The sequence below is a fragment of the Miscanthus floridulus genome, chromosome 8, assembly GCF_019320115.1.
Source record: "Miscanthus floridulus cultivar M001 chromosome 8, ASM1932011v1, whole genome shotgun sequence".
In the NCBI taxonomy this organism is placed as follows: Eukaryota; Viridiplantae; Streptophyta; class Magnoliopsida; order Poales; family Poaceae; genus Miscanthus; species Miscanthus floridulus.
Window position 1 is genome coordinate 213,615,612 of NC_089587.1, and position 60,948 is coordinate 213,676,559.

Here is a 60,948-nt window from a genome sequence, read left to right on the forward strand (position 1 = left end):
ATAACCTTTGTTGTTACCATTTCTCTCTCGTACCTGCCCATTTGTCCCCTAGGGTGTGACCTTAGGAGTCCGGGGCGTGGCCCGCGGGGCTCGACTGCTCGCGTCCGTAGGGAAAGGCGGGGTTCATTCGGTTCGTAGTAAGAACAGAGTTACGTAGGGTAATCTAGGACATGGAATGTGTTTTCGTTCGGGGACAAAGTTGTTTGTTATGTGATGACAAAAGAAAAAGGAGGTAATATACAATATTGTACCCTTATGGAGCCCCTCGAGCGACCCAGGCTAAAAGTGTTTCGGGTAGGGGTGCTCTTACGGGAGCATGTTCTAACTAAAAAATGGTTTACACCATATTTTAGGGGAAAAACAACGTAGATGTTCAATGTTCTAAGTGTTGGTGAGAGCGTTGCCGTTGTTGTCCTCCAGTCGATAGGTGCCTGGTCGGATTGCTTCGATCACCATATAGGGCCCTTCCCATGGTGGAGAGAGCTTGTGCTTTTCCTTCGTTGATTGGGTCCTCTAGAGCACGAGATCGTCGACTTCGAGTATCCTTCCCCTAATCTTCCTTTTGTGGTACCTACAGAGGGTTTGTTGGTAGCGAGCGGAGCAGATGACAGTCATTTCACGGGCCTCTTCGAGTAGGTCGACCACATCTTGTTGAGCCTCCACGGCTTGGTCGCGGTCGAAAGCCTTCACTCTTGGTGCACCGTGGTCGAGGTCGGAGGGCAATACTGCCTCAGCCTCGTAGGCCAGGAAGAAGGGTGTGAATCCCGTAGATCAGTTTGGGTCTTTCTTAGGCTCCAGAGGATCACTGAAACCTCTGCTACCCAACGCCTAGTGTACTTATTAAGTCGGTTGAAGATGCGTGACTTAAGTCCTTAGAGGACCATGCCATTGGCACATTCGACCTGACCGTTAGTTCATGGATGTCCGACCGAAGCCCAGTCGATCCTGATACCATATTCGTTGCTGAAGTCTAGGAACTTTTTTCTGATGAAGTTGATCCCGTGGTCAGTGATGATACAGTTAGGAACACTGAACTAGTAGATGATGTCGAGGAAGAATTTGACTGCCTCCTCCGACTGGACGTTGGTGATGGGTTTGGCCTCTATCCACTTGGTGAATTTGTCGATTGCTATGAGTAGGTGAGTGAAACCGCCTGGGCCTTTTTGAGGGATCCTACCATGTCGAGACCCCAGACCGTGAATGGCCAGGTGATGGGGATGGTTTGGAGCTCCTATGCTAGCAAATGGGTTTGTTGAGCGTAGAACTGGCATCCTTCGCACCTACGGACGACCTCCTTCGTATCTCACAGTGCGGTTGGCCAGTAAAAACCTTGGTGAAAGGCTTTTCTGACCAGCGACCTTGGGGCCGCGTGATGCCCATAAATGCTGGCATGGACCTCGAGGAGGAGCTACCTCCCTTGGTCGGTGGGGATACACTTCATGAGTACTCCTAATGGGCTCCATTTGTAGAGCTCATCACCGAGCGCGACGAAGGTCTTTACGCATCGAGCGATCCGTCAGGCTTTGGCCCTTTTGGGTGGGAGGACCTCCTCAAGGAGGTAGGCGAGTAGCGGTACTCACCAGTTAGTTTGATCAAGTGCGAGTACGGCGACGTTCATGGGTGATGTAGGGGTACTAGGGTCAAAGTCCCCGGGCGCTGGCTAGGCATCGAGAGCGGAGCCCCTGAGTGTCGGCGGGGCATCAGGGTGTGTTTGGGTTGGACCTCCTAGGATGCGGACAGACGGCTCATGGACATTGTTGATGAAGACCCCACTTGGGGATGGATCCCGTCTGGCAGCCAATTTTACAAGGAAATCGGCGGCATCGTTGTCCCTTCGAGGGACATGATGTAGTTTGATCCCCTGGAATTTGTCCTCGAGCTTGCGCATCTCTTGGCAGTATGCTGTCATGAGGGGGCTTTTGAAGGAGGACTCCTTCATGACCTGATCAACGACTAGTTCTGAGTCGCCACGGACATAGAGTCATGTAGCTCCAAGCTCGACGGTCATGCGGAGCCCATTGATAAGGGCCTCGTACTCTGCGACATTGTTTGAAGCCGAGAAGTGGAGGCGGATGGCGTAGTAGAGCCTACTCCTGTCCGGGGAGATCAAAACCACCCCAACCCCTGAGCCGAGCGTCATCATGGACCCATCGAAGTACATTGTCTAGTACTCATGGGTGACGTCCGGGGTCGGCAGCTAGACCTCCGTCCATTTGGCGACAAAATCCATAAGAGCCTGAGACTTAATAACGATGTGAGGGCTATATCTAATGTCATGGCCCATGAGTTCAAGTGCCCACTTGGAGATTCATCCCGCGACATCGTGGTTGTGGATGATGTCTCCGAGCGGGTATGAGGTGACGACTATGACTTCATGGTCGGTGAAGTAGTGTAGGAGTTTCCTGGTTGCCATCAGTACGGCGTATAGGAGTTTCTACACCTGAGGGTACCAGACCTTGGGGTCGGTAAGTACTTCTCCGACAAAGTATATGGGTCACTATACCTTGAGCTGGTGTCCCAGTTCCTCCCTCTCGACGACCAAGGCGGCGCTCACCACGTGGTTACTTGCCACGATGTAAAGGAGGAGGGGTTCTCCCCACTCGGGAGCGACAAGGATGGGGGCCAATGTCAGGGATGTTTTGAGGCTTTTGAGAGCCTGCTGGGCTTCCTCAGTCTAGATGAAGGTATCTGCCTTTTTTGAGAAGCTTGTAGAGTGGCATCCCCCTTTCACCGAGCCAGGAGATGAAGCGGCTTAGGGCAGCCAGGCAGCTAGTGAGCTTATGTACGCCCTTGACATTGTGTATGGGACCCATGTTGGAGATAGTTGCAATCTTTTTAGGGTTGGCTTCGATGCCGTGCTTGGATATGATGTATCCGAGCAGCTTCCCCTTCGGAACACCGAAAACACATTTTTTGGGATTTAGCTTGATGTTGAACCTTCGGAGGTTCGCGAACGTTTCGGCTAAGTTTGTGATTAGATCGCACGCTTGAGCCGTTTTGACCACTATGTCATCAACATAGACGATGATTGTTGGTTTCAGCCGTTCGGCCTGATCAGGCTAAGTGGGTGGGTCGATTTGGTCGGTGAAGCATTGCTGCATGCACCTTTGGTAGGTGGCGCCAGCGTTCTTTAAGCCGAAAGGTATGGTTACATAATAGTACGAACCATATGGGGTGATGAACGAGGTTGCGAGTTGATCGGACTCTTTCATCGCAATCTGATGATAGCTTGAGTAGGCGTCCAGAAAGGAGAGGATCTTGCAACCCAAAGTGGAGTCGATTATCTGGTCTATGCGCGGCAAAGGAAAGTGATCCTTTGGACATGCCTTGTTGAGTCTAGTATAATCAACGCATATTCTCCATTTTTTGGTCTTTTTCCTAACAAGGACGGGATTGGCGAGCCAGTCGGAGTGAAAAAAACCTTTCTGATGAATCTGGCTGCCAGGAGCTTGACGATCTCTTCCCCTATGGCCCTGCGCCTCTCGTCATCGAAATGATGCAGGCGTTACTTGGTGGGCTTTGAGCCCAGGATAAGGCGTAGTGCATGCTTAGCGACCTCCCGTGGTATCCTCGGCATGTCAGAAGGCTGCCATGCGAAGACATCACGATTATCACGCAGGAAGCCGACGAGCTTGCATTCCTATTGGGCCAGGAGCTGGGTCCCGATTCGCACCGTTTTGGCTAGGTCAGTGGGGTTGACACCCACTACCTTGGTTTCCTTGAGCGGGTGGAAGGCCATCGAGGAGGTTGGTTTGTTATAGTCTAGGACTACTGGAGTTGACGACTCCCTGAGCTACGGGAGCTCAAACGAGTTGACGACTACGGTGGCAAGCTTGTAGTGCTCGTAGTCGCACTCGAAGGCATGCGAGAAGGCGCTACTCATGGTGATGACGCCGTTTGGTCCTAGCATCTTCAACTTGAGATAAGTGTAGTTGAGGATTGCCATGAATCTTGCGTATCATGGCCGCCCCAAGATGGCATGGTAGGACCCTAGAAAGTCCACCACTTCGAAGGTGAGGACCTCTGAGCGGAAGTTGGCCTGGCTGCCGAACATGACGAGCAGATCGATCTGTCCGAGCGGGTATGCCTATGCTCCTGGTATTACCCCGTGGAAGTGGGAGCCTGTTAGGTAGAGCTCCGATCGGGGGATGCGCATGGCATCGAGGGTGTCAATGTACAGGATGTTGAGGCCGCTACCTCCGTCCATCAGCACCTTGGTGAGGCGCTTCTTGTAGACGATGGGGTCAACAACGAGCGGGTAGCATCTCAGTCTTGCGACGTAGGAGGGATGGTCCCTTTGATCAAAGGTGATCAAGGATTTTGACCAGCTGAGGAAGGAGGGGACGACCGTTTTGGCAGCGCATGCCTCCCTGTAGCGTACCTTATGTTGGCGTTTAGTCCAGATGGCGTCTGACCCACCAAAGATCATGATGTACTCTTTAGGTTTAGGGAAGCCATCTCCGTCCTTGCCTGTCGTGCCTCCCCTCTTGGCTGTCGGCTCCTTGTCGTCTCCCTCCTTTGGCCCGTAGGTCTATCGGAGGAAACGTTTGAGAAGCTCACACTCCTTATAGAGGTGTTTGATGGGGTAGGCATGGTTGGGGCATGGGCCATCCATGAGCTTGTTGAAGTGGTCAGGCAGTCCTTGCTAGGGCTGCCTGGCCATGTGATCAGCCACGGTGACCAGTGCGGGGCTGTCCGACTGATGTCGATCTTTTTTGTTTTTCTTGCCCCTCTGCGTAGAGGGGCCTTTGTCCAGGTCCATGTGCTTGGCTTTGAGCTTGTCTTGGCCTCCACCAAAGACTGCTCCGACCACCTCCTTGCCAGAGGCATGGTTGGTGGTGACATCGAGCAGGTCGCGGGTGTTATGGGGTTTCAAGCAGCCAAGCTTGTGGATTAGGGACTCGTAGTTCGTCCTAGAGAGGAACACACTGATAACGTCTGTGTCGACGACATCAGGGAGGGAGTTGCATCATTGGGAGAACCTATGGATGTGATCCCGCAGAGACTCGTTGGGCTCCTGGTGATAGCTCTTGAGGTCCTAGGAGTTTCCCGGGCGGACGTACATCCCCTAGAAATTTCCAATGAAGACCCTCTTGAGATCCGTCCAGTTACGGATGCTGTCGTGCAGAAGGAATTCGAGCCATGCCCGAACATGTTCCCCCACGCAAATGGGAAGGTATTGGATGATGAAATAGTCATCATCCACTCCGCCGGCCTGACAGGCGAGCCGGAAGTCTTCGAGCCAAATGTCTGGGTTGGTCTCCCTAGTGTATTTGGTGATGTTGGTGGGCGTCCAGAAATGCTGAAGGAACGGTGCTCTCCGGATACGCCAACTAAAGGCCCGTGGCCCCGGGCCCTTAGGGCTGGGGCTCCAATCGCCTGACCGGCGACCGCGCCTAGGGTGCGTTTCACCACTTCCCTTGATGGCTTGGCCGAGGTCCGTGTTGCCTACCACCGCACGGTGGACGTCACCATCGCATCGAGCCTGACGCCGGTTGTTGATGACACTGTGGACGTCCTGATGCAGATCAGGCCGCTCGTGTACCGACGGTTGGCGCGAAGCAGGTGCCAGGTTGGACCGTGGCGCGACCACCGCACCCCGAGCCGGGCCTGACGGCTATGGCAGCGAGTGAATAGAGCGATCCATCTAGTGCGTCCTCGTCCTCCCAGTGGGGAGAGAGGGCGTGGGTCGGAGTCACGACGCGGAGCTTTCTGCCTGTTGGACGGTGACAGCTTCTACTAGAACCCAGAGGTTTCGGTAGACTGCCCGCTCCTAAGGGTCGACGGGCTTGGGAACACCACGCAGAAGCATTGCCGCAGCGGCGATGTTCTAGCCAGCCCAAGCGAATTGAGGGAGATCGTTCTCCTTGTTCATGATGTCGTGTTGGACCTGACGGGCGCAACCCCGGGCGCTGGCCGCTGGGCCATGCGCATGGGGTGCAACGGGCTGTACTGACGGCGCTAGTGCAGGCAGCGGCTAGTTCTGCCACCATTGTCGTAATTCCTTAGCGTGTGCTTGCACAAACGCAAGGGCCCCCACACGCGGGTCCATGTAACACCCCAGAGTTATGCCAGCATTTAGGTACTGCAAATCATGCATATCATGCATCATCAAGGATCCTAATCTTACATGTCTAATCGTGTAAATAATAACTGAAACACTGCTTCGAAACATACGAAACATGCTCATGAAACATGAATGTTGCATACACTTGTTTAGAGTTGTTTTGCCCTGATTATGCTTGCTAGGATAGTAGAACTTGTTTGGTTATGATTGTAAATCATCTAGAATTGTTTAGCACAATTTTTGGAGCAAGGTTTGTATTTAAATTATTGCCAAATTTTGCTTTAAAAATAATTCTCCAAAATTAGGGTTTTGGAGTAATATTGAGTTTAATTTGGTAATTAAAATCTATTTGGAATTTGACTTTGGTCATAAAATCAAAGTTGTAGATATTGAAAAATGGAACAAATTTCATTTTTACACTAATTTGTGAAAATGCTTTTAAATGGCTCAAAAATGGGAATTTAATTCTATTTATTTGAGAAATAAAAAGATTTTTTTTTTATTTTTGCTTAACAGGCCGCCGCTCCGCTTCCCGGCAACGGTCGAAGCCACCCTGGCCCGCGTCCCCGCCTGCCGCGCGTTTCTCCCTAGCCAGCAGCGCTTCGCCGGCCTAGGCCCACGCCGTGGCCGCTCCCGCCGCAGACGCGCCCACCTTCCTCGCCTACCCGGCCGCCACACGGCGCCCGTACACCGGCGGCGAGGGGCGGTGCCTACTCCGACCAGCCACGCCCCGTCTTCAAAGTGGTCTGAGCGCGCGCACGCCACCCCACTCCGCCACTTCACTTCGCCACCCTCCCTGCCTCTCGCTCCGCAGCAGTAGCAGCAGTAGTGCCCGAGCTGCCAAGCTCGCCGACGCGCTCCGCTGGCGTCGAGCTCCCGCACCACCGCACCATCCCTCGATTCAAGTCGCTAGCAGTTCCGCCTCGTCAACCTCTATCGTTTGCGCTCGCTCGCGGCTGCCGTCGTCGAGGTGAGGGCCGAACTTGGTGCCTCCTTCCTCTCCGACGAGCATGCCGCCGTGGCCGCGCGGACCCCACGCCGTTAGGCCAGCTCCTCTCTGCTAGTCGGTGCGGATCCGCATGTTGAGCACGCTGGCCCCACCCGCGCCACGGAAGGGCTCACCGCCGGTGAGCACCGGCCGGCAGAGCACCTCCCCTGCCCCCAGGTCGCTGACTCGCACGGCCTAGCCGCAGTGGCTGGCGAAGGCCCCGGGTGGCTAGCCAGTGGGCCGGTTGACCCGCTGGGTCTCGTCTGTCTGTCTCTCTGGCGCGGGTTTTGGGTGAAGAACCGGGTGGATCTAGCAGATTTGAGCATGAAGTTTAAAAGGATTTCAAAAATGATTTTTCAGATTTCTATTTAAATGCTTTGGAAAATGTTTGTGTACTCCTTTTGGCTCCAAATTTATTGAAACAAATTTTGTTGTGTTCCTTATCACCAGATCTACTTAGAAAAATTTTTGCATGTCATTTTTGATATACTTTTCTGTAGAGCTTTATTTAATCCTTGATATTGCTGATAACTTGAAAAATGTGTAGAAAAACCTATAGGCTTCAGAAAAATATGATTCCAAGTTTGTTAATCTTCTTATATAATGTACTTCCTAGGAAAAATATGTGTCATGCATGTACTGTAGAAAAATTATGAGGTGTAGTTCAAGTGCCTTTAATGGTTGATTTTTGTTATTTTAGCTAGAGAGCAAACTTTGTATAAAACATGCATGTGATAATTTTTGTACAGTGATTGTATGCTATGAAGATCATAGAAAAAATGCTAACTCTGTTGTTTGACACTTTTCACAGTACAAAGTATTTTCATGTTCATAATCATGCCATAGCTTGTTATTTTTGTGTAGGCTAATCCACTCATTCAAATACCATGAAAATCTGATAGTAGACTACTTAGGGTAGTAATGTGCTATGGTAATTTTCTAAGATTTTTCTAAGCAATAAAAATAGAGGTTGCTATTCAAACCTATTATTAATTAGGGTTTAATCAAGTGTTGCTTTATGTGTAATTAAGAAATTAGTGAAGCTTTGGTGTATCTTTGAAGCATTTAATAAGATGTGTTGATTTAGCATATTAGTAGTAGAAGAGAATGCAATAGATGACATGTGCTTGTAGTATATATTCTTGGATGATGTTGACTACCTTGCATTCAAACATATCCATTGTATTCATCTCATTCGATACACCGATTGCATAAGTGCTTACGCACATTGCATCATACAGGATCGCAAACCGAGAACCCAGTCGTCATACCCAAGGAGCCTGAGGAGCAGCTTGAGGTGCAGCCGCAGGAAGTGCCCGAAGCCGACGAGGAGGACGTTGAGGAACTTCCGGAGTGCACCGATCACCGCCCGAGCTCCTTCGAGAGAGGCAAGCCCCAGAGCATTTTCTCCTAGTTTGCAATTATTAATTCAATGCTTTACTTTAATTGATGCATTACGTTCAGGAGTTGTGTGCAACCGTTGCTGCATTATACCTTGTCTACCTTTATTATACTATATCCTTGTTACCCTGGTATCCACAGTCGAGTCAATGCTTAGCTGGCTTAGACCGGTAGAAGTCGGGTGATTTCCTATCACCTGCGAGCTATAGGTGGTTACCTGGATCTGCTTGGATGACTAGGAAGTCATGGTATAACTAAGTGTTAAATGAAGTTGAGACCGGATGGAGACTTGTAGAGTTTTGGACTATAGTGCTTTCCATCTGTGTTGATTAAGGACCGACCGTTGTTGGGCCTCGAGTCATATTGAACGCATACCTTACATTTAGCTGGCTGGATAAAGTACCTTCCGACCGCGAAGCTAGGAGATTATTCGGGCCGAGTAGATTGCTCGCAGCGCACTATGCCGGAGCAGGTGTGGTAGGACACGGGGGCGAGATGATAAGACCAAAGTGCAGTCGGTCGGCCCCTGGGTACATATGGTTCCTAGCAAACTCGAGATTCCTGGATAGTTGACTCGGTGGTCAATATCTCACTTTAGCGGGTGAGTGAGGTTTATGTAAGGAATAAATCACCAGCTGGTTAGGAATCGATTTGAATCGCCATCACTCCTGGTGTTGACACCGTTTTTTGCACGTGTCAAAATAATCGGAGTGGACCAATCGGCAAGGGGAAAGTTATTGAATACTTTGATAGCCAATAAAAGCCAGTTTGTAAAAATGGTTGCCGATAGCTGGTGATGATCGATGGAAAGGATGATTTGGACTCAGGCGTTGCCGATGAGGTTGGAGGAGTTGTTGTCGATGCCGATGAAAGGAGACTTAAAGACTACTACCGATGAAACAGGGAGTATGCCGATGAAGGAAGACTTGAAGACTATTGCCGATGAAGCAGGGAGTCTGCCGATGAAGGAAGACTTGAAGCCTACTGCCGATGAAATAGGGAGTATGCCGATGGAAAGGACGGTGAGATTTCCATCGTAATAGAGGCGGACAGGGAAATAGATAGGAGTTAATTTCCTTTTCTGTATTGGTTAGGTTATGATTCGTGTAAGAGTCACGTGTTTCCTTAGATATGGGATTGGTGTCCTAGTTGTGTTTGGTTGTGTCTCTTTAGATCAGGGTATAAATATGGAGTAAGGAGCAATGTAATAAAGATATATCAATCAATATCAAAACCAACTTTTACTCCTATTTGCATCTACTTTTCGGCGACTTCGTCAATTTGCATATTTTTCTTTTTACGAGTTCTCATTGATTCGGCGAGCTGCATCGCTTCAGTGCGATCTTCGGCGATTCTCGAGTTCCGCGTGAGCACCTCTTGGCCGTGGCCTCCGGGCGTATCGCTGTTGTCAGGACCAAAGTGTTCGTTTCTTTATCCTTGTCGATTAACAGGTCAAATCGACTGGCACGCTTTGGATATCGATTCGGGTATTAGCCCTTTGTGTTTGCAGATCTTTTTTGCATCAACACATCTTTTGGCACGCCCAGTGGGACACTTCAACCAATATGTTCAACTCCGAGATCGATCCAGGGAACATTATCGCAGTATCAGAAGAAGATCTTAAGGAAGAACAGAGGCAGGCTATGGAAAAGGCTGTAGAAGAATACAAGCAGCTTTGTCTGAGATCGTTTAGCTTGAACAAGAGTGGACAAGTCATCCAGAAGCAAGATTTGCCGTTGCCTCGGCAGGTTACCTTTGACTCCAATCCTGGTAAACTTCAAGAGATGGTTAATTCTGCAGTAAATCATGCTTTGATTAATCATTCCAATGTGCTGTCCAATACTGTTCATAATGCTGTGGTTCGAACTCTCAAAGAAGGACAAGCGGCACCACATTACGTTGGGCCTGCCTATCATCAACCAGAGCCGGCATCTGTCAAAACTCCATCGGCTCCTTCGGCCGTTGTGGGTACAGAAGTTACTTCCCCTCCAGTATTGGCAGGTTCACCTAATATACAATCTACACCGATACAATCAGATCAGGTGTTACCAGGAGGGCGAGTTCAGCTTAATACAGATCTATCGGCATCAGCTATGTCAGGCCCTGTGTCTCAGAATAACCAGATTCCTACTAATTGGTGGGGATATGGCATGCCTCCAGAGTCATCTGCTTTCAATCCTAGATTACCTCAAGTATTTGATGCAGCAGGAAGAGCGCCTATATCATCGGCTGTTTCGCCGATGGCTCAAATGCCTCAATATGCCGCAACTACTTCTGTACAACCAAATCCAGGAGGTTTCCAGATGCCTATGATTCAAACATTCAATTCAAGTCCATCGGCGAACGTACTGCCGATGCAGCAGAAAGCCCCTGCTATGAGTCAAACTGGGGTTCAGTTCATGCCTCAAACCAGTTATAATTATCCAACAATATCAGCAAATTACCAGCCATCGGTAAGTTTTGTGCCGATGAGTTCTAATAATGATTGGTCAGGACAGTTACCTGTTCAACATACAGTTCAGCGGAATCAGCAGGTTGCAGGGATTCAACAAGGTCATGTGCAAGCTGGTTTCCAGAATCAAGCATCGGCAGCCCAGCCGATGAATCCTTTCCAACAGGTTAATGGACCACAAGTAGCGGCAAATATGCCGATTGCTGGAGATCGTGGGCCACAAAGATATGTGGAAGGATGTCAGCAGGCACCTCCTGTAGAAATTCAACCAGTTCGTCAGCAGGAGGCTGATGCTTTTTGGGCCGATAAGATAGCAGAGATTATGAAGGATCAGTTTGGGATAAAGCCCAAGGTCAATACTTATTCTTATCGGACCCCATACCCTCCTGCATACGATTTAATTCCTCTCCCAAATCGGTACAAGGTACCAGATTTCACTAAATTCTCTGGGCAAGATGATACATCGACAATGGAACATGTCAATCGCTTCATTATTCAATGTGGAGAGGCAGCTAACAGAGATGAATTAAGAGTTCGATTATTTTCATCATCTTTGTCTGGATCAGCATTTACATGGTTCATTTCATTGCCACCAAATTCTATTATTACCTGGGTTGATCTAGAAAAACAATTCCACAAATATTTCTTTGCTGGAATCCATGAAAAGAAGCTTACCGATTTAGTAAAATTAAGGCAGCGTAATGATGAATCGGTAGAGAGCTTTGTACAAAGGCTACGAGATGTAAAAAATAAGTGCTACAGCCTGGTGCTGGATGATCGGCAGCTTGCCGATTTGGCTTTCCAAGGGTTACTGCCACATCTTAAGGACAGATATGCTTCTCAGGAGTTTGAAAGCCTCAGTCATCTTGTGCAAAGGATCTCTGATCAAGATACTAGGGTTTTTGAACCTAAAAAGAACTGGAGTAAAAAGGTATCATTTGTTGAAGAAGTAGGAGATTCTGACTCTGATGAAGAACCAGTTATCGGCTTAGCTGAGTGGGTTAAGAATAAAAAGCCGATATCATGTCCCTTTGGTCAAAAAGAGCCAGAAAAGTTTACTTTTGATATCACCAAGGCCGATAAAATATTTGATCTTCTGCTTCAAGAGGGCCAAATTAAGCTGTCACCTAATCACGTGATCCCATCGGCAGAAGAGTTGAAGAAGATTTTGTACTGCAAATGGCACAATGCAACTTCACACAGTACAAATGAGTGCAAGGTATTCAGGCAACAGTTACAATCGGCTATTGAATCTGGGAGAATTAAGTTTGGTACTTCCAAGACCCAGAAGCCGATGAAGATTGATCAACACCCTTTTCCGGCAAATATGTTGGATGCCAAAGGAAAGACCAAGGTATTGACGTCAGAGGCTGCTGAGAAAAACGCGTCAGTAGACCCCCAACATCGGATAACTACCGATGATGCAAAGAGTAAGGGTTTGCTAGGGGAAAGCAGTAGTTCCAAAAAACCTCTTCGACCTGGCATTGTGATTACTCATCGAAGGCAGCAGGAGGGTTGGCGTCAACGTAATGACCGATATCGGCAACAGCAAGAAATGAGACATCAGGAAGAGTGGAATCGACATAAAGATCATTGGAGATGTCCGTTTTTCATCCATTGCTGGGAAGAAGGTATTAAATTGCCAACTGTTGAAAATTGCCCTGAGTGTAATGGTTATTACAGAGTCAATCGTTCAGAAAGGAGGTTTCAACGTAGTAATCAGGGTTTGTCTATCGACGAGCCGATCAGAGGCAGGGTATCAGTGCATGATCGGCTGGGGGGCAGACTTAGTGTACATGAGAGGCTTGGTAAACGCGCTGGATATTTTCCAAGGAATCAAGAGGAGCTTGAGGAAATGGCAAACGCAAGAGTTCCCGATGAGGAAATATTCTACAGGGACCCTAATATACGTCGCGTAGAACTAACTAGGACTTGTTATCAGCCGGTTTGGAAAACCAAGTTTCCTCGATGGTGCCCAGAGGGTCTGACAAAGACACAGAGAAGGAGGATGCAACGTGAGCGTCAGGAGGATTTATACCAGGAGGAAAATTCCTCCAGTGAAAGGCCTGGTCATCAGCAGTGGCAGGTAAAACACAAAAATAAGGGTCCATCGGCAGATGTTAATATGGTATTCATGTTGCCGATGGAGTTTCTGGCACTATCTGATAATGAGGAAGAAGTTGTTTTCTCTGATCAAGTAGCTCAGCTAACGCTAGATCCAATGATGGCTGTTTTTGAGAAACCTACCGATGACGAGAGACAGCATCTTAAGGCTTTATTTGTGAAGGGCAGAGTTGATGGGCAGCCTGTGTCTAAGGTACTTATTGATGGAGGGGCTGCGATTAATATTATGCCTTACGTGATGTATCGGAAACTTGGTAAGGGAGATCAAGACTTGACCAAAACCGATATGATGTTGAAAGATTTCGAAGGCAATGTGTCACCGGCTAAAGGGGCAGTATGCGTTGAATTGACCATCGGCAGCAAAACCTTGCCGACGACGTTCTTTGTTATCAACGGCAAGGGTGCATATAATCTGCTTCTAGGGAGGGATTGGATTCATGCTAATTGCTGTGTTCCTTCTACAATGCATCAATGCCTCGTACAATGGATTGGAGATAAGATTGAAGTCGTCCCTGGTGATTCTTCTTATATCATCGCATCGGCAGAATCAGATACTTATGAGCGAACTAAATGCATATCAGGAGAAGCTTGGGAAAAAGAGTTCCTTAGAGTTGCTGATTATGAAATTCCACCGATCCAAGCAGTCGGTTCTGAAGAGGAGTTTTAATGGATAGGTTTGCTGATGATGGAAAATTAGGTCAAGGGTTCACATCGGCAGATGATTTAATAGAAGTAGATATCGGTGATGGTGATAGGTCGAGGCCTACTTTTATTAGTGCTAAGTTAGATTCTAAGTGTAAGCAGCGAATAACAGATTTGTTAAAAGAATATAAAGATTGTTTTGCTTGGGATTATACTGAGATGCCTGGGTTAGACCGATCGATAGTTGAACATCGGTTACCTATCAAATCTGGATTTCGGCCACATCAGCAGCCAGCGCGCCGATGCAACCCTAATGTACTTCCTGACATTAAGGCCGAAATAACTAAATTAATTGAAGCAAAGTTTATTCGGCAATGTCGATACGCAGAGTGGATCTCTAATGTGGTTCCTGTTTATAAAAAAAATGGAAAACTTCGTGTTTGTATTGATTTCAGGAATCTCAACAAAGCCACACCGATGGATGGCTATCCAATGCCGATTGCTGATTTGTTGATTGATGCTGCGGCTGGACATCAAATTATTAGCTTCATGGATGGTAATGCAGGTTACAATCAAATATTCATGGCTGAGGAGGATATTCCCAAGACTGCTTTCAGATGTCCAGGACATGTGGGGTTGTTCGAGTGGATAGTCATGACGTTTGGTTTGAAAAATGCCGGTGCTACTTATCAAAGGGCTATGAACTTTATTTTTCATGAGTACATCGGCACATTAGTGGAGATCTACATTGATGATGTAGTGATTAAGTCTGGAGATATCACAGCACATTTAGCCGATCTGCGAAAAATACTGGAGTGCACAAGGAGGCATGGATTGAAGATGAATCCTAATAAATGTGCATTTGGTGTATCGGCAGGACAATTCTTGGGTTTTATGGTGCATCAACGGGGCATTGAAATCAGTAGGAAGTCTATTGATGCAATTAACAAGGTGATTGCTCCTGCCAATAAGACTGAATTGCAATCTTTGATCGGTAAGATCAATTTCATTAGAAGATTCATATCTAACCTGTCGGGTAAGATCAAGGCTTTCAGCCCACTACTTAAATTAAAAGCTGATCAGGACTTTGTATGGGGAGTTGAACAGCAATTAGCCCTTGATGAAATTAAGAAATATTTATCAAATCCTCCAGTGCTAGTTCCACCTCAACATGGGAAGCCTTTCAGGTTATATTTGTCAGCTGATGATACAGTTATCGGTTCAGCTCTTATTCAAGAATTTGAAGGGAAAGAACGTGTTATTTATTATTTGAGCAGAAGATTAGTGGATGCTGAGACGAGGTATTCGGCTATCGAGAAATTGTGTCTGTGCTTATACTTTTCTTGTATCAAATTAAGGCATTATTTGTTATCTGCCGAATGTACGGTCATATGCAAAGACGATGTGGTCAAGTATATGTTGTCGATGCCGATATTAAGTGGTAGAATCGGCAAGTGGATTTTAGCATTATTAGAATTTGAGCTACGCTACAAATCAGCTAAGGCAGTTAAAGGGCAAGTGATGGCTGATTTTGTCACTCAGCATTGTAACACGGTGGATTCTCTGGGGATTGCTCCCTGGACACTTTTCTTCGATGGGTCCACATGTGGTGAAGGAGCAGGTATCGGCATTGTGTTAATTTCACCTCAAGGAAAGAAATATGAGTTTTCATTGCCGATTGTTGCTACAGCGACAAATAATCAAGCTGAATACCAAGCCTTGATAAAGGGGTTAGAATTGCTGAAGGAGATACGTGCCGATGTTGTTGAAATCTTTGGTGACTCTATGCTAGTTATAAATCAATTGACTGGAATTTATGAATGCCGAAGTGAAGCCTTGGTTTCGTATTATGAAAGGTGTTTGCAATTATTGAAAGGATTTAGAGATTTTCGTCTTGAGCATATCTCTCGATTGCATAATGAGGAAGCTAATCGACTAGCTCAGCATGCTTCAGGGTATCAGATCATTCAGGAAGTGCTAACATCGGCAGTTGATACCGATGACTGGAGGAAAGAGATTGTTGATTATTTAAAGGATCCAGGTAGAAAGGTTGAGAGACGTATAAGGTTCCAAGCTACCAAATATGTGCTCCTCGATGATGAATTATATTATCGAACTATAGATGGAGTTTTACTCAGGTGTGTTAGCAATGATGAATCGAAAAACTTGATGGGTGAAATTCATGAAGGAGTATGTGGGGCACATCAATCGGCTTTCAAGATGAAATGGATGATCAGAAGGAATGGGTACTATTGGCCGACTATTCTCGAAGATTGTTTTAAATATTTTAAGGGATGCCAGGGGTGTCAAAAGTTTGGTAATATTCAAAGAGCGCCTGCATCGGCTATGAATCCTATAATCAAACCATGGCCGTTCCGGGGATGGGCTATTGATCTCATTGGTCAGATTTATCCGCCATCGAGTAAAGGGCATAAATTTATTCTGGTTGCTACCGATTATTTCACAAAGTGGGTTGAGGCAATTCCTTTAAAGAAGGTGACATCGGTCAATATGATTGATTTTGTGAAAGAGCATATTGTTTACCGATTTGGTATTCCTCAGACTATCACTACCGATCAGGGTACTATGTTTACATCGGGAGAATTTGATGAGTTTGCTGTAGGTATGGGGATTAAAATTTTAAATTCTTCTCCATATTATGCTCAAGCTAATGGTCAAGCTGAGGCTTCTAACAAAGGGATCATCAAACTCATTAAGCGCAAAATTGAAGAGAATCCTAGGAGGTGGCATACAGTATTAAATGAAGCCTTGTGGTCGTATCGGATGTCATGCCATGGTGCAACCAGAGTAACGCCTTATCAGTTAGTATATGGACACGATGCAGTGTTGCCTTGGGAAATTAAGGTTGGCTCTAGACGAATACGTTCTCAAAATCAGCTGACAGCCGATGAGTATAATACTCTTATGAAAGATGAGTTGGAAGATGTGGCAGGTCATCGGTTAAGGGCTTTAGTTAGTATTGAAGAAAATAAGAAAAGAGTAGCTAGATGGTATGACAAGAAGGTGAAAGTAAAAGAGTTTGCCGATGGAGATCTGGTCTGGAAATTGATTTTACCGATTGGGACTAAAAGTTCAAAGTTTGGAAAGTGGTCTCCTAATTGGGAAGGTCCGTATCGGATAAATCAGTCTATTCCTGGTAATGCATATATTTTAGAAACCCTCGAAGGGGTTGTGTTTCCCAGAGCGTTAAATGGAAAATATCTAAAGAAATATTACCCTAGTATCTGGACAGATGCATAAAAGTATAAGTGCCGATAACAATGCTATCGGCTAGAATTATGCAAAGGTATCAATGTCTCATAAAGTGCCGATACAATAAATAAGATTACACGTTCAGCAAGGATTGGATAGCTAATATCGCGCGCAGGCGAATCTGGTCGGTTTCTTCCATTTCTTTGATATCATCATCGGCAGCACCCTCCACAGGTTTGAGTTTCTTCTTCATGGCTAAAGCTTTGCGAGCTTGGATATCTCTTTCTTGCTGAAGGGCTTTGACGGCATTGGGTAGCTGGCTTTCTTCTTGTTGAGCATGAGTTAAGGCTGCATCGATGTCTTTCAATTCGGCCAATAAAGCTGCCTTCCTTGCCGATAGATCCAAGATTTTCTGTTTAAGTGCAGCACCCGAAGTCTGCAAGTTGACGATGCCCTTGTGCTTCTCATCAGCGATTTGTTTCAGTTGTAGCATCTCTTCTTTAAGTTGAGCTTGAGCTGCTCTATCGGCAATGCGCTGGGCAGCCCGTTGATATTGCAGTTGACGGCTTTCTAAGTGAGCTGCTGGGAAGAGTATTTCTTCAACATCGGCAGGGACCTGGCCACGAATTGTTTTGAAAATTGCCTTTGCGGGGTCCGAGTCATCTACCAGTTGGGCAGTGCTTTGCTGTAGCAAGTTCAGGAGGGTTTCCAACTTGGATTTAGTCTCTGCCGATATTGTTCCCAGTGCAAGGGAAGAACTTGTTTCCTCTCCATCGTCGTCAGAAATGTCAATGGCAAAGGAAAATAGGCTGTTCGGGGAGTCTTGTTCCTGAAAGAAAGACAAGGAGATCGATCAGGGGTAAGTATGAGTATTGTAAAATCAGATAGGTTGATCGGTTTACCTGTTTCAAGGCAATTTCCTGTGCTTGACTGGAGGAAGCAGCCTGGAGTATGTCGTGTGGATCGACTGAGCTTGCCGATGGGATATCCCCTGTGACTTCATCGGTGGTGGGCTCTCGAGGTATGATGACCGATGACGTTGGGGCAGATGTAGGGATCGGCATAGACCTTTGTCGTTTTGGCTGTGCTTCAGTATCTGTTGAAGCTTTGCGCTTTGCTTGGACATCGGCAATGATTGGCTGGGGGGTATCAACACTTGTTGGTTGTGAAGCTTGGGCATCTGGTACGTTTGCCGATGTGCCCAATTGTTGCTGCAAAACAAGTGTAAGATATGATATTTAACAGATAAAATGTAAAGTCAAGAAGCTACCTCTGAAGGAGTGGTGCTTGATATCGGCGGAATTGCCGATGATGATCCAGTAGCAGCTCTTACCCCCTGATGATTAAGGTTAATATAGTTTGTGATCGGCATAAGTGAAAATAAGCAAGGTTGTTACCTTAAAGGCTTTGACCAAGGTTGTAGCAGCAGCCGATGGAGTAGCCCTGGATGTAGCCAATTTGGACTTAAAAGTGATGGTCTTGGTACGAATCTTCTGGTGGGTCAAAGCGGCTAAGGTGGGAGCGTTGTAACCGATCGGCGATGTTGGGGAAATAGGCCGGAGGTCGAAGGGTTTCCCACTTTTGCTCACCGATGGTGCTGGGTGGTTAACCTGTTACAAGGGAATCAGTTACTGATAAATGAAAAGAAAAGCAGAAGGGAGTTCAAGGGAACTTACCGCGTCGTCAGGGATGGCATATTCAGAATCGATCATGTGCCGATATGTGTGAACAGAAGTCGCGAACAGTTGCTCTTTCCACTCTCGCCACCATTGCTTGTATGACTCGGTGATGAAAGATATTGGTGTCCAGGTGGATAAATCAACATCTGTGGTATCGGCATCAGGAGAAAGTTGTACTACCTTGTTCCAGTCTGTTCCGCAGGTGATTGTTTCCCTGGGTTTGATCACATCGGCAAAGCAGAGTTTGATTGGCAGTTGCCCAAAAGCCAATTGGCGGGATACTACCGATGGGTTGTAAAATTCATATGTGATGTTGGTGTTTTTCCCGCTGCCGAATGTGTTTACTGGAATTGCCCTGGGAGTGATGATAGCCATCATGAGCTCATTATCTTGATTCAGAGTGTCATCGGCAAAGTTGAAAAGAAGGGGGAATCTGTTTTCTTCGTCGATATAAGGCACCCAGGCCCTATGATCACGAGAAAGGCCATTATAGAAGCTTTGAAAGAATCTGCCGATTTGGTCTTCGTTGGCTTCTGTTCCAGGAAGGACAATTATGGCTTCACCAAAATTGAGGGGTGAGCGTGTTGCCGATTCATCATCCCCGAGCACATAATCTTCAGCAATTTCTCGTGGGAATTGTTGAGCAAAAAAGTCCCATTGCAAACGTTTGTGCATATGGGCATTCAGCCACATGTTGATAAACCACCATGGGCTTCCCAGGTTGCCGATGGATTCGCCAAGCAGGAGTTTCTGAGACACTTGGTGAAGAAGATGATAAGTAGAGCTCAGAAGGTATCGGCCAAGAGGAAACCTTACGCCATTAGCCAGAAGTTCAGCTGCAGGGAGGAAGGCGTTGGTTGGTCCTACAGATCGACCACAGAAGATAAATTTTTCTAACCACATATTCAGGAATGTGGCATGTTCCCTCTGGCTAGGTGTCCCGGTTTTCTGGTATTCTTGAATATATCCTGTCCAACCGCCGATGTTACGGGTATTCACTCTATATTCAGGCTTTCTACCATAGATGGAGCCTTCATCGGCAGTTGAGATGTCCAAGCCAGTAAGCATGTGGACATCGGCAAGGGTAGGGGTAGCTGGGCCATGTCCAAACATAAAAGTGTTGGTCGTATCTGACCAGAAATAAGCAGCTGCAATTATCATTGATTCATTTCTCTGCATATCGGCAATAGAGAGCCTGATACATTGGTCTAACTTTCGCTCTGCCCAGTATACTTGCATCGATCTATTGACCCTCAAATACCAATCTTTCCACCCTTTGGTGGTTTTGGGCCAAGATCGGAATGTGTCTTTCCACAGGTTCAGAGAGAAATTTTGGGCTCTAAAGGGGATTCTGTTAACCTCTGCGTTGATCAGATCGGTTGGATCTGGGTTGCCCATTGGTCCAAGGCATTGGACGTGTGGCTGATCGGTTGGGATAACTAATTTGTTGCGCAGTTCCTAAGGTTATGGAATCCAGAAGACAGAAGAAAGGAAAAATCACCAACTGAATAAATTTGCAAAAAGATCAAAGTAAAAGGTAATGGAAGTGGAGCAAACCGCGGGGACGTCGAAGTTGATGGCCATTGTCTTGAGGAAGGTGGAGATACGAGCCGGGGACTTGAAGTTAGCGCCGGAGAAGGGTTCTTGTTGGTTGAGGTCGCACGGTTGTTCGTCGGAGTCGCCGCCGGAGAGAGAGAATGCCAAGGATTGGAGGCTGAAGATAGAAAATGAGGGTTCTGGAGAAATCTATTTATAAGCCGGCCAGGATAAGGGTATTTTGGACTTATCTCTATGACGCGCGCATATAGGTCAAGGCGGTGCAGGGGGATATGGTAACTGTTCGCGCGATAATCAGGGGATTGTACAGATAAGTTAATAACAAGTAATCATGGCTTGGAAGGGATATTGATGCATGATATTTTAATTCTTAAAATGGCAGCATTATCATGTTAGGATCTTGCCGATGGGTTGTTATTTTGGTATCTCAATCAAGGCAAGAGTGGTTGGCGATTGTGCGATATTTACTGAAGTGCGTGAATCAAGATTAGATTTGATTGGATTTGATAACAAATCAAGTTTTGGCTTGGAGAATGAGTTACGGTAATTGGGCAAAGGCAAGCGTTATCTGGAGTAAATTTCGGAGCATTAATGGTTTTATACTCCGAAATTGGGGGGCATGTGTTGACACCGTTTTTTGCACGTGTCAAAATAATCGGAGTGGACCAATCGGCAAGGGGAAAGTTATTGAATACTTTGATAGCCAATAAAAGCCAGTTTGTAAAAATGGTTGCCGATAGCTGGTGATGATCGATGGAAAGGATGATTTGGACTCAGGCGTTGCCGATGAGGTTGGAGGAGTTGTTGTCGATGCCGATGAAAGGAGACTTAAAGACTACTACCGATGAAACAGGGAGTATGCCGATGAAGGAAGACTTGAAGACTATTGCCGATGAAGCAGGGAGTCTGCCGATGAAGGAAGACTTGAAGCCTACTGCCGATGAAATAGGGAGTATGCCGATGGAAAGGACGGTGAGATTTCCATCGTAATAGAGGCGGACAGGGAAATAGATAGGAGTTAATTTCCTTTTCTGTATTGGTTAGGTTATGATTCGTGTAAGAGTCACGTGTTTCCTTAGATATGGGATTGGTGTCCTAGTTGTGTTTGGTTGTGTCTCTTTAGATCAGGGTATAAATATGGAGTAAGGAGCAATGTAATAAAGATATATCAATCAATATCAAAACCAACTTTTACTCCTATTTGCATCTACTTTTCGGCGACTTCGTCAATTTGCATATTTTTCTTTTTACGAGTTCTCATTGATTCGGCGAGCTGCATCGCTTCAGTGCGATCTTCGGCGATTCTCGAGTTCCGCGTGAGCACCTCTTGGCCGTGGCCTCCGGGCGTATCGCTGTTGTCAGGACCAAAGTGTTCGTTTCTTTATCCTTGTCGATTAACAGGTCAAATCGACTGGCACGCTTTGGATATCGATTCGGGTATTAGCCCTTTGTGTTTGCAGATCTTTTTTGCATCAACACCTGGACAGTGAGCACTTGACTTGAGTGACTTCATCGTAGTAATGTTGATGGAACACTTGGACAGTTATAATGAATATAACATTATGGAAGTTGTTTAATGATCATTAGTTATCATTATCTGCTTAATCACATGTTTGCTCTAGTATAGGTGCAAATCTAGTCGACAGGTTAATAACAATTAACTTGACAATAATGCTTTTGAAAAGGGTCTTGGAATGCTAAAAATGCTTCTTTTTGCAAATGAGTCAGCTACCCTACTATAAAGCCCTTCATAATCCTTGGTGTCACTTATTTTCGGTTATGTCGGGTAAGTCTAGCTGAGTACCTTCTCGTACTCAGGGTTTTATTCCCACTTGTTGTAGATGGGCAGATGTATTACGGCTACTGTATCAACTGCCTTTATCCTGCGATGGGTGATGCTTAGGACCATGGGCATGGTCATTCCTTATGTCTCGTCTGATGCTTTTGTTGGAGATGATCATTCGCTGGCACTGTATTTGAACTCCGTGTGAGTGTGTGTGGTTTGAACAAATGGCTTCCGCTACTTTTATTTGAACTTGTTTTGTAATAACTATGTTTAAACTCTGATGTATCTAAGATGCAAACTTTTATGTAATATGTGATGGTGATCGCTAAACTTATTACGATCTTGGCTGGAATAGAAGTTGGTTTGAAATCCTTCGTGATTTCATGGACTACCGGGTTATACGGGCTTAAGTTTGCTAAATCGTCTGCTCTGGCAGATGATTTTCTTACTTAATTTCGTATAATTGGTCGGTTCTGTGACAGTCCGGAGGGGTGTTAGTTTGTGTAAACTCCGCAACCATCGGCGGTTGTCCCAGAGCGTTTGCCATAGCGCACTCCCGGGATGGACAGTGGCGAGGCACCACATCACCGATGTTGGAACCATCACTCTTGCCATCACCATCCGGGAGTTCATGGGAAATGGCAGGAATGCAGCCTACCATTCCCATGAACTCGGACGTGAGGGGGGATGGCGCCAGCATCCTTCAGAGCCCCCGAGCGTATGCATCCGTGGAGGACACGAGGACATAGGGGAACCGATCGTATGGCGTTTGTGGCATGGGCGGTACATTCCCTCTGGGTGATTGGTGAGAGACAGTGAATAAAGAGCGAGTAGTAGTACGCATATTACTTACAACGGGGTTTGAGTAGAGAGTTTGCTTGGAATGAAGCGTAGATGCCGCGCCGTCGAAGTCGTGCGTCTCGGAGTCGATGGAGGACGTCTGAAGGGTCAAGATGGCGGACTAGAGGGGGGTGAATAGTCTTTTCTAAAATTAATCGCGTCGGCTAACCGATACAAATACGGAATTAAAACTATCGGTCTAGCCAAGACTATACCCCACTATATATGTTCACTAGCACCTTGTAAAGATAACAATTATGCAACAAAGGTGCCGGGCTAGCTAGAGCTCTCCTAAACAATTTTAGGAGCAAGGTTACACAAACCTATGCCACTAGTACTTTAAGCAATAAGGGAGCTCCTACACATGCTAGTAAGCAAAAGCATAAAGCTAACTAAGCTCACTAGCAATGCTCAATAACAAGGCAACCAATGCCTAATTAGAGAGCGCAAATACTTAGTTACACAAACTAAGCAATGTGACTAACAAGCTTACTAAAACCAAATTAGCCACGCAAGGAAGCTACTTCTATGCTACACAAGCAAGAAGGTAATTAGCAAGCTACACAAGCTATCTAATTACAAGAGCAACTACACAAGCTTAATATGTATAAAAGTAATTGCAAGCTTGTGTAATAGGGATGCAAACCAACAGGAAGAACAAGGTTGATACGATGATTTTTCTCCTGAGGTTCACGTGTTTGCCAACACGCTAGTCCCCGTTGTGTCGACCGCTCACTTGGTGGTTCGGCGGCTAATTAGCATCACCCACTAAGCCCGCACGTCGGGCACCGTAAGAACCTACCCCTTGAGTGAGGGTAGCTCAATGACACGCTTTACTAGAGTTGCTCTTCGCGGCTCCCGCAGGGCGAGCACAATGCCCCTCACAAGCACTTCTCCGGAGCACCGCACAAGCTTCTTACGGGCTTCGACGGAGACCACCACCAAGCCATCTAGGAAGTGGCAACCTCCAAGAGTAACAAGCACCACCGGCTTACAACTTGATCACCTAGTGCCACTCGATGCAACCTCACAATGTAATCGCACTAGAATCGCTCACTCACACAATCGAATGATCACTATCAAGTATATGTGTGATGGAGAGCTCCCAAGCACTCACAAGCATAGACACTAAGTCCCTTGAGGTGCTCAACACCAGCCATGGCCGAAGGCCACTTCTATTTATAGCCCCAAGGGCTAAACTAGCCGTTACCCCTTCACTGGGCAACGGTCGGGCCGACCGGACGCTCCGGTCGTGTTGACCGGACGCTGGACCTCAGCGTCCGATCGCCCGTAGACAGCCACGTGTCCTAATTCCAATGGTCACTTGACCTGACCGGACGCAGCAGCTTCAACTGACCGGACGCTGAACCCCCAGCGTCCGGTCATTTCCAGTAAGGCACCGACCTCGACCGAACGTGTCTGGTCACACTTGATCGGACGCAGCCAGCGTCCGGTCACACTCCAGCTTCTGCGTCATCGTACGTCAGCCTGACCGGACGCAGCCTGCCAGTGTCCGGTTCATTTAGATCCAGCGTCCGATCAGTTGACCGACGCCAGCATCTTCGTGACCAACTCGTTTTCACTTTTAACTTCTTCACCCTTGCTCCAATGTGCTAACCACCAAGAATTTGCATTCGGCGCAATAGAAAATAGGCATTCCATTTTTCCAAAAGCGCCAAATCCCACCAAGTGTACACCACCATGTGTATGTGTGTTAGCATTTTCACAATCATTTCCCAAAGGATGTTAGCCACTCAACTTGCCACGCCACTCGATCCTAGCGACAATGCAAAGTTAGATTACTCGAGTGGCACTAGATGACCGATATGCAAACAAGTTTGCCCCTCTTGATAGTATGGCCATCTATCCTAAACCCGGTCATAAACTTCTCTACACATCAATGACTGGTGAAATGAAATGCCCTAGGTTATACCTTTGCCTTGCGCATTCCATTCTATCTCCTCCAATGTCGATGCAACACATGCACCAACATGATCAACAATGATATGATCCACTTTATATCATCACATGATCATATTGGTTCATCAATCTTGACTTTACTTGCTCTTCACCGTTGTCATCGTCTATCGGCGTCAAGTCTTGCTCAAGCTTTACCGCCACGCGGTCCATCACTCCAAAGCCTTCGACTTGCCCTTCACGCTTGCAACCGGTCCATCAAGCCAAGTCTTGTCTTGATCTTCTCCACCTTGATCACATGACTCAATGTCATGTCTCATGTGCATTTAAGCTCCTTCATCATCACATGTGTGAGCTTTACAATATTTCCAAGCCATTTTCACCTCCATGGCATATGTTGTTCACACACATGTACCTGTGGACTAATCACCTGTGTATCTCACATAAACACAATTAGTCCACTAAGTTGTCACTCAATTACCAAAACCAAACAAGGACCTTTCAACGTCCCTCTGACGGGTGCTGGGTCACGGGCCTCCTCGCGGAGGTGTATTACGCCGAGCTAGTCGGCGACAAAGTTCAGGCTTTCGAAGAGGGAGGCCTAGGATGGCACAGAGACGAGTGGAACCTGTATCTCGGCGGGCAAGAGTGCAGGGAATTCCAACGAGCCGAAGCAAATCGTATCGCCCAAGCCCGCTAGGACGAGGGTGACGGAAAAGTGGGCCATCCGATGACCAAAAAGTGTTGAATGTACAACGTCTTCCCCACGGACGGCGCCAACTATCGGTGCAGAAAGTGACCAACTAGTGAATATTTATAGTTTTGCTATACGTTGTGATCGAAGGTGGCCTAGCACTCAATGACATAGGATTTATACTAGTTCGGGCAATGTATCCTACGTCCAGTCAGAGTCGGTCAGTGACTTTATTCCTAAGCCTAGGTGCTCAAAGTTTATAGTGGGGTTACAAACGAGAGAGAGAAAGATGGGGTGTACAAGAGGTCCGGTCGGCTCCGACCGGAAGGGCCGAGAGTGATAGGAACTTCGCTATGAGCTAGGTGTTCGAGCGTGCGCTTGAGGAGTTATGAGCTATCGATTTAGTGAGTCTGAACTTGAAGAAGTCGACCCCCTTTATTGGAGGGAGCGCATCCCCTTTTATAGATAAAAGAGATGGCTTTACATGTGAGAGGGAGAGAGTACAGATGTTTCTAAGCCTTGTTGCCCACGTTGATAAAGATTGGATAATGGTAGGCGGCCCCAACACTGTTGATGTCGCTGTAGAATGTCAGATACGCACGGGAGGTCGTGCTATCTTCTTCAGAAAGGATGGACGCCGGTACCTACAATACTATTTGATGCCTAGTGGCATGTGAGGAGCCACGCTATGTTCACCCGGTACGACAAATCCTGGTGCCCATACTGCGATCGATGTCTAGAGACACGCGGGAGGGGGGAGGGGGGCTTACCGTATGGGAGTTTTAATGGCCCCTACAATACTATAGGGGGAGATATCGACGCCTACAATACTGTTTGTGTCAGGATGGCTGCAGAGTACTGTTTCGTGCAGGGTATGGTCCCTGATACAATGGTTTTAACTTGTGAGCCTTGCCTTGTCTTTCTCCGCATGTCTTCTGGTTCCTACCGAACGGGGCGCCCCCGGTCGGATGGCTCCAGTCGGCTCTGAGTGCGCCGGTCGGAGAAGAACGGTGAGCAGGGTTCCCACGAGCCCCAGTCGCGGGGTCAGAGTAGGAAGCAGCGTTTTGGGCCAGGCCTTTCGATTGGAGAGACCGCTCGGAGACGGCTGGTGCCCGAAGCGAGTGCTCCGGTCGGAGAAGTGGACCGAAGAAGTTGACAAGCGGGTGCTTGTTCTTTTGGGTAGACGTTCCGGTCGGCGACCGGACTGCCCTTCCGGCCCGTTGTGTTCTAGACTCTTGGGCTAGCCCATGAACTACATGTTGTTTTCCTGGGCCGAGCCTGGGCGTGGAAGCCGGTCCCCGAGGGACCCCGGGTTTATGAACTCGACAAATACTGTCCTTTGTATGAGATGAATTTCTTGTAATACCATCTTTTCTAACTTTACTGAAATATAATATAGGAAAACTGCATTGAGAGTGCTGCCCTTTTATTGGGTATTGGCTTATAGATTTTTTTTACTTGTTATGGTATAGAAGAGATGAGTATATATTTCAATAGTTTAAGGTGTTTGCTTAAGGTGATTGATGGTTCCCTTATGGAGACGGTTGAAGAAAAGCCAAGAAATCTGATGAAATGCTGCAATCACGTAAAGAAATAACACTCACAGGCTAATATGCATGATTAAACTTAAAATTACTGTGATATTTTTTCCCCGTTGCAACACAAAAACATGTAATTGTTAGGCATCCCGCATAGATTGAACGGGATTCTGCAAAAACGGGAGGGAACCCTCCTCTTCCATTTGGTCCCGCAAACACAAAAAATGGACTGGACAAAATATAAAGCGAAACTGGACGGGACAAAAATTTTCCCGACCATTTTCATCGAGTATGGTGGATAGCCAAATCGGCCCATCATTCGTTCTTTGTTCGTATATTGCTGGGCCTGAAAATCCAACTCAGCCCAAGACAAGTTCACCGGTCCGGATTCCCGGAACAAACCGCTCTTTTGACCGTCTGTCCGTCTCCCTCGACATGTCAAACAAGTCAAATACTGCAAAGCCTCCAAGTCACTGACACTGGGCCCCACAGCAATCAACATCGCCCGCAAGAAACGCGCAAAAAATCAAAAGACGGGCCTACTACTTTTCTTTCTTCTTCCCCACTCCGCCCCCGCGGCTGCTTCTCGAGCGCTCTCCAAAACCCTCCTTAAACCCTAGCTTCCGTACGCCTCCGAGGCCCCACATGGCCTCCTCGCCGCAATCGGGCGTCGCCGGAGGCGGCGGGACGATTGCTTCCAATCCCCGCGTCTGGATTGTCGCGGGCATCGCCGTCGCGGGCGTCATCGTCCTCGCGGAGGTCGCGCGCCGCCGCCGTCGGTGGCTGCGGGGCATGTCCGGCACGCCACCCGACGCTGGATCCTTCTGCGACCGCTTCGAGCTCCACCCTCCGCCGCAGCCGCCGCCTCCCGCTGCTCGCCACCTTCTCTCGGGCCTGACGTTCGCCGCTAGTGACAAGTGAGTCCTGGAAGCTTCCTGCTCTGCTTGTCTGTTCTGAGCGATCCTGAGTTGCCATCCATGTATTTGCCGTGTTTTAGCTTCGAGATCGAGGGCTATGTAGCCGGGTTTGGGAACCCAGACTGGAAGAACACTCATGAGGCGGCGAGACACACAGCAGTGGCTGTCACAATGCTGCGGAAACAGGGGGCCACCTGCGTTGGAAGGACAATCATGGATGAACTCGGCTTTGGGTTTGTTTCTTTTGTTGCTTCGAATTGATTTCATTTGAAATGGTAGTTACTGTTGTGACTTATTGGCATCATCATCGGTACTCACTTGATTTTAGACAGCTCCAGGATGTAAAGCTTAATGATGCATATAGATGTAATAGGAAAGGTCAAAATGGTTAAATATAACACCTTAAATATGAAATATATCTCTGCAATTCATTTTTTTTTCATGCAACCATTATGATCTACATTGCTTGGACATGGAAAATATCACAACAATACAATTTTCGCATTGAAATGGTGTCCAAAAAGTGCCTTCTGGAGTAATTGCTGCCAGTCTCAGTGGGAGTTTCATGTGAGTTTCTTTTGCATTAAATAGGTTGCCACATTGACATTTGTTGATGACATGACAGTGTATTTAAGAAGAGAGAAGACGACAACAACAACAACATAGCCTTTCAGTCCCAAGCAAGTTGGGGTAGGCTAGAGTTGAAACCCACCAAGAGCCCCAGGTCACGGTTCAGGCACTTCAATGGCTGCTTTCCAAGTACTCCTATTCAAACATAGATCTCTAGTATATCCCAAGCTTTCAAATATCTTTTTATTGCCTCCTCCTATGTCAATTTCGGTCTTTCTCTACCTCTCCTCATATTATTAGTTTGGCTTAGGACTCCACAATGCACTGGTGCCTCTAGAGGTCTTCTTTGGACATGGCCAAACCACCTCAACCGATGTTGGACACTCTAGGCGATCACGTATATCATCGTTCCGAACTCGGTCCATTCTTGTGTGACCGCAAATCCATCGTAACATACTCATTTCTGCAACACTCAGTTGTTGAACATGTCTAATCTTTGTAGGCCAACATTCTGCTCCATACAACATAGCCGGTCTAATCGCCGTTCTATAGAACTTGTCTTTTAGCTTTTGTGGTACCCTCTTGTCACAGAGAATGCCAGAAGCTTGTCACCACTTGATCCACCCTGCTTTGATTCTATGGCTAACGTCCGCATCAATATCTCCATCCCTCTGTAGCATCGATCCCAGATACCGAAAGGTATCCTTCTTAGGCACTACTTGACCTTCCAAACTCACATCTTCCTCCTCCTGTACAACTCCGCCAAAGTCGCATCTCATGTATTCGGTTTTAGTTCTGCTCAATCTAAAACCTTTAGACTCAAGGGTCTGCTGCCATAACTCTAGTTTCCTATTTACTCCCACCTGACTTTCGTCTATTAACACTACATCATCAGCGAACAACATGCACCAAGGGATATCCCCTTGTATGTTAATGGTAATCTCATCCATTACCAAGGCAAAGAGATACGAGCTTAAGACTGACCCTTGATGAAGTCCAATTTTAATCGGGAAGTAATCTGTGTTACCATCGTTTGTTCGAACACTAGTCACAACATTGTTGTACATGTCCTTGATGAGGGTCACATACTTTGATGGGACTTTATGTTTGTCCAAAGACCACCACATAACATTTCTTGGTATCTTGTCATAAGCCTTCAAACGTGGTCGGCAGGATTCGAACCTGCGCGGGCAAAGCCCACATGATTTCTAGTCATGCCCGATAACCACTCCGGCATGACCACTTAAGAAGAGAGAAGAAATGAGATGAAACTCTCTTGACATGATTCTCTACGAGTCATGAAACTAAATGCCTATGAAACTATAGAATGAAACTTTCCATTGAGAGTGGGTGTTTCATCCAAGTTTCATTTCATTCTATATTACATGGCAGTCTTGGAAACAACGGCATGAAACTATCCACTGAGACTGGCCTAAGTTTTACATATTCTTATGTGACCAGACCTTAAACCTTAACAATAACATGGCTATTTGCACAAAACATCAATAATAAATTAATATTTTTGTTGGCAAAACCCCCTTTACTGTTTACATGCTTATCGTAAATTCATTTATCATGTTTTTCAGTGTCACTGGAGAAAATTTGCACCATGGAACACCAGCCAACCCTGTTTCTCCTTCACTTGTCCCTGGTGGATCATGCAGTGGCTCTGCTGTGGCAGTTGCTGCACAACTTGTTGACTTTTCTATTGGTATTTCAGAAAGATTTCTACCCACTTCTTCTGATTATAAACCCCCACTTGTCCATGTAAATGGAACATTTTCTGTTATTTTCTGCTGCATCATGAAGATAATGCTGTCTGTGTGTAATAGTATTTTTTTTTTACTATACCTTTCCTAATATTACTATACATGTGTTTCTTCTACACAGTTAGGTTTAGTATTTCGCTTTTGCAATTTTATTTATACATGTGTTTCTTCTTTTTGGAAATGAACCAAAATGAAATGTTTAGCCTCACGCTAGGATTTGTAGATGACTAACAGTTATCTGTTTGTGGAACATTATCTACCCATGTAGAGGCAATGGCTGCAATTACAATATTAATTAATTTTTAACCTTGCTAGTTTGGTCTGGTTTGGATGCATGTCACAGTGACACAACATTTTGTTGGTACAGTATATGATCCTGAATAGTTGGTTATGCCCTTAGTTTGTTTTCATTGAGTCTTCTCTGAAAATTTTCCTTCTTTCTAATGGTATATCATCAAGAACATATGTTGGAGAAGTCATTCCGCCTTGTCTACTACTGTAATATATTCACACTTCTCTTTTACGATGCACAATATTGTAATACAAAGTTCAACCCATACTCATTTTGTTTGTATACAAATCCTTGATCCGAGCTAAGCTCAGTTCTTATGTCTTGCTCTTCCACTTCTCCATGTTCTTTTACCTATTCCTGACCTGTTAACCTCTGAAATTCTTGTAGGCACTGATACAATTGGCGATGTAAGAATCCCAGCTTCTTTCTGTGGTTTACTTTGTTTTAGGCCTTCCTATGGTGTTATATCTACTCTTGGGACCATAGCAAATTCACAAAGTCTAGACACAATCGGTATTTTCTTGCCTTCCTCAATATTTTCTTTTCTTATATTTATTAGTTACTTTGACATGAATTTTCATGTCTTCTATGACACAAGTTGAATACCTTTTTTGCGAGCATGTAGTTATACCATGTGTACAAGGATTGTAAATGATACTAAATTTACTTTTAATTTAAGTATGAAAAAATGTAAGAATGTGTAACTCGTCACAATACATATGTTACATAATATCCGATGAACAAAGTTTTCTGGAGCGTAAGTAACTAATGGTGAATATTATCTAATCAAGTAATTTATATGTTGAGAGTCTAATTAAGACTTCTGATTCAGCCCTGTCTTTATTCTTTACAGAATATCACTGTGTATATTAGAACACCATTATCTCAGTCCTCAGAAAACCAGTTATCGATGTCAGTGTCAAATGACAGTATAGTTAGATTTTATAAAAGATTGTTTATTATTTCTCTTGATTTCTGTACCTTGTTAGGATGGTTTGCACGGGATCCATGTATTCTGCACCGTGTTGGAGAAGTTCTTTTACCAGCTGCTGCAGGTGGACTTAAGCAATCAAGGCAAATTGTTTTTGCCGATGATTGCTTTCAGCTGCTAAAGGTCTCTAATCAGAAAACTGTGCATGCCATAAAAAATGCTGTCCAGGCATTACGTGGATGTAAGTCATAGTGATGTGTCTTTTTCTTTAATTCATATGTTTGTTACTTCACTGAGCTAGATATGCCACAAATTAATCCCATATCTTGCAGATCAACCACCTAAACACATCAATATTGGCCAATATATTTGTTCCAATGTACCTAGCCTGAAGGAGTTTTGCGAACCAGCTACAAAGTTACAAGAAGGAACATCAGCCTTGAAAGCAATCTCCGCAGTGATGTTGTTATTGCAGAGGTTTGTTTGCAGTAATCATTTGCTCCTGTTTAGACAGTTTTGCTCGGGGGAATGGAGTGGGTGGGTGGTTGGAATTTCAAAAATAAATACACAAGGATAGCCGACTAGGTAGTAAAGACCTTGAAAACCTAAAATCTTCATCTATTAATACCAGAGATGATGGATTTTGTTATGAGTTAGTCAAAATGTGCTCTGATCATGCCACTAGGTCTTTATGAGTGAACCATCACTGGCTGGTTGGGGCGCCATTTCATCAGGTAGTTAAAGTTTACCTTATGCATGGACTGATGGACTTTATTAATGATGCACTTGTACTTTGTGAACTCTTGGATGTCTGGCTTTCTGAGTTGGAACCCTGCCCTTCCTGTGATTGATTAGCATGATTAACAGCAAACTTTTCTATGCTGTTGGGAAGATTAATTTTTTTTTCATCTTGCATAGCTTGCGCTACATGCCACTTTCCAAGCAGCTAAATTCTTGTGTTTTTTATAAAAGTATAGATATTGTTCAATAGTTTAATGCTAGGAAAATCATTGTTTGCTGCGCAGTTGCTATTATTTCGGATCTGTATTTATTTTATTTTATTGCTTTGTAGTTTCTATAATTCAACATGAATCAACAATTACTTTGGGACTTACATGTCAATAATTTTTTCAGATATGAGTTTAAAGCAAACCACGAGGAGTGGGTTAACACTGTTAAACCTAAGCTTGGCCTTGATATCTCTACTCGTGTACTACAAGCTGTGAATTTTGCACATGAAAACATCAAATCTTTATACGCAATAAGAAATGAATTGCGGGCTGCACTCAAGAATCTTCTAAAGGTAGCCTTTCACAAAACCCTTCTCTTAATCACGCTTTTTAACAACAGATACTCCCTGTTTGCCTTTTACTGGCACCTTTTCTAGAAACTTCATGCTGCTGTAACTAATGAATAAGGCAGTGAGTGGCGGAAGTCTGCTTCCTGCAAGACTAGGGACACCAAAGTGTTTGAACCACACATATCGGGTACTTATGGCAACAATCCAATACCGGTTGCTTGGTACAATAGGCTATTGGCATACATCGGGGGCACTTGATTAAATTGTTGTTGATCTCTCCAATATGACTTTCTTAGAATCCAGTCTTTCTGCATTCTCATGACAGTACCATACTTTTTGGCCTTTGGACAAACTGCAATGTGCAAGTACCAACAGAGCATGGCAACATCCAGATAAAATTCATTAGCAGAAACAGGAAGGGAAATTCTTAATAAGATGACAATGTCTTGGTCCTCTTCATTGTGTAATTACAGTACAAGATGCAATGCAAGTAGAATCAGATTTCATTGTGTGCAATGATTCAAAGAAATTGAATCAGACAATGGTAGGGAATGCATTTTCGAGAGAAAAAAGGGAATTTGGGGGCAGCAACCTGATTGGGGTGGACTGATGCAGTTATTCCCTATGGGATGCTCACTTGCTTGCGCCTTGCTATCGCCCGCTGCTCCTGCAGTCCTGTCTGGCTGCCCCAGTGTGCCTCCTGGTGCCTGGTGGGGATTGCCCTGCGATCTGCCTGTGTCGGCGCCTAGCATGCTGCAGAGTGCAGACCTGCAGTGCCAGTCTCTATAGGCTGTTGCAGTGCTGCTCTCCATGTAATATGCTCCTGTTCCTCTCGTGGCTCCGCCTCCATGCTGTGCGTGTGTCATGCTACAAGGACGCACGCCTTCAACTTCACGCTCTTCAGAAGTGTGGCCCTCCCTGTGCTGATGCGCCTGGTGGGGACAGCAGCTGCGGCTGCAGCGCGACTTGCACAGGTGCAGCTTGTCTGGGTGTGCCTCTCGGGATTGGGTACTGCAGGATCTGAGTCGTCAGTCATAGGGTTGTGTAGTAGCTTAGCTAGGGTTTGCTGGTGTGAAGGGAGGGGGCAAGAAAGAGATGCTGAGAGGGAGACGCACGGGGTAGGGTGAGCAAGAGATGCCGACTGGGAGATGCATGGGGCGGAGTGAGGCGAGGCATGGCCGGGGTGTCAAGGCCTCAAGGGATTGTGAGCGAGCTAGATAGGGCGATAGCTGGTGGCTGCTGGGACTGCTACAGTGCTACCACCAATCACTGCTTGGCCTGCTCCTGCAGATGGAGAAGGGCATCCTACAGCAGCATATAGGGCCATAGAAATACAATGGGACTATTTGGATTTTTTGAGCCATGCCTCGGGTGACAACCCAGTGGCTCTAGGCCCATGCCGCCCATCTCACCTCGTTAAGACAAACAAAGTGTCTTAATTAACACGTAAAATTTTGATTCTATGAAAAAGGAACTGATAATGGATCCTACATTTATCATTTGTTATAGTAGACCCAGAAGAAATGATAAAAATGTGTGCATGTGTTATTTTTTTATCAATTCCTTTAAGTGACCATATTGATCACTTGAGAATTCCTTCATATTGCGGCATGTGCTAATTTATGATAAATCTTGTCAAAAAGTTCATTATTAGATTGAGTGAAGGGTTTGTCCTGATATCTTTGCTTTTAACTCTTCGTTTCGTGTGATGCTATCTAGGATACTGGAATTTTAGTTCTACCAACCACAGCTGGATATCCTCTAAAGAGAAACTCTAAAGAAAGACTATCATCTGGATTTGAGGATAGAATGTACAAATTTGTAGGCATTGCTGCACTTTCTGGCTGTTGCGAGGTAAAGCAGTATCTCTATGTAATTTCATTATCTTATTTTATTCCTCTTGAGAATATTATAAATACTATGTAAGAATCCTCACTTTTGCAGGTTACTATTCCCATGGAAAATCTGGATCATCATGTATCTCTTTCATTTGTAGCAGCACATGGATCAGACAAGTTTCTTCTTCGTACTATCTTGGATACATATTCTCTCATCCAGGACCAACTAGTTTTGGCATCCAAGTTGGAAACTGCACCAGTAACCAATGTTGATGTTGATGTCAATGCATCAGAGCTTCTGAAAGAAAAGGTCTGTTTAGCAAACAATCTCCCTCTTCTCTTTTTTTTATGCGAACAATCTGTTTGACTCTTGATTTTTTGCTTGGAGAGAGTAGTATTATGGAATTGAAAGATGGGTTGCATGAGTTAGATTAGTCCTGAAAAGACCTTTAACACCCTTCGTCCAGCTCCCATCTTAAAATTGATCAGTACCCTTTCTTGATACCAGTCTTTCTACTAGAAGATGTCATCACATTCTCTCTAGTCCTAAAAAATCATGGGTCCTTAATTAGTATTTTAGGAAACATGGTATGACCTTGTTTCCTAGTCTAGACTTCAGAAAGTTTTTTTTCGGGTAGAGTGTGGGTATGATACTGATAAACTATTTCTTTGCATGTGTAATTGTATATAGTTGGTCTTGTCTGAATCTGTATCGTAGGGCAACTTGGGGCCTGCTTGGTTCCTTCGCCGAGCACTGTTACACCTTGCCGAGCGAGGATAGCGAGTGAGTGTGGGCGTATGGTTCTTTTGCCTGGATGCTTTGTAGACCGTGCGAGCAAGATTTGGCTTGCTCCCGTGGGAGAGCCAAATCGGCTCGCCTGGCCGAACAAGCTCCTCGTTGCTTGTGGCGATGCAGCGAGGCGAGGCGAGCTATGCCCAGAACCAAGCAGCCACTTGATCTTTGTTCTCAGCATTAAATTTACTAGATAAAAAGTATGAACACATACTGAACCAAAATTATGAACATGCGGATGGTTACTGTCTTATGAAGTGGTTGTGGTACACGAAAGTTATTCGAGTTTTTGCTGCCACCAACTTAAAGCAACCGAGTTCATTTCTTCAGCTTATGTTGTTCATTTCAAACTAAATCAGTCTGTGCTCCCTTGACAGGGAAATAGCGCTTTCAAAAGAAGACAGTGGAGCAAGGCAATTGAGTTTTACTCAGAGGCCATCAGTTTGAGTGACACAAATGCAACATATTACTGCAACAGAGCAGCAGCTTATCTGGAACTGGGCCGGTATACTTTATACCAGCCATACTTTTCTGCTCAAAGTTTTTTCTGAAGTTAGTACACTAAATCTGGCATATTTTATCTTATGTAGTTTTAAGCAGGCCGAAGCAGATTGTGATCGGGCCTTACTGTTGGATAGAAAGGTAAGAGATTTTTGTAGATGCAATATTCCCATGCTGTTATGGGTGACATTTCTGTAGCATTGTCGACCATAAGAGAGGAGTTTCTTAAGGTTTATTGGATAGTTCTGGATGATTCTGATACCGTGCTGTTATGGCAACATCAAATGCTTACTGTGAATTTCATTTGTTGCTTCAGAATGTTAAAGCTTATCTACGGCGTGGTTGTGCAAGGGAAGTAACTTTGAATTACAAAGAAGCACTTCAAGGTGGGGCAGTTTTTCTGTCATTGCATTAATTCTTAGCAGCTTATAGTAAAACACTAAAGTTGACATTTTATTATGCTGATTGTCAGCAAGTTGCACCCAGCAGATGTTTTTGGTTGATCGTGCGTACTTTTTTTTTAGAATTTTGTGTGCTGTACTTTCTGTCTCGTCACTCTTGGAGGATGGGTCTTAATTGATTTATATTATTTTATTGTTATGAAGAGTTTTGTGATTCTATTATGAATGAGACATTTTATTATGCTGATTGTCAGCAAGTTGCACCCAGCAGATGTTTTTTGGTTGAACGTGCATACTTTTTTTTAGAATTTTGTGTGCTGTACTTTCTTTCTCGTCACTCATGGAGGATGGGTCTTAATTGATTTATATTATTTTATTGTTATGAAGAGTTTTGTGATTCTATTATGAATGAGCTGTCAGAATCAAACTAGTTCCTGCATTGCTTGAAGCCATACTATCACAGTGTTATACTGTCTACTAAAATGCACTATGCACATAACCTTATGAAAAGAGCCTGCTTGCTCCTTGCATAATCTGTTGCACTTGCAGATTTCAGGCATGCTTTGGCTTTGGAACCACAGAACAAAACAGCCCTTGCAGCGGAGAGGAGGCTGCAGAAACTCCTGAAGTGAAATGGGGAGCAGGACCACCTCCGACTTGTAAATTTTTGGAAGACTCACCTGGTTGAAGGCAATTTTGATCGGCTGCTTGTAAAAGGAAGAAGTGTCCGTGCCATTTTCCGGATAAACTATCCAAGAGTCATTAAACTCTTCTCCCTTTGGGGTCATTCGAAATTTGTATCTCACGACGGTTGTGAGGGGATTTTGATATAATCCGACAGAAGAGGTCGTGTCACATCGAGTTATTTATAGGCCTGGCAGCTTCTTGCGACGAGAATTCGACCAATTTGTACTGTGAGATCTTCCCGGCGCTGTCCAGTATGGAAAGCGTCAATCTTGTATTATATGCACTGTAGACCTGAAGGTCGAGAACACACTTGTGAATTGTGAGCGCTTGGCAGTGCTGGAGTGCATGATTGTGCAGTGCAGTGTCTAGTTTTCGGGGCGCTGATCCTTTGCTCCTGCTTGGCCGGTGCCATCAATCACCAGTGCTTGCCGTTGGAGATCTGTAACACTAGTGCAAAGTTCTTTGCCCCCATTGAATTCACGTTCAGTTTCCTAACTATGAGGCTGTGACAAATATGTTGAAAAGTTGACCAGCTAAATAAAAAGAAGTTTGTACCTGTCTATTCTGTCGGCTTCATGTATTCGCCATTCGGGCAGAAATATCTATCCAGCGAAACCAATGCCAATGCTCCCCCACGTGAACGCAACTACGTAAAACATGACCACAGGTTAACAGCCTACATAAACACAGATTAACAGCCTAACAGGATGGGAAACAGCCTACATGACCACAGATTAACAGCCTAACAGGATGGGAACACCGTTAAAAAAAAAAGGATGTGAACACCACTAAATTCTACGAACACATCCCAACAATACACGTCGCCGACACGGTCCGCCAGTTTGTCGCCTCCTTGGCTCCTTCCTCCGTGCGCGAACGTTTCTTGCGCCGCGGCAACACTTGGCGCCTTGCATAGCTGCACTTCTCTTGCTTTCCTCCACGGACACGGACTAGCTCTCTCTCTTCCCCGCTCCCGCAGCAATGGAGACGCGGCAGCGCATGCAGCATCTCCGCACGCCGATGGACCCGCTGGCGTCCCTCGCGTCGAGCTTCGTCTCGGCCTTCTCGCCGCTGCTGTCGTCGTCGTCGCAGCAGCAGGGCTCCAAGTTCCTGCTCCTGCCGCTCCCCGTCGCGGCGGCGCGCGCGCTCACCGTGCTCCGCCGCCTCCTCCTTCTCGCCACGCAGGCCTTCATCTCCCTCTTCTTCATGCTCCTCTCCGCGCTCGCGCCCGCACCGCCGGCGCCGTCGCCGCCAGAGCTCGCGCCCACGCTGCCGCGCATGGAGCCAGGGTGCCCTGCGGGAGACACCTGCGTGGGGCGCGCGCTCGCGCACGTGCTTTCCGTGGCGTCCAGGCTCCCCGTGGCCTCCCGCAAGTACGAGCTGGTGCGCGGCCTCGCGGAGCGGCTGCTGGACGACAACGTGCGCGCGGGGGGCGCCCGCATCGGCGCCGTGAACCGGGCCGCGCTCGCGGGCGCGTTCGCGCGCACGCTGCGGCAGCTGGAGTCCGCCGCGGGAGGAGGGGAGTGGCCCGGGATGGAGCTGGCCGTGCGCGCGGTGCGGACGGGGATGCGGTGGTGGAGGCCCACCGCGGCGTCCTCGCTGGACGACGAGGGGTTTGGCGGGCCCGCGGCGGAGAAGCTGGCTGCCGAGCTGCTGTGGCTCGGGCAGAAGATGGCGGAGTGCGGCGCGGCGCGCGAGGCCGTCGTGCAGTTCGGCGCCGCGGAGAGGCTCGGGAGCCGCGCGCTCGTTGCCGAGCCCGAGCTCCAGGTCTCGCTGCTTCGCCTTGCCGGTACGTCAAAAACTCTTCATTTTTTTTGCCGAGCGCTGCGGAACTTTCTCTGATCCAAACCTTGCCAAGACCGCATAGAAAACACAGTAGTGCTGAATTCGTCAAAAAACTCGTGAATTCGTGACCGTTTCACGAGGGTGTGGAGAAAATTTGCCGGTACGCGTCAAAAACTCTTCACGCATGTCGTTTGTGGCGGGAGAAAATGCGATAGCCCATGGTGTGGCGGACGAGGGGCGAGGAGGAGACGACGTTTCCGTGGTCCCAAGGGCTGCAAAACATGGGGATGAACGAGGATACATGGGTTGAGCTGTCCCTAGCTAGTGCCGCTCTTTCACTCTTCGTGGTCGACCTAGGTGTCACCATGATACGTACAGTACCATCCATTAACCTGGCACGTTTTTGCTGTGCCTGCATTATGAAGCACCGAAGAAAACAGGAATTGGGCAATCGCTTACTCCATTAATTCATGCGCAGTGTTCTTGTTCAAGCACGCCAACTCGAGGGAATTCGAGCAGAGCGCGGGAGGGAAGGATGACAAGGCCGCGGTCGCCGAGCAGCGGATGGCGATGCTGCGGTCGTGGCTGCCGCTGCTGTGCCGCGGCAGCAATGGCACGGACGCACCGGTGCTGACGTGCCGGGAGCGGCCGGAGATGGTGGCCGTGCTGGAGGACCTGATCGACAAGCTTAGCTGGGAGCAGCGGGAGGAGGTCCTCTCGCTCTGGCTGCACCACTTCGCCGCCTGCCCCGACACCGACTGGCCCAACCTCGAGAGCTGCTACACACGATGGTACGCCGAGTCGCGCAGGATGCTCGCGTAACGCATTAACTGAAGAATGCAAATCTTGTACGATACTCCATGTAAATATGTACAGCAATATTGTAGTATCTGAATTTGTACCTATGCAGTATAGCAATTAGCAAAACGGGAGTTCTCATTGAAGAATGCAAATCTTGTACGATACTCCATGTAAATATGTAATATATTGTAGTATCTGAATTTGTACCTATGCAGTATAGCAATTAGCAAAACGGGAGTTCTCATTGACATCAGACCTAGTGCAATCTGTACTTTATTTGCTCCTGATTTACATACGACGCCAGACGGGTAAAAAAGAAACAGCGCTATCTAAGAAGCTCCTTAGAACAAATAGAGCTGTTTTCCCAAATGATTCATTAAAACAGCTTCAACTTCATCAATAGAATTGCTTGTGGAGCAGATTATAAGAAGCTCCTTAGAACATGTAGAGCTGTTTTCCTCAATGATTGGGGCCTATTTGGCACAGCTCATATATAACACCTTCATAAGCTGTTGTCAGTTTTTTTTTTTTTTTTGAAATACACATTTCCAAAATAGCTTAATGGGTGAAGCTATTTTTCTCCTCCTCCCACATAGTCATGAGTTGGGATGAAGCTAAAAAATAGCTTATCCCAGCTCTCTCCCTTATTTCTCTCTCTCATCCATACATGAAGCTGTTTTGAACAATTTTTCCAGAACAACTCAGCTTCACCTAGAAAGTTGCTCATGAAGCTGTTTTGAAAAACAGCTTTACCAGTAAAGTTGAGCTGTGCCAAACAGGACCTAAAACAGCTTCAACTTCACCAATAGAATTGCTCGTGGAGCTGATTAGCTGAAGCCAAAAAAAAAAAGAATGACTTCACTAGCTAAGTAGATGTCCAGGGGCAACACTGAATTGCTAATTTCCATGCCATACCAACGAGGGCATCAGATTCAGGGGCAACACTGAATTGCTAATTTCCATGCCACACCAAGGAGGGCGTGACAATAGAAAGTGACAACTCCTGTTGTGATGCCCCCCAAGGCCCCAAAACGCAGAAACATACAGTACATATTTCAGAACACAAGACACTGCTCAATACACCAGAAACTTTATTCCTCCAAAGAATTGGGCTGTAACAACTGAAAATAAGGCGTGAAATCATGGATGTATTTATTCTAAGGAGGAGGATACGAAGAGTAATACAGCCATTACAACAGATTCTGGGTGTTCATCATATCCTGATTGATCTACTGTACTGTACATATATGATATATCCCTGCGGACAAAAAAGGTTACACTTCATCTTAGCTCACTTGTAGAGTTTGTCCTTCCAATCGCACTTGGTTCTCCAATCGAAACAGATGCTAATGATTTGGAAGCCCAAGCAGTTGCGTTCATTGCCCCCTCCTGCAAATTTCCTCGCTTTGAACTTGAAGGGTATAGCCTATGAAACTTCTGTCTTGCTTGCTCAAGGTAGGTGAGGAAATATTCATGTGCCCCCATCAAGTTTGCAAACAGATTATGCCTCCTCCATGCCCATCTAGCAAAGGAATCTATCTTTGGAAAAATACGATACAGCAACCTCAAAATAACAAATGCGGTCGCCAATGCTAGATAAGTATCCTGCTGAAGTATTTTCTCTGGTGACCGAGCCCACCAGAATGGGCAATTTTCATGTTCGGCGTCCTTTTTATCCTCAATATCATCCAAGGGATGTACCATGGCCTCCCCTGCAGTTGACTTCACAGAAGCATTGATACCTTCACCACATAAATTTACCATTTGTAAATGACTTAAGCATAGTAAGCACCAAGAACAAGGTTAAAATTTCAGGAAAAGAGAAACCCCAAGCAAGCTGGGAAAAGCCAAGCTCACAATCCTACATGGATTAGTTGTTAAACGTGCAAAGCAACAAATATGACTTATAACAATCATGCTACTAAAAGTCTAAAACCATCCCAATAAAAGAGAACAAGAGTCGTTCAATAAGGAAAAGGTAACACACCTGAGACATCAGTGTAGAAAGCTGCAAGTGATTTAACAGTCCTTGGTCCATGATACCGTACTCTCATGGTTGAATTCAAGAGAAAGAGTGTTGGGAAACCATGAATGCCGTATCTCGAAATTATGCTGCAGTTCCAGATTCAGATTAGTATTCCACCAAAAATAGATGTATTGCAATAAGAAATAATTTTTCTTTACACCATACGAGGACAAACCTTGGCCTAATTGCAGATTCCTCAAATGCAAAATGTCGAATAGTTGGGAATAAGGAAGCCAGTGTCTCAAAATTTGGTTTGCATTCTTGTGAGAATGGGCACCACGAGGCATAGAAAAGTACAGCAATATAGTCATCCTTGTTTGCATGAAGAAGATTAACTGCCCTTGCCAACGTGACCTCATCTCCCTGAAAGGATAAAATCAGTCAGATACAAATTTTACAACTACAACTGGTGGAAAATCCTTATGCTCAGCAGCTCAGGTGGGAGAAAATCGAAAATATATAGGAATAGTGTTTTTTTTTTATTTGCTTTGACATAACATAAGCAATATATAGCTGTTAAAAGTCTAAACCAATGAACAGAAGCAATTATTTACGCATAACCTGAGAACCACCAAGAACATAATACTCGTACTACTAGTTACTTCGCAACCCCAACCCCAACTTTTCATGCTAAACAATTCGCATCACAAATTATTTGCTAGTTTTCACTCCAACACAATTATATGGTACCTCTCAGTATGGTAATGAAACGAACAAATTCGCATACATACATTTTTTTTGCTATTTTATCACAACGCTGAAAATATCTCACCTCGATGACGCCGACCGGCTCGCCAAGGCGGCGATCCAGCGACGAGCACGTGTCGGGAGTCCCAAGGACGGATTCCACGATAGTAGGCACCGGGCACGCATCGTGGGGCGGGGATGCGGCGGCGTTGGTGGCGGCGGAGGCGGAGGTACCAACGCCGGCCAGGAGAAAGGGGAGGAGCAGCGCTGTCCAACACGGCAGCCGCCGCGCCATGGGGCCGCAGCGGGTAAAGGCCTAGAAGAGGGGGGCCGCTCGGCCCTAGATCTGGGCACCTCGAGGCGCGGCGGTGGCGGCGGTTCGCAGGTCTGCGCTCACCGCCGGGAGGGCGCTGCCGCGGCGGGCGCGACGGTGGGTGCGGGGGTGGGTTCGATGAGGCCTGCGTCGTTGGGGGTCGCTTTATCGGGTTCGGGTCCTAGACAACCGTCCGATCGTGATCGGATGGCGCAGGGCCGCTCGCCAGCCAGTCTGGACCTCGGGGGCGCGCCGGTCGTCTTCGGGCATGACGTGCGGGACCCGGAACGCGATGACGCGGCGTGGGCCCCACCTGCAGCAGGGGAGGAGACTGTACAAGATCGCGACGCGGCGCGTGTATGACGTATGGGCCCGTATGTATGTCGGCCCGTGTATGACATGTGGGCGTACCTGTCAGGGGTGTCAGTCGCGGCCTGCGGGCGTGGGGGTGGGGGTGGGGCGCGCGCGGCCTTGGAGTTTGGGCTCCGCCGGCGGGTCTCCCACGGCTGCCGTGGAGAATCTGATTTTGGCACGTTTAGTTCCTTGCAAAGTTGGCGCCGACTGAATTCTGGATACACTGTAGCGCACTGTAGCGTTTTGTTTTTATTTGGTAATAATTGTCCAATCGTTGACTAATTAGGCTCAAAACGTTCGCCTCGTAAAGTACAATCAAACTGTGTAATTAGTTTTTTATTTCGTCAACATTTAGTACTCCATGCATGTATCGTAAGTTTGATGTGACGGAGAATCTTCTTTTTACATAGTGCCAAAATTTGGAATCGGTGAAAACTAAACAAGCCCTTTACCTTTTGGGGTCATGGATAATTGGGCGCCGGAGAATCTGTGCGCACTTGGCTGGGGATTGAGAGTGCGAGTGCAATTTCTGCATCTGCTACTTATTATAATCCGATTCTCGGTGAAAACAAAAACGAGAATCACATAAAACGACGGTATAACACCGAGTGGCCAATCTCTGGTGTCTAGGCCATGTTTAGATTGTAAAAAAAAATTTCAAACCGATGAATAGTAGCACTTTCGTCTTATTTGGTAAATATTGTCCAATCGTGGACCAACTAAGCTCAAAAGATTCATCTCGTGATTTCGAACTAAACTGTGCAATTAGTTATTTTTTTACCTACATTTAATGCTCCATGTAAGCGGCTAAAAATTGATGTGACGAAGAGAGAGTGAAAAAACTTAGAATTTAGCTGTAAAATGGAACCTATCGGAGGCACGGATCCACGGGGAGAGGAATGAATGGGGGCAATCATTTTTGGGCTCAGATGCCATGTCATTGTCGCTACAGTTGCTCCTGCGATTTATCCCAGCTGGCCAATGGCGGAATTATGATTTCGCAACCAAACGCGCACTGTGGATATAACACTAGAAAGCGATGTCTTTATCATAGCACTAGTTTCAGCTGCAGCCAACTGACAGGAAAAAAAAATGCTTTACAAGTCCGTGTGCTGTTATGGCTGAGGACCTCATGATTCATGAAGGTGCTCTGACGAAGCCTCCAACCAGCTATTACCGCTTCTAGTGAAAAGGCCAAAACGGTCGCGTCGGGTAACGGGGGGCCGGCTGATCTGCAGCAACCAATAAATAATATTTTTTTCTCATAACAAACCAGTATCAGTCGAACTTATCAGCTCGAAAACCCACCAACCGACATGTTGGGCATCTGGACCCTGCCGCAGTCCATTCTGGCCCTCGCCAAGGTGCAGCCTCCCATTTGCATGAAGTTTTTGTCCAGCTCGACCAATGCCAGGCTGGATAGCTTCCTCGGGTTGTCGTGATTTTACAGAGAGCAGCGGCAAGTAGACACGCCCTCGTCTGTATGGAAAAAAAAATAGATACACGGGCTATCTCACCGAGTATATATATATATATATGAATCCTTTTAGATATTGGTGTTGTATTTTTTAATCTTGCCATCTTAGACAAATGCTAAATGTCTAATTAAAGATAAAAAAGACTCACATCTTTTTTTTATTTAGACAGTTAACATTAGGCAATCAAGGGATAAACATTAGACAATCAAGAGATGTATTTGTCTACAATTGATTGAGAAGAATTGTTTATTTAGAATTTCTAGTAGTTAGTGAGGACTAATGATATTTACTAATGAAGGTTGTGCAAAGTTAGCCCCCTGTCTCCGCCTATGTCTGTGTCTGCAGATTGTAGTTATCGGTGCAAAATGTAATCCCTAAGTCACTGCTTTGTAGTACTCCCTTCATTTTAAATCAGATTAACGTGTGTGTGTGTGTGTATATATATATATATATATATATATATATATATATATATATATATACAAAAATGTAAAAAACACTTATAATTTGAAACAGAGAGTTTAACAGGGAAGGGGCTTTGTTGTTAAGTGACAGAAACTTGTCCGTGCAGTCTACATGTCAAGAGGAAAAGCTTTAATATTACTCTGATGCCTGTCTTTTTTAGTTAGATTCAATTCATCATTAGGTTCATTTCACGTTTTTACGAGGCTGTCATATACCGAGTGCCATAGCAATCCGCCGGCAACTTTTTTTAGCCACGCACCGCCACCACCTAGCCCCACTGTCCTGCTTCGGGCATGGTATGGTCTCGCCGAAGCTCCGCGGCCATAGAGCTTCGGTCAGACCCTACCGCACCCACGGCCCTCCTTCTTCCTCTCCCCCGCTGCCACCATGGCCATGGTTTCCCCACCCAAACCTCACCCGGCCGCCGCCTCTGCCTCCGCCTCCGCCTTGCCACCGTCTCTCTTGTCCCCAACACCGGGCCGCCGAGCCCCATCTAAAGCCGCAAGAGATGAAGGCTAATGGGCTCGCTCGAAGACTTTGCAGCCCCACGCGTTAGTAGTGGCTGGCACCGAGCGCTTGGACCGAAAGATTTCCACATTTTTACACCTCTTTGGAGTGTGAAACATTCACACTACAAAAACATTTGAAGGAATGGGCCTCTTTGGAGTGTGAAACTTTCACACTACAAAACATTTGAAGAAATGGATAGGTGAGACTTTGATACTCCATGGGCAGGAAAACCTTCACACTAAACATTTGAAGGAATGGATAGGTGAGACTTTGATATTCGATGGGCAGGAAAACATTCACACTACAAAATATCTTGAGTAGCAAACGGTCAAACACCACCGATGTCCTGAAGGTATACCTAGCCAGCTAGCCTACTCACATCACGTGTCCATTTTACATGTAACTGCACACGAGAGCGGTACTTAGATACACAACTTAACCTAGATTTTAAGCTGTTGACACCCTGATGACTATGTGCAAGATAAACGAGGCGATCCTGCAGAGGGTTTAAATTTCTTGCTTGAAACGGATCCATACCCACAAGGAGCTTGAAGGCTGAACTTGCAACATGACCATCCATTCAGGCCAGACTTGAAATGGAAGTCATCAATCATGTTGTAAATGTTGTAAACAAAATCATGTTGTAAATGTTGCCCGTGTCAACATGTTCTTGGATGTCCGCCCTGTGAAGGTAACAAGGATCGTAGTTCGTGATAAATAATAAAGACAAGATTCATCAGAATAGTAATTCATGATAAAGAATATATGACTCATTTTGACTTAGAGTATTAGGACCACTGGTTTCCTCAATAAAAGAGGTCAGACAATTTAATGCTAATATTTTAGTTTGTACCATCTCAGTTTCATTTATATAGCAGGTAGAGCTCACCGCACAGAGTAAAGCAGTAACTCAGTAAGCATCTACATGGCGTTTTCCTTGAAAATACATGACGCTTTCCTTGAAATCTCTCAAAACGCCATTGGCTATGACATAGTTCCCGTTACTTGTAAAACCAAAACAAAGCAAGCGTTATGGGTGTTGGCCCACAGGATTATTTACTGCTGGCTGGTTTGGTGTGAGAGAAAAACACTGTTCCCGGCTAAAAATTTACGATCGTTTACGAGCAAGCGAACAAGCTGAGTACTATCAATTGACATGTGACAGTTAATCTATAATTCTTACTTGACATCAGCCATTTCTTTAGCGTCAGAAGACGCATTTTCCCTTAAAAAAAGAATGGCAGTAAATTAACGGAACAATCCAAAAAAATCGTTAAACATCAAAGACAATATGAAGCATCCTACCAACGATTCACATCTATCTTGCCAGTACCATCATCAAGAGTGAACGCAACATCTCTGATGCGCTCAACCTTAATCAACATGCGTCCAACAAGCCTAACCAGCAATTCAGAGTAAACATAACAGTTAAAATGACTTTGATATACAAACTATATGCTCAATGCAAAACCGTCTGAAACCAGATGAATTAGATTTAACAGAAAATGAACAAAGGACAAACACTATAGTAATAAAAACAAAAGACAATTAAAAGTATTGGAAATAAATAGCATAAAAGGGAAGCATTTCATTTGAACCAACCATACCTATGTGGCTATGTCCCAGAGGCTAAATTTGAACATAACAATATCTGATAAAAGAGATTTTTTTTTCTTTCTCAATGTATCCACTAATGAGCAATCTTTTTTTTAGGATAAATGGCAGGTGCTCTGCCTTTGCATTATAGTAGGAGAAATAAGAGTACAGAGTTATGGGTGTTGGCCCACAGGATCATCGGCTCAGATGAGTGAACCACTCACCAGTCTTGCCAAACATACGCTAGTGTTGCCGAGCACCTACTAGTCGTGCCGACCACGAACAGGCGTTGTCCGTCCCCACACGCTATGACTGGAGCTAGAAGAAGAAGGGAGAACAGGGCATGCACGCACAATACAAGACACCAGCGTTGGCCGAAGCCCTGTCTGTGAGATGATAAATCTGAACTCTCTTTACTGAGTTACCGTGGTAGTCTATTTATACAACTCTATCTATCTAGTCCTAGTATATCCCACATGCTATAATAGTAAGTAGATAATATATAGGGCTGACTCTGCGCCGGCAACTGCATAGCTACAGTGCTGTAGGTGAGCCATGTGGCACCTGCACCTGCAGCGGCTACAGTATCATAGCGGGAGGCCTTTCGGTGCCGCCTTCCCTTGCTGTGTTCACACAAGAAAAACAGTAGTTTATTCTAACAATCTTCCCCTAAACCTACTGCTATCCCTTGTACCCCCACCATGCCGATCATCTCCTTCAGCTCCGTAAGTCGAAGACGTCCGAGCGGCTTAGTGAGGACGTCCGCAAGTTGCCGACCAGTTTCGACGAACTCAATGACGATCTTCCCTCCATCGACACAGTCCCTGAGGAAGTAGAACTTCATGTCGATGTGTTTACTCCGGTCGTGCAGAACCAGATTCTTCGCGAGGGCGATGGTGGGCTGGTTGTCCACCATCAATGCTAGTGGGTGAGCTTCCACGCCGGTCAGCTTGCCCAACAGCCGGCATAGCCACACAACTTGGCACGCTGCTGTGGCCGCCGCTACGTACTCTGCCTCGCACGTAGATAGCGCCACCACCTTCTGTTTCAGCGACAGCCATGAAATTGGGGCTGACCCAAGAAAGACGAGCATGCCAGAGGTGCTTCATCATCCGTCGATGTCCCCCGCCATGTCTGCATCATTGAACACAGTGAGCTACAGCCTACTCCCGTCGGTCTTGGGAAAGATGATCCCTTGATCCACCATTCCCTTGACGTAGTGCAGTAGCCACTTCACTGTAGCCTAGTGATCCTCTCTGAGATCCTCCATGAAGCGACTGACGTAGCCTACGACGAACGTAATGTCTAGCCTCGTGTGGACTAGATAGCGCAGACCGCCGATGATGCTCTGGTAGAGTGTTGCATCCACCTTCGCCGCGGTGCTGGCCTTCGTCAGCTTCAGCCGCTCCTCCATTGGAGTCACGCATGGATTGCACTCAGCCATGCCACCCCACTCCAACAGCTTGGAGGCATACGCGCTCTGACCGAGCGTGAGTTCCTCCTTCCCCTATCTCACCTCGATGCCGAGGTAGTAGAAGAGTGCGTCGAGATCGCTCATTCAAAAATGAGCCGTCATCTCGTGCTTGAAGCTGTTGATGTCCTCTGTGCATGCGCCGGTGATGATCAAGTCATCCACATACACGCCGACGATGAGCTCTTCCTTCCCGCATCGCCACGTGTAGAGCGCGTGCTCGATTGTGCATCGTTGAAACCCAAGCTCGCCTAGCGTGGTGTCAAGCTTAGCGTTCTAGGCTCGTGGGGCCTGTCGTAGCCCGTAGAGCACCTTGCACAGTCGAAGTACCTTGTGCTCCTTTCCCTTGACGGCGAAACCTAGAGGTTGCCTAATGAAGACCGTCTCCGCCAGCTCCCCATTGAGGAAGGCCGATTTAATGTCCAAGTGATGGACGTGCTAGTCCTTTGCTGCTGCCAAGGAAAGGAGCAAACGGACTGACTCCATGCGTGCTACTGGCATAAAGACCTCCTCGAAATCTATGCCCTTGCGCTGAACCAAGCCTCAGGCGACGAGGCACGCCTTGCGCTTGATAATGGTGCCGAGCTCATCTCGCTTGACCTTGTACACCCACTTTAGGCTGATCGAACGACACCCTAGAGGTGGATCGACGAGCTACCATGTCTTGTTTTCCTCGATCGCTTTCATCTCCTCTAGCATCGCCCGTCATCAATTTTTGTCCCGCTCGGCTAGCGCGAATGTGGGTGGTTCCTCTGTACTGACAAGCAGCAGCTCTACGTCATTGAGCAGCCGACTAGCCAGTCCTAAGGGTCCTGTACCGCCGACGATGTTGTCCAGCCTGCGGAACCGCACCTCCTCACCTTCGTGGTAGGCGTCCACAAACTCAGTGATGTCACTTGGAGGTGAGGTGAACTCAATCAACGTTGATGGAGTTCCCTGTTCCATCTGAGTGCTCTGCATAGCACCTAGAGTGCTCGGCACCCCGGTTGTAATGCTTGGCACTACTTCTGGACATCTCGTCAAAACTCCTGTAGTGTTCGCCCACACTGTAGGAGTGTCCAGCCTTAGTCTTGGAGTGGTTGGCACCACTGCAAGACATCTTGGCTCCACCATGGGAGTACTCGGCATCCGTCCTGAAGTGGTCACCACTACTACAGAACCTCCTGGCGCTACTCCTAGAGTGCTTGGCATCCCTCTAGGAGTGCTCGACACTCCTTGAGTGCTTGACATCCCTCCCGAAGTGCTCGGCACCGCTCTAGGAGTGCTCGGCTCTATCGCTGGAGTGCTCGACACCCCTTCCGGAGTGCTCGGCACCTCTTCCCCAGCGTCTCTATCACCGTGGATGACCAGGTGCTCGACGACAAAGGTGCTGGTGAAGCCGACAGCTTTCCCCTTGCTTGGACTGCTCTAGTCCCAAGCTGCCTCCTTATCGAACATGATGTCGTGTAAGACAAGCACCTTGTCTCCACATGGGTTGTAGAGCCAGTACGTCTTGGTACCCTCCATGTAGCCTAGGAACACCATCGGTGTGCTCTTGTCCTCCAGCTTGGTGAGGTTCGGCTTCGTCTTCCTGACGTGGCCGATGTAGCCGAATGTTCGGAGGAAGGACATGCTCGGCTTGCGCCCATACCAAGCTTCGAATGGTGTCTTGCCCATCAGGGCCTTGGTCAGAACGCGGTTGAGGATGAACACCACCATGGTCACTGCCTCACCCTAGAACCTTATTGGCATGCCTTTGGCCTTCATTATGGATCGGGCCATGCCGACCACCGTCTGGTTCTACCTCTCCACCACGCTATTCTATTGTGGCGAGTACGGCATAGTGTGGTGTTGCTCCACACCCTGATCCACGTAGTATGCAGTGAACTCCACCGAAGTGAATTCTTTGCCGTGATTAGACCTCAGCATGCGGAGCTTCTTACCGCTCTTGGCCTCCGCACACGTCTTGAACCTCTTGATCATCGCCGCCGCTTCGTCCTTGCTCATCAGGAGTTACAGCCACATGTAGCGACTACAATCATCCACCAGCAGGAGGAAATACCGCCGACCACCGTTTGTAGCAGGCGTGATTGGCCCATAGATGTTGTCGTGGACGAGCTCGAGAGCGTCCTTCGTGTGATACTTGGCCGCCTTTGGGAAAGGTAGCCTCCTCTGCTTCCCAGCCAGGCAGCTGTCACACAGCTTGCCTCCGTGCTTGATGTGGGGTAGCCCTTGGACCATCTTCTATAGCTGACCAAGCGCGTCGAAGCTGAGATGTCTAAACCAGGCATGCCATATCCATGGTTCCTCGGTATACCTTGCTGCCAGGCACACCGGCTGCTCTACCTTTAGGTCGAGCAGGTACAACTGGTTTAGGAACCTCTTCACCTTGGAAAGAAGTCGTTGCTCCTGGTCCTTGATCCTAAGAACTCTGTCCTTGATCAGTATCTTGCTACCACGCTCATCCAGCTGACCAATGCTGATGATGCTGGAATGCAGCTATGGGATGTAATATACATCCGTTAGAGCGTGGTGCTCCCCGTTCTGGCACCTAAAGATGATGGTGCCGTGCCCTTAGATAGCCACCATTGTGCCGTCACCAAACTTCATGAAAGGTCCTAATGGCTAGAGGGGGGTGAATAGCCTAATAAAATTTCTACAACAACACTTAACAAAAGGATTAGACAATTATGAGGCGAAGCGACTTTTGCGCTAGCCTACCAAAATGCAAGCCACCTACCACAATTCTAGTTTAGATGGAGTATATACACACAATAGCTATATCACTATACTAAGTTAGTGTGCTCTCAAATGCTAACTAAAGAGCCACACTAACCAAACTAACAAGCTCTCACAACTAGTTACACTAAAAAGCTTGACAACTAGTTTGCGGTAATGTAAGGAGTAGGCAAGAAGGTTATACCACTGTGTAGATGTATGAATCAATCAATCACAAGTGTGGATAATAATGAAGACCAATCACCTTGGAATCAAAGAATGAACACAATAATTTTTTACCGATGTTCACTTGCTTACCGACAAGCCAGTCCTCGTTGTGGCGATTCACTCACTTGGAGGTTGTCGATGTTTCACCACCGATAGCCTGCCACGGGGGTACCCGGGGCAGTATGTTTGGGCTTTGGCGTATGCTGAACTCGATGGTTAACACAAGAGACAGTCGATTTATCCTGGTTCAGGCCCTCGATCGTAGATCGAGTAATAACCTTACGTCCAGTCAGCGTTAGCCTTTGTGTTGGATTGATTGTGATATATTGTGTTGTACAATTGCCGTCCTCTTCTCTCAGGAGCCCTGCCCTCCTTTATATAGTCAGGAGGTCAGAGTCCTAGTCGGTTTACAATGAGATTTCCTAGTAGGATTACTTAATAGTTCTACTATTAAGATTACATGGGAAGAATCCTAGTTGGACTAGATCTTCTCTCTCCCTTGTAGGGTATCCTGTGGGTCCCACATCGATAAGCCCCCGAGCACTTCATGGTTGAGCTCTGAAAGTCTCGCTTTGCTCCTTTAAGTCTTGTTGAGTAGGAACAAAATGTCATCCGAGTGCTTTCTAGAGTGAAACCTTGTAGCGCTTCTTGGGATCTTCGAGTGGTGAGTGCTTTTTGAAGAAAAAGTACATCCATCTGGTTGTAGCCCCCAAGCCTCTTGCTATTTGGAACAAGGAGCTGGAAGATCTTGTCTTGAAGTTGCTCTGATTGTTCGTTGAAGTTTTATCAAAAAGAACTCGAATATGGCTCATTCCGGATTCTTTTTGTTGTAATGTCTTGAAGTGGTCTGCGTTGAGGAAGTCTTTTGGTGACGTGCGCTTTTTCAAAAAAAGTGCACTCACTGAGTGTAGCCCCCGAGCCTCTTGCTATTTGGAACAAAAAGTTGGAGGGTCTTGATCCTTTATGTTATTTGAAAATTTGTGTTCTGAAGTAGTCCCCGAGACTTTGATTATGTCATCATCCTAGTAGTTTTACGGCATCTTTCCAAAGTGGCCCTTTAGTCTTGGATTAAACCATCATCCGAGTAGTTTTGCGGCATGCAGCCTCCAAGCTTATGTCCGGGTTCTTTTTGGGTGGGTGCAATTTTTCGTAAAAATTGCACTCACTGAGTGTAGCCCCTGAGCCTCTTGCTTTTGCTTGCAAAAGTTGGAGGGTCCAGATTCTTGTCTTCAAAAAATTCTAGGGCTATGTATCCCGCAGCCCCGTGCTTTCTCCGAGTTCTTCTCTTTAGAAAAGAAGTCGGATGAAGAGTCTTGATGTGTCGTCGTCATTGTAGTCTTGAGTTTCTTGTATTCTTGGTCCTTTGTCTTTGGTTCCGAGCCTCTAGGAGTAGTTGAAATGAAGGCCGAGCTCCCTAGCTTAGTGTTGATTAAGCTATGATGCTGGCCAAGCCCCCGAGCATATATTTGTGTTGTTTTGTTCAGGAAGAACTCGGATGCGAGGTCTTGGCGTATTCTTTGATAGTCTGCTGTTGTCAGATGTAGTTGTATGGTGGTGGTTGAGTGTAAATACCTTTTGTTCATGGGTTGTACTGTGCTGGTATATTCTTCCAAATATGCCCGTCTTTGAGTACTGTTTCCTCTCGCCTGAGTCATCTATTATTGAGTCCTGTCTTTTCACTATGTTCTTTCTTAGGCCTATTTCGTTGGTACTCCTAGTCCATGTGCGCCGCTCCTTTGGTCTATAAATACTGTCCTGGAGTGCTTGTTTTCATCCATTGGACATTCTGTTGAAACCTTCGTGGTCATGAACATGGTAGTTTGTGAAGTAGAGCAGCCCCCGGGCATATTTTGTAGTTCCTGTGTGTCTTGTCGTAGCTAAAGGAAGTCTTGTGATAGGGATTAGAGGTAGGCTAATCCCATGACAGCATTGTGCCAGGATGTTCGTGGCGGTAGTTGGAGGAAGTCTTGTGATGTGGGCTTTGTTTCTTCATCGGGCAGTTCTGGGTTGATCCTCGTCGCCTGTCCTGAGACTGTTCGGTGCAGATCAACATCATATCCAGTATCACATCGGTCTTGGGTAGACAGATGCCCGCTGGCCTTCTCTACTCCATGTTGTCTTGTCGTGCTACCGATTTCCGCCTTGGATGCACTGCGTCCGTCCTTTGAAGAAAACAGTGTAGCTGATGGCAGTTTGTCCTTCCAAGTAGCAATTTGGGACACATAGTCGTTCCAGAGCCTAGCTGTGTCCATGTTCCTCTTTGCTACTTTGCTTTTCGTGGTGCCGAGTTCGTTGGGTCTTGTAAGATTTGTAATCTTCTATTTTTGAAGTCGCTTGTAATGTAACGAATCTTGTCTTCTGAGTTGTCTTTTACTTTTCTGCTGTGATCCTTGTCGTTCATGAGATTACCGAGTTCTTTCTTTAAATAACTGGGTTCCTTTGTTCCTTGCAAGGTAGCCCTTTCTTTCTTCTTGGTTTGACGAGTTGTTCTTGTAGTGATCTGATAACCCTACCGTGGTGCTGGATGGATAAGTCTGAAATCTGCCCGTTGGTTTGTACCGTTGTGTGGATTCGTGTCCTCCATCGTTTTAGCTGTGTCGGTAAATGGACCGTTGCGTTCTCACACTGTGTTTTAACGGGCCTAGTGGACCGTTTTTATTACTGAAAAATCTATTTAAAGACCTTTCATCTTCCTTTCCTTTGCTGCTTAGCTCCTGCCTTTAAACCCTAGCTTTTAGAAATCCACCGCCGTCATCGTCGCCGTCACCCGAGCACCACCATCCTAGCTTCATCTTCCCTAGTGCCTTTTTGCTTCCGCTAGTTCATGGGAAAGAAGAAAACCGCAAGCAAGTCTTAGGCGACCTTCGTGGATGAGGAGTCATCCCTTTCTTTGATCGAAAACCAGGAGTTCGTGGCCATGAGGGCTGCTCAGAAGGTTTGGCCGGCTCCAACAACAAGCGAAGACTAGCTGCGCGAGCTCGTTAGCGACGGCTTGATCCAAAGCAAAGTCATCGCTGAATGGAGAGTTCCGGGCGAGCATTGGGTTCTAGCTTCGGGTCCTGGTGAGATTGTCCTCTTCGTTTCCTTTGTCCGCGTCGGACTTTGCCTTCCTGCTTCCACCTTCCTTCATCAGTTTCTTGGTTATTTCAGGGTTAGTCTGAACCATCTAACTCCCAATGCCGTTCTCCATCTTTCTGTTTTCGTTCATCTTTGTGAAGCTTTCCTTGGAATCCCTCCTTCTCTATCTCTTTTTTGCTTTTTCTTTCGTCTGAAACCTCAACCCCACCGTGAAGAAACCAGCGTTCTTGGCGATTGCGGGATTCAGTTTCACCAGGGTCTCAAGATTAAGTTTTTTGACTATGACTTGGTCGATTCTGTAAAAGATTGGCGTGCCGAGTGGTTTTACGCTGCCAATTTGATCCCTTCCCTCGTCGTCCACTCTGGATCTGGTCCTGTGGTGAATGACCGATGGGACAAGAAGCTTGAGTCACCTGCTGAGATTCAAGTGATCCAGCCACTCCTTGATAGGATTAGCATGCTGAAACAGCAGGGTTTGACCGGCTTTGGTATTGTTTCGAGCTTTCTTTGTCGCCGGGTTCAGCCTTTGAAAGAGCGGGAGCATCTTGGCTTTGAGTATTCTGGGGCCAAGGATCCTTCACGCATGGTCCCAGCTCTTGAGCTGACCAGTGAGGAGGTACTCGAGCGTCTCCAGAAGATGCTGAAAGGAGTGAGCGTCATTCCTCCTGCTGTCTCTGAGTTCTCAGCCAACAACCCGCCCCCAGCTGTGAGTTGTCTATCTTTTTGTTTGAGTACTTTATGTACTCTTGCTGCATCCGTTCTTGCTTAGTTTTTCTTTATCTCGGTGTTTTATACTTTTTCGCAGGAGCTTGGGTGGAACTTTGTCAACCCAATCCCTCTTGATGTTCTCCCCGCCGTGGCGGAGACTGGGGATAAACTTGCTAGAACTTCTGCAATTAGTAAGTCCCAAACCTCTACCGCCCTTCCTAGGGTTTCTTCCGGATTTGTTGATGTATATGAAGAATATGTTCCTCGTCTAGTCCCTCGCGGTCCTCGCAGTGTTCCGAAGAGGGGGTGAATGGATGGGTCTTCATCTGGCCTGCCTATCTCCAAGAAGCCTCGCAAACCAAGTACTCCCTTAGGTACTCCAGTTGTTGCTAGCATGCTCTTAGGTGAGCACATTTAATACTCTTTGTTCCTTTATTTTACTATTTCTCTCTTGAACCGAGTACTTTTTATCCTCTTTTCAGCAGGTGCTCTGGTTTCCTTGGCTGAGGAAGAAGAGGATGATGAAGTACCCCTCATCATGCGGCGGTGAGTTGTTTTTCATATTCCTGTTGCATTGAATTTCTCTTCTTTGTCTTGACTTTTAGTCATGAACTTTTTGAAGTAATCGGAGGTCGGGTGTGAGTTCTTTCGAGGCTCCCGTGCTGACTTCTTCTGAAGCTCCGGTGCCGAGTTCTTTGGTAGCCTCGGTACTGAGCTCTACCGTTCCTCCAGTGCGGAGTTCTTCCATGGCTCTAGCCCCGACTTCTTCCACGGCTCCGTTGTCGGCTATCCCGCTCCTGTCGCCGGGTGGCGAGGACGTTTTCGCCGTTGTGGTTCCCCCTGCGAGGCCTTCTTTTGGCTTCGTGAAGAAGAAAGTGGTCGGGTGAGTAGATTCTGGCTTTTATCTTTTTTGGCTTCTATCTTCCTTCTTCTGGTTCTTATCGATGCTTCCTTTTATCACTTTTTAGTGTTTCGTCTTCTCTTGTTTCTTCATCGACTTCTTCTCTACCTCCCGCCGTGCCAACGAGTTCTGAGCCTCAGGACTCACAACATTCTGTTGATGAGGTTACTGCGGGGGCTTCGGAGGTACCTGGCGAAGTTGCGGACTTGGCCGCTCCGGAGATGACTATGGCCGTCATGCCGGGTCCTTCTGAGGGTTTGGCTCTGGCTTCCCTGGAGGTTGCTTTGGTTGCTCCTTCTTCACCCCAGCCAGCCTCTCCTTCCCCTTCTCTTGTTTTCGGCAGTCCCTCTTTTTCCGGTGACGTGGTGCAACAGTTCGACGCCACCCATCGGTTATCGGAGCTGACCACAGCCTGGGAGAGCTTGTCGACCCTCGCGACTTCTTTTGGTGAAAAGCTCCAGGTAGGTTTTACCGCCACTCCTTTTTTGCGTGCTTGTTTTTCTTCTGTCCTTACGCCTTGTTTCTCTTTGCCTCTTTTTGCTCAGTCTTTTTCTCGTGACCATTCTGGCTTCTTTTTCTCATCTGAAAATGAGAGAAAGTTGTCTTCTGAGGTGGACGCTCTGAAAGCCGATCTCGACCTTCTCTGGGCTGAGTTGGAGACAGAGCGTCAAATGCACCAAAAGGAGGAGAAGACCCTTCGTGCCCGGGTAGTGGAGACGGAGAAGCAGAGAGATGCCGCGGTGGAGTCTACAAAGAATGAATACAAAGGTGCCGCGGGTTCTTCCTGTTTCTTCTTGTATTTTGACTTCTTTTTTCGCTGACTTGTTCTTGGGTGTCTTGTCTAGTTCTCTGAGTTGAGAAGCATAAGCTCTCGGAGAGTATCGATGAAATGAAGGCTCTTGTCTGCTCTAGTCATAACAAGGCTGAGGAGGTAATTACTCATGCTGAGGAAGAACTCGCCCTTGCTAAGCTGATTAGGCGTGGAGCTGACAGAGATCTTGTGCAGGCCCAAAAAACTATTGAAGGCTTGTCTGGGAAACTGGCGATGGCTACTGAAAATTAGAACGTTTTATGGAAATCTTTTCGTTCAGTAGCTGATGTTCTCCGGACTCTAGCGGATGACGGGTAATCTTGGGCTTAGTTCATTCCTCGGATTCTGACTCGTTTCCAAGAGTTCGCGAAGAAGTGCGCTCAAGTATGTACCAAGAATGTGCTGGCCTAGGTCCGGGTCCTTGCTCTAGAGGCGCCTCTGTCCAAGATAGCGGAGGAAGCTGATAGCCAAGAATACCTTGATGCTGTTGAGAGGATGGAGTCTGAGGTCGAAGGTTTAGCCAGTAGGGTTGTAGACAGTCTTAACATTGATATTTCCCTTCCTGATGACAATGCCTGATCCAATTGATCAGCCTCTTGTAATATTACACTCCTCTTAAAATGAAGATTCTTTATTTTTGTTGATGTATTCTTTGCCCGGGTGTGGTCGGATTTACTTGACTTGCTGAGTACTTTGTCCTGTTTTCATCTCTGCTCAACTCTTTGTGTTATCCTGACGAAATCCCTCGATTTGGCAAACTTCGGCAGACTTGTTAGGTGTAGATCTTTGCGTTGACAACCTTTCGTCTACGCTATGTAAAACGACTTGGCATTGAATGTTGCCTTGACAAACTTCGGCATCCGAGTGCTTTCTTGAGTGGCGCTTGTGCTTTTCTGAGGAAAAGAGTATTCCTATCTGGATGTAGCCCCCAAGCCTCTTGCTTTTCGAAACGAAGAGCTGGAGGGTCTTTTTAAGCTTAATTTTGGTCGACTAGTTTTGGGTGTTAGTTTTTAGCTACCCTCATCGGTGGGTTCAAGCGTCTTTTTAGCTATTTTGTTCTCGGCCGGGATGCTCAGGCATGTTTTCAGCCATCTTGCTTCTTGTTTCGGGTGTTAGCTTTTAGCTACCCTCATCGGCGGGCTCAAGTGTCTTTTTAGCTATTTTGCTCTTGGCTGGGATGCTCAGGCATGTTTTCAGTCATTTTGCTTTTTGTTTTGGGTGTTAGCTTTTAGCTACCCTCATCGGCGGGCTCAAGCGTCTTTTTAGCTATTTTGCTCTCGGCCGCGATGCTTAGGCATGTTTTCAGCTATTTTGCTTTTTGTTTTGGGTGTTAGCTTTTAGCTACCCTCATCGGCGGGGTCAAGCATCTTTTCAGCTATTTTGCTCTCGGCCGGGATGCTCAGGCATGTTTTCAGCCATTTTGTTTTTTGTTTCGGGTGTTCACTTTTAGCTACCCTCATCGGTGGGCTCAACCATCTTTTCAGCTATTTTGCTCTCGGCCGGGATGCTCAGGCATGTTTTCAGCCATTTTGCTTTTTGTTTCGGGTGTTAGCTTTTAGCTACCCTCATCGGCGGGCTCAAGCATCTTTTTAGCTATTTTGCTCTTGGCCGGGATGCTCAGGCATGTTTTCAGCCATTTTGCTTTTTGTTTCGGGTGTTAGCTTTTAGCTACCCTCATCGGCAGGCTCAAGCGTCTTTTCAGCTATTTTACTCTCGGTCGGGATGCTCAGGCATGTTTTTAGCCATTTTGCTTTTCATTACAACAACTCGTTGAAAGTCATGACAAAAGATGCTGTGGATGAATATCATCTTTATTGATCATGAATATAAACTAATACATATGTTGTCGAAGAATATTGTCCTTCGTCGATTGTGAACATTGGTCCCTTGTGACTTGCATATCCGTTTTCTCTTGAGTTGTTTTTATGCGTAGAATCTTCTTAGCTGGCTGATGTGCCATGTATTGCTGATTTCTCTTCCATCTTCGGTTATTAACTTGTATGTGCCTGGTCCGGTGATTTTTGTGACAATGAACAGACCTTCCCATGGACTGAGTAGCTTATGTCGTCCATCAGTCTTTTGTATCCTTCTTAGCACTAAGTCTCCGACTTGTAATGATCAAGGATGGGTACTCTTGTTGTAGTGTTGTCTTAAACCTTGTAGGTATCTGGCTGATTGGAGGGTAGCGTTTATTCTAACTTCTTCTGAGCTGTCGAGTTCTAATCTTCTTGTGTGTTCTGCTTCTCCTTCATCGTATTGTTCTATCTTTGGTGATGTCTAGATCAAGTCAGCAGGTAGTACGGCCTCTGTCCCATAAACTAGGAAGAAGGGTGAGTAGCCTGTTGCTCTGCTCATTTGAGTTCGTAGCCTCCATACTGCTTTAGGTAATTCTTTAATCCACTTGGCTCTATAGTCCACTAGTTCTTCGTATAATCTTGGTATTAATCCAGCTAGTATGAGTCCATTAGCCCTTTCTACTTATCCATTGGCTTCTAGATGTGCAACAGACGCGTAGTCTATACTGAAACCACAGTCTTGTACCCAGCTTTTGAATTCTGTAGCCGTGAAGGGGAAACCTAGATCTGTGATGATTTGATTAGGCATCCCAAAGTGGTGTATAATGTCTTGGATGAACTCGACTGCTTTTGTTGCGCTGTATTTTGCGAGTGGTTTGTATTCAATCCACTTGGTGAACTTATCAATTGCTACAAAGATGTACTCGAAGCCGCCTTTTGCTTTCTTCAGAGGTCCTACTTGATCCAGCCCCCAGCAAGAAAAAGGCCAAGCGAGTGGGATGCAGATAAGATTGTGAGCTGGCACATGGGCTTGTCTTGCAAACATTTGGCAACCTTTGCATTTTCTGACAAGTTCTTCTGCGTCTTTCAAAGCGGTTGGCCAGTAGAATCCGGTGCGAAATGCTTTGCCAACTAGTGTTCTTGAAGCGGCATGATTTCCACAGCAACCTGAGTGTATTTCGTCTAGGATCTCTTTTCCTTCTTCAAATGAGACACATTTTAGGAGTAATCCTGATGATGCTGCTCTTCTATAAAGTCTGTGTCCTACTAGAACATAGTTCTTGCTTCTGCGAACAACTTGGGTGGCTTCTGCTTTATCTGCTAGCAATTTATTTTCTTTGATGTAGTCGATGAAAACTTGGCTCCATGAAGTGTTGATTACCAAGATCTGAACTCCTTTAGCCTGAATTTCATGGGTTATTTCATTAGGTTGTTTGATAGAGGGAACTGATAGCTCTTCTATGAATACGCCAAGTGGAACCTTCGCTCTATCTGATCCGAGCTTGGCGAGGACATCTGCTGCAATGTTGGAATCGCGTAGGACGTGTAGAATTTCTAATCCTTGAAAATGTTTTTCAAGTTTTTGTATTTCAGCACAGTAAGCACTCATGTTTTCTTTGGTGCAATCCCAATCTTTGTTGACTTGGTTGATGACTACTGCTGAATCGCCGTATACGAGTAATCTCTTTGTTCCGAGAGTAATTGCCACTCGTAACCCGTGGATGAGGGCTTCATATTCTGCTTCATTATTTGTAGCTTGCCATAATATCTAAAGGACGTACTTGAGTTGTTTTCTTTCTGGAGAAATGAGGAGAATGCCTGCACTGGCCCTGCCTAGTTTGAGTGATCCATCAAAGTACATCTTCCAGTGGTCAAGGATTGTATCTGATAAAGGCTGTTGAATCTCTGTCCACTCGGCCACAAAATCGGCGAGGGCTTGAGATTTGATTGCATTCCACAGGGTGAAATCGATGTTAAGAGCTCCGATTTCAACTACCCACTTGGATATGTACCCCGTGGCATCTTTATTGTGTAGGATGTCTCCGAGTGGAAAATCTATCACCACGGTAATCTTGTAGCTTTCAAAATAGTGGCGAAGCTTGCGTGAGGTGATGAGTAGAGCGTAGAGTAGTTTTTGTACATGTGGGTACCGGATTTTGGATTCTGACAGTACTTCACTGATGTAGTATACGGGACGTTGCACTTTATACACGCGCCCTTGTTCTTCTCTTTCTATGACTATTGTCGTGCTGATTACGGTAGAAGTCACCGCAATATATAGCATCATATCTTTGTCTTTCTTTGGAGGTGTCAGGACAGGCGATGAGGTGAGATATTCTTTAAGTT

The 60,948-nt window shown here is 46.4% G+C and overlaps 3 protein-coding genes and 1 non-coding gene across 4 annotated transcripts; 2 read left to right on the forward strand and 2 right to left on the reverse strand.

Moving 5' to 3' along the window:
• Positions 1 to 27,192: 27,192 nt before the first annotated feature.
• LOC136478105 (outer envelope protein 64, mitochondrial) lies at positions 27,193 to 36,980 on the forward strand. The gene is made up of 13 exons (XM_066476439.1): positions 27,193 to 27,815; positions 27,896 to 28,048; positions 29,972 to 30,096; positions 30,834 to 30,959; positions 31,436 to 31,618; positions 31,710 to 31,854; positions 32,512 to 32,680; positions 34,397 to 34,531; positions 34,622 to 34,825; positions 35,686 to 35,813; positions 35,899 to 35,950; positions 36,126 to 36,195; positions 36,760 to 36,980. Exons 1-13 carry the CDS (start codon positions 27,544 to 27,546, stop codon positions 36,840 to 36,842), a joined length of 1,845 nt encoding a protein of 614 aa, XP_066332536.1. The 5' UTR covers positions 27,193 to 27,543; the 3' UTR covers positions 36,843 to 36,980.
• Positions 29,547 to 29,628, reverse strand: TRNAS-AGA (transfer RNA serine (anticodon AGA)). The gene has a single exon. It is a non-coding gene; the product is annotated as a tRNA-Ser (tRNA).
• Positions 36,981 to 37,732: 752 nt separating the features above from the next.
• Positions 37,733 to 39,691, forward strand: LOC136478108 (uncharacterized). The gene is made up of 2 exons (XM_066476440.1): positions 37,733 to 38,686; positions 39,161 to 39,691. Exons 1-2 carry the CDS (start codon positions 37,879 to 37,881, stop codon positions 39,502 to 39,504), a joined length of 1,152 nt encoding a protein of 383 aa, XP_066332537.1. The 5' UTR covers positions 37,733 to 37,878; the 3' UTR covers positions 39,505 to 39,691.
• An 863-nt stretch (positions 39,692 to 40,554) lies between these two features.
• LOC136478111 (5'-adenylylsulfate reductase-like 3) lies at positions 40,555 to 42,657 on the reverse strand. The gene is made up of 4 exons (XM_066476443.1): positions 42,282 to 42,657; positions 41,685 to 41,872; positions 41,471 to 41,595; positions 40,555 to 41,225 (listed from the first exon to the last, which is right to left on the reverse strand). Exons 1-4 carry the CDS (start codon positions 42,489 to 42,491, stop codon positions 40,765 to 40,767), a joined length of 984 nt encoding a protein of 327 aa, XP_066332540.1. The 5' UTR covers positions 42,492 to 42,657; the 3' UTR covers positions 40,555 to 40,764.
• Between the last annotated feature and the right edge of the window lie 18,291 nt (positions 42,658 to 60,948).

Coding starts and splice junctions, on each gene's coding strand:
- LOC136478108 (XM_066476440.1), top strand. CDS start 37,879: ATGGAGACGCGGCAGCGCATGCAGCATCTCCGCACGCCGATGGACCCG. Junction 38,687..39,160: donor CTCGCTGCTTCGCCTTGCCG/GTACGTCAAAAA, acceptor ATTCATGCGCAG/TGTTCTTGTTCAAGCACGCC.
- LOC136478111 (XM_066476443.1), bottom strand. CDS start 42,491: ATGGCGCGGCGGCTGCCGTGTTGGACAGCGCTGCTCCTCCCCTTTCTC. Junction 41,873..42,281: donor AGCCGGTCGGCGTCATCGAG/GTGAGATATTTT, acceptor TTATCCTTTCAG/GGAGATGAGGTCACGTTGGC. Junction 41,226..41,470: donor TTTCTACACTGATGTCTCAG/GTGTGTTACCTT, acceptor TATGTGGTGAAG/GTATCAATGCTTCTGTGAAG.
- LOC136478105 (XM_066476439.1), top strand. CDS start 27,544: ATGGCCTCCTCGCCGCAATCGGGCGTCGCCGGAGGCGGCGGGACGATT. Junction 30,960..31,435: donor ACAAAGTCTAGACACAATCG/GTATTTTCTTGC, acceptor GTACCTTGTTAG/GATGGTTTGCACGGGATCCA. Junction 35,951..36,125: donor CCTTACTGTTGGATAGAAAG/GTAAGAGATTTT, acceptor TTGTTGCTTCAG/AATGTTAAAGCTTATCTACG.